The sequence below is a fragment of the Neomonachus schauinslandi genome, chromosome 12 (assembly GCF_002201575.2).
Source record: "Neomonachus schauinslandi chromosome 12, ASM220157v2, whole genome shotgun sequence".
NCBI classification, from domain to species: Eukaryota; Metazoa; Chordata; class Mammalia; order Carnivora; family Phocidae; genus Neomonachus; species Neomonachus schauinslandi.
In genome coordinates this window covers 57606699-57677578 of record NC_058414.1, presented here as the reverse complement: position 1 = coordinate 57677578, position 70880 = coordinate 57606699, and the positions used below count along the sequence as shown (strand labels likewise).

Genomic DNA, 70880 nt, shown 5'->3' with positions numbered 1-70880 from the left:
CCCTCTGCCCTAGGCCAAATCATTGTATTCCCACCACCTAGCATAGTGTCTGGCATATGCAAAGTATTTAGTAGATATTTGCTGAAATCCCTTTTCTCCCATCCTTAACCCTTACTCGTACTTTGGCATTTATCACACTGAAATAGAAATATTTATACTAGACTGTGTACTCTTGAAGGATCTGGAAAATAGCATCTGTCTGTCTTTTTTCCTTTCTTCTTCTTTCTCCCTCTTTTTCCTCCTCCTGTTCCTCCTCCTCCTCAGTATCGCCTCACATATCCTTGTGCTTGCTGGCTCATGGTTGACAATGTCAAAATGTCAGTCAAAAGAATAGACCCTAACAACAATATAGTTTACAGATGACATGGAGAAAGTCTAGGTCACCATTATTTGTTCTAAACAGGAATGATTTCTACAGACTTTTTCATGGACCGGGGCTCACTAAAATAGTGTGGGAAGGGAACATGCCATCATATTTTCCTGGGAAAGAGAGCAAGTATGTGGAACAATTCTGTTGCTTTGGACCAGGAAAATCTGCCTCAGTGAATAGATCCTGCTGCAAAGATATTTTTAAATGGCGTCCACAAGGATGTTAAGAAAGAGGGTCTGGTATTTTCCCAGCAGGAAAAATACTGGGTTAGAGCAGCCTGTTTAGCAAACATACTCTGTTAGACATTAGAATGTAGTATTTCCATTCTGATTCCAATATTCAGCTTCTATATGGCACAAACACAATTTATTTCTACTTAGGGCCCCCATTTTCACACAAAAAAATCCAGAAACACTAAAGGACAGCATGGTCCTCAGAGGCACATGACGTTAACCAAGGCTAGAATGGAAGGAGAAATTGAGTCATGTACAATAAGAACAGAAAAGAACCCAAGGCCATAGATGTTCTACTTTTAAGAAAATGGCAGGTCTGTGCCAAAGACTTTCCTTCACTTACCAATTGCAGAAATATTTATTGAGCTAGCTAGGACATGCTTAATATTTGATCTCAGGTAGCAATTCCTTCTTTATCAGGTCTTCCTCATGAACAACCTCTTAGAGAGGAAGGGAAATCCATGCTATAATGGACATTAATGCACAGAAATGATATTGGTTCTCATCAGAGCTGGATGAGAACTTGAAATTCACTTAGGCTATTTCCCCCCTTTTATCATCAGTAGTAGAAGTAAAATTCCTCCCATGTTTCTAGAGTAGTAGGAGAGAGGTCCCAATTCAGGACAAGTAAGGGTGAGCACACTCTACTCTGTTTCTCCCACGGAATGCAGCCATAAAACCTAGTCATAATTTCAGGATTCTGAAAAGCAAATAGTAGTGGGCAGAGAGGAGGAAAAGAACATAATTCAAAATACCACTGAACAGATGATAAGCCTCCTATTTTTCCTCTGGTATTCCTCAGCCTGTATTCAAGACAGTCAAAAACCCAGAGTGGGTACCAGGCCACTAACAAAGACAGCTCCAGGAGAAGCACTCTAGTATGGCTTGAGAAACATAAAAGGGAACTCATAACCTTCAGAGAAAATGAAGAAATTGCCCCATTTTTCTTTTTTTGCTTCTTTTCTCCATTTTCTCATGCTCCAGCCACCCCCAAGTGAATCCATAGTGGTGGCAGCTGTGTCAGCCACTGTGGCAACAGCAGAAGGCTTTAGGTATCTAAAAATCTAAAGGAGATTCTCTCTGATCCAAGAAACTATGGTCTAAAAGGGGTGATGTGAACTCCCAATACTGTATTTCTCTCTCTGCTCTTGCTACTTGGCTCCAGACACTGGCACAGTCATAAGAAGTATATGACAAAGCAGGATAAATAGAATCCCAGCCTTCTGGTCATAGGACTAAAAGGTGAGCTTCAGGGAAACAGAAAGTTCCAGATAAATTGCAGAGAGAGTGGAGCTTGGGAAAATTATACCATAAAGCTTTTTAGAACTCCTGAGCTCACCTCTACCCTGTGTCTGTGTGGATCTGATCTTAAACAGCTTATGAAAAACTTTGAAAACTGAACAAAGTAGATAAACCACTACCCAGGTGCCAGACTGACCACTGGGTGGCACACATGTAAGACAGATCTAAATCTCCCTACAAAGGCTCTGAGAATGGTACTGACATTGAAACCACAACCCACATAAGACTAGGCAGAACTTGGAACCTAAGTACAACTGGATTGATTGACTGATACAAGAAAAAAAAAATATATCCAGGATACAATCCAAAATTACTTAAAATCTGAAGAACTAGGAAAATCTCAATTCACATAAGAAAAGGCAATATCAACCTCAAGATTAAACAGATGTTGGAATTATTGAAAAAGACTTTAGGGGCGCCTGGGTGGCTCAGTCGTTAAGTGTCTGCCTTCGTCTTAGGTCATGATCCCAGGGTCCTGGGATTGAGCCCTGCATTGGGCTCTCTGCTCAGCGGGAAGCCTGCTTCTCCCTCTGCCGCTCCCCCTGCTTGTGTTCCCTCTCTCGCTGTTTCTCTCTCTGTCAAATAAATAAATAAAATCTTAAAAAAAAAAGAAAAAGACTTTAAAGTAACTCTGATATAGATGCTCAAAGAAATAAGGGTAAACACTTTGAACCAAAAGGAAAGATAGAAAATCTCAGCAAGAACAAAGAAAATATAAAGATGAACCAAATGGAAATTTTAGAACTTAAAAATATAATAATCAAAATTAAAAACTCACAAGAACTTGATAGCAGAAGAAAGTCAGTGAACTGGAAAATAGATTGAGAAAGATCCAATATAAACAACAGAAAGAAAAAAGATTGGAAAAGATAACAGAGCTTTAGGAACTTGTGGAACAATACCAAGAGGTCTAACATTCATGTCATCAGAGTCCCAGAAGGAGAGGAAAAAGAGTACAGCGAAGAAAAAATATTTGAAGAAACAATGGCTGAAAATGTCCCAAAGTTAGTGAAAGACATAAACGTACAGATTCAAGAAGTACAGTGAACACCAAATAGGATAAAATCAAAGAAATCCATACTCATATCCAATCCAACATAATCAAACTGCAGAAAATTAAAGACAAAGAAAATACCTTGAAAATAGCCAGAGAAAAATGGCACACTACCTACAAGGGAATAAAAATTCAAATGACTGCAGATTTCTCATCAGAAACTATGAAGGCAAGACACAAGTGGAACATTTTTTGAAAATGCTGGAAAAAAAAGAATCATCAATCAAGAATTCTATATTCAGCAAAAATGTCCTTCAGGAATGAAGGTAAAATACATTCTAAGATGAAAGAAAATTAAGAGAATTTGTTGCTGGCAGATCAGCTAGAATTGCTAAAGTCAATTATTCACATATAAGGGAAATGGCATTAAAAGGAAATTCAAAACATCCTAATTGAAGACAAAGCAATGGAAATTTTAATTATCTGCATAACCACAAGAGATGATTCTTCCTTGAGTTCTTTACAATGTTTGATGATTGAAAGCAAAAATTATAAATTATAAATGTAACTTGTATTTAAACATAAATACAAATTATAAATATTATATAAGTATTTATGATGAGTTTTTCAATTTACATAGGTGTAATACATAAAACAAATAAAACATAAAGGGGAGAAACTATCTGGTAAAGTTTCTACATTCTGCTTAAAGTGATAAAATATTGAAGTGATAAAATATTGATAAAATGTAAAAGTTGATTGTGAAGAATTGTGTATGTTATAATCACTAGAGCAACCACTAAAATAACTATACATAGAGGTATAGTGATATAGTAAAAAACAAACTAGATAAACAAAATGCAATATTAAAAAATTTTTCAATAACCCAAAAGAAAGTAGGAAAGAAAAAATAAAGGAGTGAAAAGAGGGGAAAAAACAGAAAATACATAAAATAGGGTAAACATAAATCTAAGCATATCAATGAGTACATTAAATATAAATTTCTAAACATGCCAATTAAAGACAGAGATTATCAAAATAGATTTTTTTTAAAATACTACCAAACTATGCACAATATATCAGAAAATTACTTTAAATATAATGATATAGGTAAATTGAAAGTAAAAAGAAACAAAACAAAAACACTAATCAAGAGAAAGCTGAACTGGCAATATTAACATCAGGAAAAAGTAAATTTCAGAGTGGAGAAAATTACCAGGGATAAACAAGGACATTATATAATGACAAGAGTCAATTCACTAGAAAATATGATTCTAAATGTGTATACACTTAACAAAGCTTCAAAATACATGAAGCAAAGACTGACAGAATTGACAGAAGAAACCAGGAGAACAGATCAGTGGTTGCCAGTGGGAGTTAGTGTGACTACAAAGGGATAGCTAAGGGAGTTCCAGGGGGTGATGAGTTCTTTCTGATTGGTGGTGATTACATGAATCTATACATGTGTGAATATTCATAAAACTATATGCAAAATTTTTTTTTACTGATTTAATTAACATATTAAAATTTTAAGGCAATTATTTAAAAAGAAAAGTATAGAAATGATTCAAAAACAAGATCCAAAGGCCTGGACTCGAGTCCTGCCATAAAGGATATTAAAACTTTGTCCTGGGGCGCCTGGGTGGCTTAGTCGTTAAGCGTCTGCCTTCAGCTCAGGTCATGGTCCCAGGGTCCTGGGATCGAGCCCCACATCGGGCTCCCTGCTCGGCGGGAAGCCTGCTTCTCCCTCTCCCACTCCCCCTGCTTGTGTTCCCTCTCTCTCTGTGTCTCTCTCTGTCAAATAAATAAAATCTTAAAAAACAAAACAAAACAAAAAAACTTTGTCCTTTATAAATCCTAATTACTTGTCACTGAAATCTTTTCCCTAAACACCCCACTCTCACCCCTGCCCCATTCCTATATCAGTATTGTGTTCATGAGGTTCCCTTCTTTCAGAAGATATTTTTCCCTCCATTCTGGTATTTCAGCCTGTTCAAATTCTACATCCTTCAATCTCCAATTTTAAAACTACCTTGTTCTTGATGACTTGATGACTCATTCCCTGCCCTCATTAACTGAAGTTAAATTCCCTTTTCCTTGTAAGTAGCCAAATTATTCTGTCTGGACCTCTTGTACAGCACTTGCCAGTTTTTCCCTACTATCATGGTTCTCTACACTGCCTTACTGCCTCTACCAGGCTATAGTCAAGAACTAGCAAGGGTCTGAGACTTTCTCCTGCTCACAAACTAACCAGTTAGCCTGCTACTGTTTCATAGATGCTGGCAGAAGACATGAGACTCCTGGGTCAGAGACCAAGGACTTTATTACTCAAGGTATAGCAGGCAGCATCAGGTTCCCAGGTTGTCCAAGTCCTATGGAGGCAATGCAGAGTGGCTCAGGAGGATGCTGCACACAGTGGGTCTGTATCACAGCTGAGGTTTCCTGAGCTTAGGAAACCCCCAAACTTATAAGAAGACTGCTAGCAAACCTGCCCCAGAGGAAGATTTTGCCCAGGAGAAAGATATTATCTGTATTATCCTGCCCTCTGCTGAGGAATAAGTATTATCTCTCTCCTCCCAGGCTGTTTACCAAACAAACAGCCTTCAAAAGATAGTCCAGGACAAACTCTGATACAGATGTGCAGAAACTCCATGAAGACTTGCCCCCCCAACAGCTATCATCTCCTTGAAGATCTATATCTGATTTCCTCTTGAGTTACCTGTGCATCTCCCCAAAAGATACTTTTAGGGTAGGAGATGTTCAGTATTTGTTAATTCTGTAATCATAGGCTTGTCAAAGAAGTTTTAAGTTGGGGTGGAATAAAGAAGAATGTGAAGTCTTGAGTGGAAGAGGACAGACAGTTCAAAAATAACTCTGAGTTTATGTGCCTAAATGACACCATGTATGGGGAGGGGGGTGGAGAATGGGGTAACTGGGTGATGGACATTAAGGAGGGCATGTAATGTAAAGAGCACTGGTTGTTATATAAGACTGATGAATCACCGAACTCTACCTCTGAAATTAATAATATACTATATATTAATTAATTGACTTTAAATAAATAAATAAATAAATAAATAACTGACTCCATGTGTATAAATGAAACATTGTGACTGATGTCAGGACACCGCATCTACTATATTTAGTCCAATTTTTCTCAAAAGATAAAGGGAATCAGGGCACCTGGCTGGCTCAGTTGGAAGAGTATGTGATCCCATGGAGTTTCGGTTTGGCAAGATGAAAACAGTTCTAGAGATCTGTTACACAGTGATGTGGATATAGTTAACACTGCTGAACTGTACGCTTAAAAGTGGTTAAGAGGGTAAATTTTACATTAGCTGATTTTTTCACCACAATTAAAATAAAAATAAAAAAACACAAAAAACAGATTCCTAGGCCCCACCCATGATCTGGATGAGAACTTTGGAGGTTAGTTTTGGAATCTGCATTTTAACAAGCTCTGCAAGTGGTTTGAAAGCCCATTCAAGTTTGAGAAGCTCTACTCTGGAACATCTTTCCAAGTATCTAAGCAAACTACTACATTCTTTGTCCTCTGCACCCTCTCCCACCCCTACCATGTGCAGGGGCAGGTGGCAATCCCCTGTAACATACTACACACAGGCATCTATCTGATTTTCACAGAAAACTACTTCTTCGAATTATTTTTTTCTTCTGCAGTCTTTCTCCCCTCAACTTTTCTTTTGCCAACAGGGATCTCTGACTTTGTCCTCTACTAAGGGCTGGATTGTTACCACTATCAGGTGACCTGTTGCTTCCCCTGGTAGTGCCCAAGCAAGCCCTTAATGGTTTCCTCGTGTTATCTGCACAGACATTTGTGTGTTCAGATCTTCTCAGAGTGTCCTCCTGAGTCTTCACTCTCAACACCAGTCAACACAGTGCAGCCCAATTAAGAGAACCCTCTACTTTTCTCCAGTAACCCACAGCATCAGACCTGTTTCAAGTTTAAGTGGGAAGATACTTCTCTTGATTAAAAGACTTGGTTGGCCCTACCAGGTTGTATTTGTGTTTTCAAAGAAGAATGCATCTATACAAGTAAATCTCTAATGTAAGTAAATTCCCTAACAAAGAAGTTCAACAGAAGGTAGGATCTGGTGGTAGGTAATCCCTGTTTTATGAAAAAGAAAGCAGTCAGAAAATCTTTGGCTTGGCCAAAATTAAACCACAAAATGTGGAAATGAAGCTCTACCTTCTAATCATTGACTCCAAATTTCACCCTCTTTCTGCTAGTCAAAGTAATTCAGAATGCATATTTATAAAATTTAAATGTGGCCATTTACCAATGATCCCACCTCCAATTGTCAATTTTTTTACATCTCATTTTAAAAATAATTTTTTTACAAGTATGATGTTTATTTAGTCATTCACTCATCAAATATTAAAGACGTTCATGTTCTAGGCACTGTTCCTCTTTTTTAGATTTTTTTAATTTTTAGGGGCGCCTGGGTGGCTCAGTCGTTAAGCGTCTGCCTTCAGCTCAGGTCATGATCCCAGAGTCCTAGGATTGAGCCCCACATTGGGCTCCCTGCTCGGCAGGAAGCCTGCTTCTCCCTCTCCCACTGCTCCTGCTTGTACTCCTGCTCTCACTGTCTCTCTCTCTGTCAAATAAATAAATTTTTTAAAATCTTTAAAAAAAAAAGATTTTTTAATTTTTAGGGGTGCCTGGGTGGCTCAGTCAGTTAAGCATCGGCCTTCAGCTCAGGTCATGATCTCAGGGTCCTGGGATCGAGCCCCACATCAGGCTCCCTGCTCAGTTGGGAGTCTGCTTCTTCCTCTGCCCCTTCCCCACTCATGTTTTCTCTCTCTTTCTCTCTCAAATAAATAAATAAAATCTTTTTTAAAAAGATTTTTTAATTTTTAGGGGTACCTGGGTGGCTCAGTCAGTTAGGCGTTTGCCTTTGGCTCAGGTCATGATCCCAGGATCCTGGGATCAAGCCCCACAGGTGGGATCAAGCCTGCTTCTCCCTCTCTTCCCTGCTTGTGCTCTCTCTTGCTATCTCTGTTGCTATCTCTCTCTCAAATAAATAGATAAAAATAAAATAGTAAAAAAAAATTTTTTTACTATTTTATTTTTAAGTAATCTCTACATCCAATGTGGGGCTTGAACTCACAACCCCAACATCAAGAGTCACATGCTCCACTGACTCAGCCAGCCAGACACCCCTAGGCACTGTTCTATAATACATATTTAAGAAAAAATAATCTATATGTTGAGTATTTAATATCTAGCAGCAAGCCCAGGAAGCAAAATACTAAAGATGAAAAAATAAGAAACAAAAACTAAATGAGAGCTTTGAAGCACTATATTGCAAATATCAAAAAATAGAAAATATACTCCCTTTAGGCCTAGACTTCCATATCTAGCCAGGCCAATTATTCAGCAGCCTAAAGGATCTGAGATAGCCCACCAATGTAAGTTTTAGGACTTGCTATAAAAGATTAAGACAGAGGACCAGCATTTAACTTTAATTCAAATATGATCAATGCTTTCTCTCCTATCCTTTTAAATTAAGTAGCCTCCATGCCCAACATGGGGCTTGAAATCACCACCCTGAGATCAAGAGTCACATGCTCTATTGACTGAACCAACTAGGCATCCCTCTCCTTTTTCTGACTTAAGGTCATTAACTTACCCTTCCTGGCCTCAGTTTCCTCCTCTATAAAAACTCAGGCCTTAAGAAAGTCCCTTCTGGTCATGTGTCCATAGCTTTATGATCCAAATCAGCTGTACACTAAGAATGGAGTGAGAAATCCAGTCTGGAACCTTCTGGGGCTCTCAAAACTATGGAAAGTATATGAATGGCCCCCAAATGCCTAATCAAGTTCAAGCCAGTCTCTGTGGTCCTGTGACAGCCTGGACAGGATTTGGGGTAAGGTTGGAGGCAGTACAGATAGGGAAGGTGAGCCTGGTTGCTCCCTAGTGTACAAATCTCTAACATGCCAGTATCACTGAGGAGAAGTTATCGGAAGCTAGTGCTTTTCAAACTGTGGGTCAAGACCCTCTAATGAGTCAAGAAATTTAGTGGGTTACCAGCATGTTCTGGAATGGAATGGAATTAAAATGGAATGGAAAAGAAACCATCAGAGTGTATGAGTAAATATAAATATTGTTTTAGCAAACTTCTGTTTCAGTGTGTGTGTGTGTGTGTGTATGTGTGTACTGGGTCGTGATATGTCTTTATTGTGAGAAACACTGAAGAGTTTGGAAAACACAGATCTAGTTTTGTGTGGAGGGAGGGGGATAAGAAGAGTCTTTCCAGGCCAGGGATAGACCTGGGAGAGGGAGGAGAACAGAATAATGAGATTGGAATTCATCCCATGGCCCAAACCCCCAACCTGATACTCTGAAAATTATCTCAGGATCTTTGAGAAAAGGGAAGAGAGGAAGGCCTCCTGTATCCAGACAGTGGCCCCAGCCTATTTGTTGAGCTCCCTGGGCACTGGCCTGTAGCCAGTGGCTTGGCTTTTCTGTGTATTTCTCATCAAACAGCTCACCGTGCAGAGCCAACCAGGGCTTCTAAAGTCTTTGCACCAGCTACCGTCCCTCACATCACCTTAATATTTCCAAAACTCAAAATGGTCCAAACAGGATTTTCAACTTATCTGTGTAGTGATACAGTTTGCAATTCTCACTCCATTCTTGGTATACATCTCCTCCAGGGAAGATTATCCCTGTTGATACAGCCTGCACTTCAAAGCTTCCTACCTTATCTGCAGGTACAGGAATTGTTAGAAGGATGTGTGTTACTAATTACTCAGTCTTTAAGGAGGGGGGGGCAGGAAGGGAGTAGTGTGCTCTCAGTTTTACATTCCTTATTACACAGGAGCTAGGTAGGTATTCTTCCTCAAAGAGGACCCTGAGGTTGAGGAGGTTAATTTTCACACACAGCTAGTAAGTGGTAAAGGGGGATTTGAACTCAGGCTTTCCTGGTTTCAAAGGCTACACCTTTTCCACTACATCAGTTTACCCTTTTTGTTGCTGAGTAAGCAGCTTTGTTTCTTATGAATCTGGATCTACTTCCATTTGAGCTGTTCTAGAAAGTATTCATACTGCTCTCCCAGTTGAGGAGTTGAAATTACTCTCAAACAATAGCAAAAACCAATGTTTCAGGTTCCACAGAATTTACAATAAACAGAGATCACTGAGTGTGGTATTCAATGGGAATTGAAATTCATATAGGTTGATTGTTTGCTTGACCAGCTTCTTTGAAGAGATAGGAAGGACTGGGACTTAACTTCACAGATAAGGAGCTTCTTTAAAGAAATAGGAAGATCAGGGTGCCTGGGTGGCTCAGTTGGTTAAGCGACTGCCTTCGGCTCAGGTCATGATCCTGGAGTCCCGGGATCGAGTCCCGCATCGGGCTCCCTGCTCGGCAGGGAGTCTGCTTCTCCCTCTGACCCTCCCCCCTCTCATGTGCTCTCTTTCATTCTCTCTCTCTCAAATAAATAAATAAAATCTTTAAAAAAAAAAAAAAAAAAAAGAAATAGGAAGATCAAATGCACAGAGGCCGGGTGTAGAGAATACTCCTCGACATGAATCCTGGAAGTCTAAAGCTGGATTTTCAGTATGTGTCAGGTCAAAATTATTTACATTAAAAACATATTCCCAAAATTATAATGCAAATCATTAGTAAAGCATAACTGAAAATACACAATTCCTGGAGTACCTGCCTGGCTCAGTTGGTACAGCCTGCAACTCTTGATCTCGGGGTCATGAGTTCAAGTCCCACCTTGGGTGTAGAACTTGTATATAAAAAATACACATTTCCTCTTAATAAAGCTTTTTCATGTCCCCACCAAGTACATAACATTAAGTCAACTTATATCAACGCTTCATATATTTACAACTAGAGATTATAAAATCCTTGAAATAAGAAGGTGCTTTTTTAAGATTTAACTCTTTGAGGGGTGCCTGGCTGACTCAGTCAGTAGAGTGTGTGATTCTGGATCTCCAGGTTGTGAGTTTGAGGTTTGACCCCCACATTCAGTGTAGAGATTACTTAAGAAAAAATAAAATCTTAAAAAAAAAAGATTTAACCCTTTGAAAGCCCACCACTAGGCAAACCTAAAGATACCACACATCTAGAAATGCATCCACTATGTTAAAATGCATTCAGTTAAATCTGCAGGATAATTCAGTTATCCTTCAGCAGAAACTGCCTCTTCAAAGATTTCTAATAACCTTTAAAAAGTTTTCATGGATCTCATCCTAATAAGGTGAAGACTCCAATATGAAGAGTATTCCTGGTAGTACTGTGGATAGAGGGGTCACAGATGGGGAAACACAATGAAACTAGCAAAGGACCTTTTGTCACATCTTACTAAAACCCTGTTGTGGATAAAATAAGAGTGGGATTTTCACCAGGCCCAAATGGTAATTCTAGCTTACCAAGAGTATCTGACCTGGGGTAGAGCGGTCAGTATACTCTAAGAGTGTGATCAGTGACTTTCCTCTAAGTACCTTCAAGAGCAGAGCATGCACACTTTATACCATGAGCTCAAATCAAGTGTGGGTCTCCAGACCCAAGTGGCATTTCCTGTTTCCACCAGCCTGCTTTATGCCCTGAGTGATGTGCTGAGATTTGCAGTTATACTCTACTCTGCCTCTTTTCTATCTCCTCTGATCTGATCCAGATGTCCTAGCAAATGCAAGCCTCTGGCTATGGCAACAGAGAAAAGACATCCTTACCAAGACATCTCTGGTACTTCAAGAACTACTATGAATACATTGAACCAAATCTATTTCTTTAAAAAAAAATAATAACCTTTCCCCTGCAGAAAGTAGAATTATTGACTCCTTTACAGGGAGATCATGGTAGTTCAGAAGCAGACCCTGTTCATGCAGTGCTAAGAGCAGTTTCCTAGAATGCTAGAAATTCTCCTTAGAAGTGGAAGACTGTTTTTACACATTTCTTTCAGAGTCACTGGTACCTCCAAACCTTATTTTTTATCTTAAACAACCATGATTCCCAAAGCCACCTGGTCACTTCTGGTCCTCTAGATAACAGAAACTAGCAGAGCTCTCCAAAGCTTCTCACCCCCTCCTCCAAGGCACACTGAGGTCAACATGCAGGCTTAACTTCTGGAGCCTGCAGGCAGAGCTTATAACTCCTCCTTTGCACTTCTTTCCCAGTAGTTTAGTGGGGCAACGTCTAGGTGAGATTGTGCCCCATTTCCCTGTTTCTCTCAGCACCCTGCCTTTCACTAATTTCAACTGCTGACCCCAGAGATGAACAACTGGAATGTCAACTTTCAATGAAGTTCCTAGAACATCATTAAGAAATGCAACTTTGACCTTTGGATCTGGACATGTTAGCATTGCCCAAGTGAAGCTCCAAAGGAATGTGCAATCACACCCCCTTTGGCATCAAAATAAAATGAGAACCGAGGTGGTGTATTTCCTATGCAACATCCTGTGTCTGCTCTAAATCCACAGTAGCCATACAAGATCCATTTTGCCTAGAGAAAACTGAAAGACCTATAAAGTGAAGTCGTTGGCCAAATGATCTTAAGGGTCATTGCTGGTTCTAACTGGCAGGGTGCCTCCAGTTTATGTAGTTGGTATATCCAAACTACTAAAAGTTGGGTTAGTTGATAGATAATCTGAGTGGATCATCTATATTTAAAGATAATAAAGAGACCCAGTTCTTTTCCTACTAATCCCAATCTCAGCTCAATTACAATTAATAGCATTTACTGAGTACATAATACATGCTAGCGTATCCTTATGCTTTCCCTTCCCCAATGGTCCCAAATTTTGCTGTGTGCTGGGATCACCCAGGGGAGCTTTGATAACTACATGTCCACACTACCACTTTCAAAATTCAGATTTGGAAAAGTCTGCAGGTGATTCTAATGTGCAGCCAACTTCAAAACCTTCCACGGCTAAAGCCACCATGACAGGCCAAACTTACATAAGGGGCCTCTACTTTCCTTCACCCCAGAGAAGATGATACTTGAGATTAGATCATACTCCCAGTCCAGGGGGTAAATGGAAGTTAGAATTAGGGGTAGAAGATTAGAAAAAGAACAAAGAAAAGGAAAAGGGATTAAAGGGCTTTATGCTTATTATCTCATTTAATCATAACCACCATCCCAGGATGAGGAAACTGCAGTTTGAAGCAGTTAAACAACTTGCTATATCATTCAGTCCGTAAGCCAACAAAATGAGAATTTAAACCAATCTCTCCCCCCAAAATCTATGTTCTCCCCATGCTATACTCCCTATCCTGTAAGTCTACCTTCTAGGCTCCATACCATATGCATCACCTCCTCATCTTCATTACCAAAGAGATGTAAATCTGAGTGCCAACAGTTTGCTTCCTTCCAAGTCCTGTCTTTGGATCAGCGTGCAAGAGTGGCTTACATCCACTTTTACCCTACTTAATCTTAGATACTGTATTAGTGAGGATTACGTACCATTTCATGCGACAGAAAATTCAAGATAAGAGTGACTCAATGAAGATAGAAATTTACTTCTTTCTCCTGTAAAAGTAGTCTAGAGGTAGGTGGTCCAGGGAGATTCTACAATACTAGAGAACCATGCTCCTTCTATCTTGTTCTGCCTTGCACAACACATGGCTTCCTTCTCATGGTCCAAAACAGCTTTTTGAATTCCATCCATTATGTCAGGTACCAGCCAGAAGAAAGAAGAAGGGGTGAAGAAGGGCGCACACACACCTCTTTTAGAAGGCACTTCCTTTTAAGTCACACTACTTATATCTCATTGACCAGAACTTAATCACATGGCCACATCTAGCTGGCTGGGAAATACAGCCTTTATTATCGGTGGCCATTTGCCTCACTGAAAACAGGGCTTCTTTTACTAAAGAAGAAGGAGCTGACAAGACATGGGAATCAAGTCTCAGCCAGGATTCCCTTCTTGGTACTTCAGTCTTCCCATCTAGAACCACAGCCCTAACCTGAACCCCAGCTACCTAACACGTCTGGGAGCCTTATTTGTCTTGCTCTCCTTGCACCAATTTCTCTTACCAGTCTCACAGCTTTTATCTTTTACCTCAGACTGCTGAGTACTAATGCATCTTCAACTGCTGTCCTCTTGCTCCTGGGGTCCACCTTCCTGAGTAGCCCCGTACTGACAGTTTAGAGAATCAGGACTGAGCCCCTTTGGATGCTGCAACCTGACCTCTTTGTTGTCCATTTTTTAGTCCACTTTTAGCCAAGTTGATTTCACTAACTAGGTCAGGCGGGGCTGGTATCTGACATCCTGCCTCCCCACCTTCCCCACCATGTTCATGCCATATCCTCTTCCATGGCTTCAGCTGAAGCCATAACTTCATGATAAAACAAACTTAGGTAGCTGAGACAGCAGAGTGTAGCACAAAGAACCAAGGGCTGGAGTAAGACCATCTGAATTTGAGTCCTGGATTCCCCGCATTTACTTGCTGTGTGACCTTTCTGGGTATATCCATCAAGATTCTCCAGAGAAACAGAACATTTTTTTCCCCACATAATTATGGGGGCTGAGGGCCAAAGCTTTAAGTTCCAGTCCCAGTCCAAGTCTGAAAGCAGGAGAAGACTGATGTCCCACCTCGAAGACAGGCAGAGAGAAAGAATTCTTCCTTATCAGTCTTTCATTCTAGCAGGCCTTCAACAGATTGGATGAAGCCCTCCCACACTGGGAAGGGCGATTTGCAGATACACCCAGAATAATGTTTAACCAAATAGCTGGGCACCCTGTGGCCCAGTCAAGTTGACATATAAAATTAACCATCACACCGGGCTTTTTCCCTCATTTCTAAAATGGTGATAACAATAATTTTTGTCTCACATAACTGTGGTAAAAATTAAGAATGACAACACATGTGGAACTTTTTAATTAAAAAGTGTGAGCCCACTATGCAAATGTCAGTGAGTATGATTACAAATAGAAGAGTACAAATAGTATTCACTTGATGCAGAAAAGAGTATCTTTTAAAAGTAAGGAACAAGTTAGCTAAAAAGAAATCTCCTAGGGGCACCTGGGTGGCTCAGTCAGTTGAGCGTCTGCCTTTGGCTTGGGTCATGGTCCCCAGGCTCCCTGCTCAGTGGGGAGCTTGCTTCTCCCGCTCCCTCTGTCCCTCCCTCCCCCCATGCTCTCTCGCTTGCTCTTGCTCTATCTCAAATAAATAAATAAAATCTTTAAAAAAAAAAAAAGAATCTCCTAGTTTACCTCTTATCTCTAGGTACCTCCCCCTGGACTTTTTCCAAATCTTCCATTCTGTTTTCTTTCTATTCTGCTTCCTCTTCCCCTTTTCCTTGTGGCAGTTACACTGCCCTGCCCTTCCTACAGTCTTTTACACAGTTTTACAAGAAAAAAAGAGAGACATTGAAATAGGAGATTCTAGATGAAGAAATGAGTGCTAGTTGTATCAAAAGAATGATCAGAACAAACACGTGCTGTCCTGAACCTTACTGGCTCAGTTGGTAGAGCATGTAGACTCTTGATCTCAGGGTTGTGAGTCCAAGCCCCATATTGGGTGTAGAGATTACTTTAAAAAAAAAAAAACAAAACAACAACAACAAAAAACAAACCCAGGTGCTGTCCTAAGCTCTTCATATATATAAAGTCATATAATCCTCACAACAACCCTATGAGACAGGGTCTGTGGGAAGTAGCCTCTTAGATAGCCCCCAGTGATCCCTGACTCCTGGTTTTGATGCCTTGTATAATCCCCTCCCTTTGAGTGTGTGCTGGGTTAGTGACTTGCCTCAAACTCATAGAATATGGCAGGGCGCCTGAGTGGCTCAGTCGTTAAGCGTCTGCCTTCGGCTCAGGTCATGATCCCAGGGTCCTGGGATTGAGTCCCACATCGGGCTCCTTGCTCGGCGGGAAGCCTGCTTCTCCCTCTCCCACTCCCCCTGCTTGTGTTCCTGCTCTCGCTATCTCTATCTCTGTCAAATAAATAAATAAAAATCTTTAAAAAAAAAACAAAACTCATAGAATATGGCAAAAATGATGGAATGTTACAAGATTAGGTAACAAAAAGATGTGGTGTCTTGGTTTGCTCTCACTCTCTCTCTCTCTATCTTTCTCTCTCAAGTTTTTCCAGTGTGCATGTGCTGCCTGGTTTATTCATTCTGAGAAAAGCCTGCTACCATGTTGTGAGCTACCCTATGGAGAAGTCCACACTACGAGAAACTGAAATAAGCTCCCAACCAACAGTGGGTGAAGGACTGAGGCCTTCAGTCAAACAACCCACCAGCAAGAAACTGAATCCTTCCAACAACCACATGAGTGAAGTTGGAAGCCGATCCCCCGCCACCCACTCCACTTGAGGCTTTAGATGAGACCACAGCCTCAGTTGACTGACTTTGAGCCAGAGACACCCAGTTGTCACAGATATTGAGATGATGTTTATTGATTTAAGCTCCTAAACTCTGGGATAGCAGCGATAGGTATCTATTACAGACTCATTGTTGTCATCTCTATTTTGCAGATGAAGGAACTGTGTCTCAGAGAGATTGAGAAACTTTCAGTGGTCTGAAGAATTGGGGATTCAAACCCAGGAACTCTGGTTCCCAGAATCCATGCTTTTTGAGTTGTTTGAATGGTTAATGTTTTAATAAATAGATGTCAAAATGCTTATATTTCATATTTTGTATAATATAAAACTGCTGTTGCTAAAGATGTACAGTCTCTAAATCAAGTAACAGATGAGTTCTCTTTTGCCAGGGTCCCTGTAGAAGCAAGTGTATTTCCTACCATAAAATCACTCTAGCCACAGTTGGCATCACTAATGAGTTCTTCTCAAGCAAAGTACGAATTAGTTGTACTAACACAATCAAAGCCACATCAGCACCAGATTGGAGGACAACAAAGATATTGTATAAACCTAAGTCTGGTATTGGCCATATGGTAGGTTCTTAGTAGATTATTTATTGGTTCATTCATTGGGCTAAACTGCTCATTGACTGTCCACCAGAGAAAATGGAGACTGTACTTTGGAAGGCAGAGTGGAGTTGAAGTCTTTAAAAATAGACACACAAATCCATCCTGCCTCCTACACTAGCTCCCCTTATCTAACGCGTGGATAATACATGGAAAGCATGGAACAGTGAACGGCACGTGACAAGTATTCAGTAAATATTAGCTCTTCAACCTTACTGCCTAGCCCCACAAATCCGGTCTCTGGACTTGACAAGAAAAGGCAGAGAAATGTAGGAGCCACAATTACTGCTGATCTGAAGAAAACTCTTGGTGGAACATTCACCCCCCTCCTTCCTTGAGCCCAGATACCCATCGGCCAGAAGCATGAAGAGTTCCAGCCTAGCAACTGAGTCTCCTGTTTGGTGGATTCAAAAACTGATGTGTTTTGGGAATTAGCTAAAGAGTGGAACTCTAATGAAACAACATACAAGTAGAAAATTGGGAATATTAGATGCATAAGTCATAGGTCTCCCACTCAAATTCGGGAATCCTTCACCTTCTGTTCACTGTCAAATCACCGCGGAGTCCAGGAGAGGACCTTCTCTCTATCAAGGAACTACTTCCATATTTACCCTCACTGACTTTCTTGCCATCTCAGCAAGATCTGTACTTCTTTCACTGACTCCTTTTCCCTTCAGTCTACAGTTTCTGTACCCGACACATACACATACATTCTTTCTATTCTTTCTTCCTTGTCTTCCTTTACAAAATATCATATTTGGGGGCACCTGGGTGGCTCAGTCGTTAAGTGTCTGCCTTCGGCTCAGGTCATGATCTCAGGGTCTTGGGATCAAGCCCGGCATTGGGCTCCCTGCTCAGCAGGAAGCCTGCTTCTCTCTCTCCCACTCCCCCTGCTTGTGTTCCCTCTCACTATCTCTCTCTCTGTGTCAAATAAATAAATAAAATCTTTAAAAAAATATATCATATTTGGGAATGGCATACACATGAATATACAAATCTATATCCTGCTCTCACAGTTTAAAAATACATACTGCACGGTGCCACACAGTAGGCCCTCGAATATTTGCTGAATATAACCCTCCTTGACTGAATCCCCCAGGCTGGATGGAGATGGTATCTGACAAGTTGCTCAGTTCCCTAACTCTAGTGAGAGCTAGTGGAAAGAAAACAGAAATATTATACATCATCTCTATCAAGCCCTATCTCCTCCCTATCCTATACAGTAGGAAAATGAAGCTAGGAAAATAATGTAATACAGATTACACAGCTATTTAGAAACAGAGCCCAAGCTAGAAGCCCCATCATCTGTCTTCCAATCCAGTGGTATTCACATGTGGATACAAATGCCCCTAACTTCCCAGGGGTATGACTTTGTCAGGCCTAGGAAGCAGCAGATAGTCTCAAAGGCGGGCCCTGGATTCAGACCCAGGCCTCCATTTCTGACCTCCAGCAGACTACTGGCAGGGTTTGACATCCACACTTCATTAGGGCTGGCTCCTCTATGGATTTTCTATTCAGCACAGCAAGGGTGTGGGCCTGGGCTGACTTTATGTGGAAACATCCTGAAAAGGGGGCCTAGACCTTCCCTTCTCCTCTACCTCAGGGCTACTTGCAGGCTATTATTCCCACCTTCCTCTGGCTCCAACGAGCCCAGCGGCTCTGGTGCAGGTCTCCGTGCAACTCGGCTCCCAGCGCCTTGATGAGGCGTGTTTAATCTTCCACCCGGATTATTTAACCTCCGCATCCTTGTTAACAAACAGCCATTATTAACGAGATGAGAGACCACATGGGGTGGGCTTCTACAGACAATGCGTGCTCCCTTGGCCTTTCTGCAAGCAAATTCATAATCCTCAGCGACTCAGCCGCCCGAGCCCTCCTGCCAGGCCCGAGAGGGAGTCAGGAAATAGTAGAAAGCGGGCGATCTGGACCCTTATCCATGACCCCCCGCGCCTGCAGGGTCCGGGGGCTGCAAGACGGAGCTGTACCTCTCCCTTCCTTCCCTGCCTCCCTCGCTCGCTCGCTCTCCCATGGGATTGCTACAGTGCGTTATAAATTTTACCTTTCCAGTGTGCAGGAGAGGCGAGAAGAGGCTGCGTCCCAGCTCCGGGCCGGCCTGTCCCCGAGGACACCAATTAAAGGCACTAATTGGACAGCAGTACATCAAAGTCGCTCCCGGGAGTGGGTCCTCAGAGCGCCAGGAATCCATTAGTTGGGCTTTTGTTTCAAAACACAGAAATACAGAGGAAGAAAAAAACCACCTCGACGCGGATGGGAGTGGCGCGTGTGCTGTACCGCATGGACTCCGCTCTGTGTTCGCTGGGAGCCTCTCTCTCTCTCCTCTCTTACTCCGGGCTCGGTACATCGAATGATCTTTCCTGCTTCTCTGTTCCGACCCACCTCACTTACATCCCCAAAGAGCGCCGCCTAGAAAGGTTCTCTCTTCCCTGGACCCGCACACAGACGGGGCCGGTGTAGACGGTGCACACAGTTATACCTAAGCGCGCCTGTACCGATTCCGGAAGCACTAACTCACCTCCCCGCGCACCTTGTTCTGGGTCTTTACCTAACTCTGCTGAGGAAGGGGAGGTACACACCTCGGGGAGGCTCATGTCGCCTCGAAGTCGTGACGGCCGCCTCGGCGGCAGTGGGCTCTCACGAGGCGCCGGGACGCCTGTCGGAGGGGGACGACGAAGGGGGACTGGCCTCACCGGGAGGGGTTATATCCGGATACGGGGAGGGGGCACTTCAGTGCGGGAAGGAAAGGGCTCTTCTTTGGAGAACTTGGACGCTGCTCAAAGGCCCGAGGGCACCCAGAGAAGCCGGCTCGGGGAGGGGCCCTGGCCCGGAAGGAAGTGAAGTGACCCCAAGTGCACTTCCCGTCTCGGGACCTCGAGGATGAGGGGCCTTGCGGAAATGGGGGCCCTTCCCCCGCGGCCGGCTCAGGAGGCTGAGCTTCCAGAGTCCAGGAGCCCCCAGCTACCCCCGCCCCGCGAGCACCGCAAGGCCGGCGGACGTCTGCAACGAAGGCAGACCGGGTCTGATCCCGGCGAGGCTGAGCCCCCAGCACAAAGTAGAACGCCCTGGGGGTTGGCGTCGGCGGGGCGCAGGGAGTCGGGGTGCCTGCCCCGGGCCGCACCCCGTAGCCGCCTAGGCCGGGGAGGCCGGGAACCGCACCCAGGGCGGGGGCCCCCGAGGGCCATGCTGCGGTTTCCCGCCCGACCTGAAGCGGGCGAGGGCGAGGGCGAGGGCTAGGCCGGCCCGGGTCCGTATGGCAGCCAGTGCGGCAGCCAGGGCGCAGGCTGGAGCGACCGGACTCGGCCTCACCGGTACCGCGGGGAGGCCAGACGCCGAGCCCCGAGCGCCCCGCATCCTCCGGGGGCCGCGCCCGCTCCCTTCCCTTGAGAAGCCAGATTGGAATGGCTGCTTTTGATCCCATTTGTTACTAACCCCGGCATTTGTTTTCCATTTTATAAACGCTTCTCTTTAAGTAATTGTCCCTGTTAACAGCGTATACCTTTCAGCAACCCTCACTGCGCTATAAATAATCTCGATGAAGATGCAAGGATATGACTTTCACAAGATTGGACAATTGATTCAATCTGTGACCCGCAATCGCGAATAATATTGGAAGGCTATTTAAACAGATGAAGGCCTAAATTGTCTTGCTTGTATCTGAATTAATTTCTCATTCATCATCATTATGAAGTGATTGGTCTATTCAAGCTCTTCAGCCTGCTGGAACGGAGCGGGATTTAAATGAGATTGTAACACAATTTAAATGCTTGCCGACTTTAACGAGGCCAATTGAGCAGCTGTAATAAATACAAATATTTTTCTAAACAGCCTTGTTTTAAATAATTACTTAATGCTTTCATGTTATTTTTAAGTGGCAATCTTTCTCTCTCTCTCCTGCTCCTGCTCAGAATATCACATACTTATTTGCTGAGAAGGCGATTTTCGAAAGGACTTTATGTTTCTGTTTGCTTTGTAGAAGGTAGCTTACGTTTTGTGGTTGGCTTTTTTTTTTTTTCACCCAGGGTCAACATTTCGGGGTTCCACAAGCTGGCACACATGGTGAACTGCACCTGGGCTTTCTCCTAATACAGTCTGATGTGCCTGCCCTGGCAAAGTCAGGCAGAAGCTAAGTGATGGAAGAAATTTGCCCTTTGGACCAAGTCACTTATCCAGACCCGTTTAGCTGGGTCTTGCAAACGAATCCGGACGATTGGACTTACAAATGACACCCCAAAGAGTGGCATCGTTTCTGACTTGTTCTGATGACCATCATCATCTGGAACAAATCAGAATTCCAGCGTATCCCAAAGGTGTCCCCTAGGAAGTTCAATCTGCCAGCAGTTTGGCTCCCCTGCAAGTCGACTGGTATGGGTGGAGGAAGGCTGGGGGTTTCTTTGTTTAGGGAATAGGCAAAGAAAGAGAACCTGGCTACAAAGATTGGTTGGGGGTGGAGTAATTAGAAGAAATCCCCCCCTTTTTTGCCCCACCTCCTTTTCCTCCTCCTACTCCCTCTCTCACTCTGGGGTGATGGTGCATGAAGAAGATGCTAAGAAGGAAAAGCTCTTCCCACTTTGAGAACACCATCCTCAATAACCCACCGCCGCGTCACCCACGCCCTTCCATCGACATATGGCGGCGGGTGTTTCCTCAATTGGGGAATAATGGAGGCAACCGAGCGGGAGAAGCCTGGGGAACAAAAGAATCTTTTAAACTTTAGCCAAAAGGCTGGGTGGGGGTGGGGGTGGGGAGACACGCGACTTGCTGCGGGGGACCTCAGCTCCCATTTGCGTAGATTCGTCAGAGCCATAGCCCTTTGGGAAGCCTAGGGTGAGAGGGTGCATTTTGAATCGCTTCTCCCTCTGCCTGAGAGGGCGCAGGAGGACTCAACATCTGGGGTGTGAGGGTGCACGGTTAGCGGCTGAGAAGGCAGAGCCAATATTGTCACTAGACAAACCATTCGTGGGGCCGACTACAGTGGGGGATGCGATCATATTGCAGACCAGGAAAAAAAAACAACAACAACAACAACCGGGGACAAGGGTGGAGGAACCAAGTGATTTGCTATGTAACTGGGCAATTTAATGCCAGAGTTAGGGAGCTGCTGGCCGGAATCATTTTGTCTTCGGAGGCTCTGCCGAGCTCATCCTCTTTATCCTGTTGTTTAAAATGAGCATTATCCCAAACATATGCAATGCAATCAGTTTGGTCACACTTACAAGAACACGCTTTAATAAGGCAATCAATCACACGCTAACAAGCCGGCGATGGCCGGCGCTGAGCGTGCACTCCGGCTGCGGGGCGGCTGGTCTTGCCCGGCCAGGCGGACCGCGGCTGAGCACAGGTCTGCTCTCCCAGGCCCCGCCGGGTCGCAATGGGGTTGAGGAGCCCAGGGAAAGTGTGAGTCAGGAGTGAGGTGTCAGACTTCGCAAGGGGTGACCCGTTGGACTCGGGGCCCCAAAGGGGCCTAGGGGAAGGGAAGGGAAGCCGGAACGTGAAGCTCAGAGCTGCACGGGACCCTAATAGATGTGTGAAACCCAGAGCCTCTGTTTTCCCACCTGTAAAATGGGACCAAGATGGGGCAAAGCGAAGTAGAGGCTCTTAGAACGTTGAAAGAATAATAACACCATGTCAGCCCTGTTGCTTGGTTTAGCCTTCTTTTACAGATAAGGAGCCTGAGTCTGTGGAGTGGCAGTGCCTTCTTCGCTGTCATCTCTCCCCCTCCCCCACGTCCGCCAAAATGTAGGTATTAGGCCAGGTGCGGTTGCTGGGTGCAGGCGGGCAAAACCTGTTTTTAGGTGCAGGAGTGAAGAAGGGAAAGTGAGAAGTGGTGCCTAGTGCCAAACCGCAAACCTTGGCAAAAGGGAAATTTCATTATGAAGTAATGAGTAATTCCTGCTGGCAAGATGTATTGTTATATCTTCCACTTCAATTTGGAGGAAGAGAGGCTCAATTACCCAGAAAATACAGTCAATTAAAGGCTGCTGATTGGACACGAGGCCGGATCATCGATCTTGTACTTTCCAATATCGCTGCAGACACCTCATTTTCCCTCCCTATTAACTGAAAATACGCCTGGCATTACGGCAACCCGCAGCCCATTTACCTGTCGCAAGCAATCTCAGCCTGCCGCGAAGTAACCGTGAAATTTGCCTGGGTTTGGCATCCCAGCTGCAGAGGTGGCTACGAAAGGCTGGGGGAGGGGGAGGGTGGAGGAGTGGAGGGGAAGATGCTGGAAACCTAAGCTCCAAGCTTTGCTTGGGAGGGCAGGGGCCACTGTGTGCAGGAGAGTTTCTCTGGAACCCAAAGAGGGACAGAAGCTAATTAAAGATTCCCCATCTGCCCACTGATACATAGTGACAGAGGACCCTTGAAGTCCACCCAGTTCTGAGCTCCCAGCCGGCCGATGACACCCATCTCTCCCCTGCCTATGCAGGACTCAGAGGCAGCCACGGTGGCTCTCCTTTGGGGACAGAGGATGAGGGCGAGATGGCTGCTTGAGCACCATCTGTCCCCTTGCCCCGACCAGGCCAGAATTCCATTCTTGGAGATGACTTTCAGGTGGAGGATGATTCAGACACCACCCCCCATCCCAACCCAAGAATCCTCCTCCCTCCTCTCCCTTGACCCTACAGTGCAGACTGCTTGACCCGCAAACCTAGCTGTCTGTAGCTCTGGAGCTCTACCCCTACTGCCTCATTCACCTCCACCTGGGGTTGGGGTGGAAGCAGGATCCATGGAGACCACAGTGGTCCATGGTCCCCTTTCCTCAAAGGGTTGGAGCAACTGGAGAAGAAACCATTGCAGGGGTGAGCCCCAGGTGGGCCAGTTTGCAGAGGAAGGCCTCTATTGTGCACAGAATTAAGAAAACATGCACCTCAGGGCAGCTCAGAGCCTGCCTTCTCCACTTCTGGGCAATCTCCATTTGGAGCCTGCTAATGCCCAACACGAGATTGGGAGACCATCTGTGGGTCCATCTTTTGGTTCCTTCTCTAACGAAGCTTGGATGGTGACTGAACTAGCAATTCAAAAAGAGTCAATGCACTGCCTGCTTCCCAAAACATTAAAATGTTTAAGTGAGAATTATGTCCAGCTTTTATTGCAGTATGGTTAACAAACTGTAACAGCAAATTCTTTAGGCTTCAAAGGAAAACCAAACCAAATTCATTCCCTACAGGAAGAACCACTCCCTCCCAGTCAGGGTGAAGCTTGTTATGGAGGAGTATACTTTCTCCTATCCCTCAAAAACTGGCTGCAAGAATGAGTGTGAGAGTGAGAGCTTGGGAGTGGCTCCCAAACAAACCCCGGTGAAGGGGAAAGACAAGGTCCCCAGAAGGGGCCAAAGGCTCCTGCTAGTATCTGAAAGCCAAGCCCCAGTGGTAGCTTGGGAGAAAAATGAGAGGAAGAAGGATGTAAAATGTTAACTGCAAAGGGAAAGCCAGAAGGCTCTTGGTGAAGAGAAGGTGAACAGGCAAAGGCTTGAAATAGCCTCTAATTTGCTGGCAGTTACTGAGGGAGGGAGACGAGGTCCCTGCTCCCTAAGCTCTTCCCTGGGCGCCTTGTTAACAGCTCAACTCTGGGCTCCGTGGCCCACCGCATGGTGATCATTATTATACATTCAACATTCAAAAACCCTCTTCACACACATCACTTGCTAATCAGGGTGTGTACTGGGCCCAGGGAGAAGAGAGACTTGGTAGAAGCTGCCAAGAGGCCCTGAGGCTCCTGCAGCCTCTCTGCCAATGTTAAACAAAAAGTGGGGGTGGGATGGAAATAGGAGTAGAGACGGAGTTACAAGTTGAGAGATATCAGGAAGCTAGGAGAGAGTAAAGAGATCAGGTGTTGGTAGATGCCAGAACCAGAAAATGTGTAACTGAGGCTCCAGGAAGGCAAGAGAGCCCCTAGGTTCCATGGGAGGGCCAGGGTCCTCTGCCACAGTAAATCACCTCTCTCACTCTCTCCCCTTAGATGGCTGGTGCATTGCCATCCACCAAGCCCCTTGCCATGCCTTGGAAAAGCTGGCAAAGATTAATCTCTATCTGCTCTGCATACACAGCATTTTGTTCAGAGAGACAGCAATTTCCTTTCCAGTGCTTGGGCTTGGCCTTGGGGATGGGAGTGGGGGGTCCCGATTGAGGCAGGGGTGTGAGGTGGGGGGTGGGACGAGGGACTGAGGGGCTGGATATCGGTTGCTGTTGCTACTAAATTTGTTTGGCTTTGGAGCCACGGCGTCGACCCCGGTCAGGGGCAATGGGTCCGGTGAAAAAATGGCAAAGAGGGGCCGCCCCTGAGGAAGGTCTCTCAGCCTCCACGTCCCCATCCCCACTCCTAATCCCCAAACGCGCCAGCCATGGCCGCTTCCCGGGCGTCCCGATCCGCGAGGCCGAGTCCCTCCGGTCCTTTTCGGCCCTCTTCTTTCCCCTCGGTGCCCTGGGGGCGGGGAGGGGCGCTGGCTGAGTCCCCGCGGGAGGGGCCCCCCACGGGCGTCCTGGAGCCGGCAGCTTGCGGGCGGCCCCTTATCTGGTGAGGGGCACCTCCTCCCTCTGGTCCAGCGCGACCGAGGAGGCCTTGCTGAGCACCGAGGGCGCGAAGGAGAGGAAGGAGTCCGAGCGGGAGGTGGAGGCACAGGTGAAGTCCGAGGCGGCGGCGGCGGCGCGGGGCGCCAGCCCGTTGGCCGGGCCGCTGTGGCAGGCGAGGCAGGAGCAGGGGCCGCCGGCCGCCGCGCCCAGTCCGTGAGCCGGGCCGGGGTAGAGCGGCGGGTGGCGGAAGGCGCACAGCAGTTCGGGCCGCGGGTAGGGCTGCGAGAGCACGCGGAAGGTGTCGAGCGGGCGCAGCGGGCCGCTGAAGGGCGAGGCGGCGGCGGACGCGGCGCCCAGGCCCACCGGCGAGTAGTAGGGCAGGGGCAGGTGCGACGGGAAGGGGTAGGGCAGGCCGCCCGCGGCCGCCGCGTGGCTCATCATGTACGTGTAGAAGGCGGGGTCGGCCGGGTGCGGCCACGTCATGGCCAGCCGCTGCCGTTTGTCCTTCATGCGCCGGTTCTGGAACCACACCTGGCGGGGGTGGGGTGGGGGGGTGGAAAGGAGCAGGTTCGGCGGCTGCACCAGGCCGGGTGCGCAGAGGCCAGAAGTCCTGCCCCACTGCAGCGGACGATGCCCCGTAGCGCAGGGAAGAGCCGCGGCAGAGACCCTCTGGGCGGGGGGCAGATCCCACCGCCACCACCTGGAACTGGAATCCCTTATGGGGAGGTTCAGGGAGGGGCTTCAGTCTGCGTCCCCCCTTCCCTCTGCCATGCGGCCAGGACCCCTGGGGTGCCAGAACCCGGTGTGGGCACTAAAGCAGTGTGGTAGACTAAGGACTCTGCCGGTCCCGAGGCGGCAGGCAGCGGTTCCCCAGAAACACCTCCCCTTCCAGCCGCTCTCTCTCGGGGCAAAGGCACCCCATTCCCACTGTTGATTTGGCTAGAAAGGGAACAGTCAACAACCGCGCGCCCGCAGTTCCTGCCTAGGGCCTGTCGGGAAGGTAAATCTGCACACGCCTGGCGCCTGCACCAGGCCTGGACACCCCCAGCCTGGCAGCCACGTGGGCAGGGGGACTCCAGGCCCTGAGTCTTGGCTCAGGATTTAGGGAGTGGACAGTCCGTATTTACTTCCTGCTCAGTGGGCGCACCCCTTCTTCTCCCTGTCGCCAGAGCTCATACCTTGATGGTGGTTTCCGGCAGGTTTAGGGCGGCGGCCAGCTCACATCTCCGCGGCCTGGACACATAGTTCTCCCTGTAGAACTCCTTCTCCAGCCGGGCAATCTGCTCCCGGGTGAAGGCCGTGCGGTAGCGGCGCATCTGGTCGCTGGCGCTGCAGGCCAGGGCGCCCTGTGAGCTGCCGTTACTGTTGCTCTTGGGGGCCTCGCTGCCGCTGCTGGGACTGCTGGCCAGTGCCTCTGAGCTGGGCCCTGCATAGGGAGCCCAGAGCACATGCACACACAGAACACACAACAGAAACACAAAACACTGCTGATGCGGGGCTGTAGGCCCAGGGTGTATGTGGAGGGAGGGTGGGGCAGAAAGGGACCCCCTCCTCGCAGTAGCCTCAGTTTCTGCCTCTGCTGGGGCACAGGGGACTTTGAGAACACAGGAAGAGAGAGATGGAGGCTCACCCTTCAGATGAGCACAAAGCAGCCCTTAGGCCTGGCTGGGCTGCTATTTGGGAGACCTCGGTCTTAAGGCCTGCTGGGTACAGAAACCTCAGCCACCCGGCCACCTGCCCGGAGGCACAGACTGGATGCAGCCCCTCTGAGCTTTCTGCCCACCATTGGCAGGAGTGGACAAGGATGTGCATATCTGACAGGCAAGTTGAGATGCACCTTTGTGCTGGAGTGTAGTGAGCTCTGGGTCTTAGCGCATTGTAGGATGCTGCACACAAACTGAGTCCTTGCTTTTGCATGGGCCAGGCTGCCAGTGTAGGTGTGGGAATGTGTGCTAGGTTGCATGCGTTGTAGGGATGGCATAGGAGTGTGTGAATGAATAGCATATTACCTGGGTATATTTGAGTGGCGTATGGCTTCTTCTGAGGACATGCTGCGATTAGGGAATCTGGGTTGAACGGACAAGATGGTAATGAGTGGATGTGGGTGCTCAACCAGGTGTTGGCTGCCAAGGTGAGGGGGTGGTTTTTCTTCCATACCAGGGTCTTCCCATCTACACCCACAGCTTTGTGGAGGAGTGTCTGCCAGTAGGCTCTCCCTCCTACTAGCTTTCCACCCCTCTCTGGGAGACTCCCTGCCTGGCCCCCTCCCCCCCCCCAAACTAGCCCCTGGTCAGGGAGGGGTTCTCCAGTTAAAGCAGTGTAACAGCACCCCTCCTTTTGGGTCTAACCCAAGGAAGGGTGGGACTCCTGCCCCCTGCAGCTCCTTTTCCTTTGGGTGGAGAAGTGGGACTAGCAAGGAAAGGGGAATGGGGGAGGGCCAGAGCTCTGCCTTTTCAAATGCAACCGGAGACCAAAGGCAATTAGATCATGGGGACCATTTCCGACCTGGCGCCACCGAGCCCGGGAAGTGACAAGGTAATTTGGACCTCTGACTGACGTGCAAACTGGTCGGAGGGCCCAGCACCCAGGCAGCCCGAGTCGGCCGGGATTTTACGGTCCTTTATGGACTCCGGGCTTCCGCGCCTGGATGCGCCTTACACCCCTCCAGCCACAAACTGCCCTGACCCACGTTTGATCTCGCCCAGGCCGGGGAAGGTGTCTTCCCGGAGCAGTTGAAGCAGTGCCACAAAACTCTGGGGGGCTGGGGTGCACTTTGAATCCCCCTCAAGCCCAGGGCTTGCGTCCCCCTCCTCCCGCAAAGCACAGCTGTCACCCTCGGTCCCGCCAATGCCAGAGCACAGAAGGAGAGCCCCGCCAGGGCTCAGGTATCAGGGGAGAGTTGCTCAGGTGGGTCCCCCCAGCCACCCTGCCCTGGGGGAAAGGAGTGTCTTACTCCCCTCCAGAGCTGAAGTGCAAGGTGGGCGCGGTGGGAGGCCCGGGGAGAGAAGGGGCGCGGTGGCTACCTTTGCTGTGCTGGTACTCGGCGTTCCCCGTGGCGCAGTCCGGGGTGCAGCTCACCTCGATTTCTTCATAGAAATCCGACTCGGTGTCTGAGCTGCTAGGTTGCCCCTGACCCGAGAGGCTGTCGGCGGAGGGGGCCGGAGGTCCGGGGCCGAGCACCGCAGCCCCGGCTGCCCGCGGCTCGGCGCCCGGCCCCGCAGCGCTGCCTGCTAGTCCGTCGACCGGCTCCTCCTCCAGGCCTCCCCCGCCGCGCTCCCGGGCGCCCGGAGGGCCGGTCCGCGGGCTCAGGCAACCACGGGGCACCATCTTCTCGGGCGGCTCAGGCAGCGGGCTGCCCACGGCTTCGGACAAATTGGAGACCCTCTTGCCAACCAGAGTACCAAGCTGACCCGCATCCAGAAACATAACCATGTCCTTTCGGCTCTCCATCCCGGGGCTCGCCGGAGGGGGGAGGGAGGAAGCCCCAAGTGACTCCTAGCCCCCGTCTCCCCGGGTCCCCAGCGGTCCGACAGATCTTGGCTGCCGGAGGGAGAAAGAGAGACCAGGCGACTGGGCGGGCGCGGAGCGGCCGGAGCGCGATGTCGACGGTGAGGGCGGTGGTGGCGGTGGGGAGCTGGGGTCACCTTGTGATGCGAGCGCTCCTCTGTGCCGCACCGCCTCTGGGAGGAAGCCCCATTGCCCTCTTCTTTCTAAGCTGTCATCCTCCTGCTGCAATCGTCATTACAGTACCGCTGGTGACGCCACTGGGCGAGCGCAAGTGGATAAATAGAAACGTCTGCCACAGCGAAGATGAAAGGAGACCCGCAGCTAATGGCTCGGCAGTGATGCGCCAGGTGTGGGCCTCGCTCGAATGGGGAGGAGAGTGTGAAAACAGAGAGAGACACACACACTGAGACAGGGAGACACCCAGGCAGAGGGCATGCAAATGGAATTCCGCAGAAAGAAAAAGAGAGCTTAACGCGCGCGGCGAGTTCCGCAGGAGCTGCGGGGACTCGGTAATTGAATAAGCTTCTGATTTTTTTTTTTTTTTTTGATTGTTGTTTTGGCTTTTGTTTTCTTAACTTGGTGCCTTGATCTAACACTGATGAGAGAATCCATAACTGCATTTTAAAAGTGTGAAGGCCGACTCACAAGCCTCGCTTCTCTCGTCATTATTACAACTGCCTGTCCTGGCGAGCTAACCTCGTAGGGGCTCCAAAGTCTTTTTACAAGCTACCAAAAAACATATTCCCTCCTCCCACCCTCCAGTTGTCTGGAGAGCTTGAGCCTGGGGTATCTTCTCTCTTCCTCCTACCCTCTACACCCAGATGCCTCCTTCCTCCTGGAAACCAAGAGAACTTTGCTCTTTTTCTTCCCCAAGGGGCAGGAGATAAATGCCTTAATATTTTTTCTTTAAGGACATGTCTTGGCTGCTGACTTCAAATGTTTGCTGGTTTTTTTCTTATTCCCAATTCCCCATCTAGGTGGCCCTATGCTTTCCACAGCTCGGCTTGACCTCCAGGTGGCTATTCATAGAAGAAATCGTTTTCCCATTTGCTTGGGCCTCGCCTGCACTTCAGGTATGTAGGGTGGGGAGAGGTTCTAAGAGTGGCCTTTTTTCTTTTTCTTGCCCATATTTTAAGGTATTCGTTCAGAGTCAACGAATTCTTCTGGAAACAGGTTTTGCGAGTGAAAAGGCACTGAGAAATGCGGTCCCTACAGTGGCAGCACCCGAGGCTCCTAGCTGGGAGAAGGTGCTGTTCTCACCCAGAAATCAGGGCAGGGGTTGAGAGTGCCCCAGCACATGGCATTGGGGTTCGCAGAGCTTTGGCTCACAGGGTTTTCCCCCAGATCCTGCCCACGGACTTCCGTGGCATTGGGGGTGAATAGAGAGAAGTCACCGAAAATGCCCTGAAATAGCAAATGACTAGGGGTGCTCATAAATCTCTGAGGACAGAGGGAGAGCCTCCAAGGCAAGGCTGGGGAGTTTGTAGTGCTTGATGTCTTTGGGAGCAGCCACAAGCTCCTTCTCAGGTCTTCTTCCAGGGAAGGTATGATAGAACCCATTAGAGAGCTGACCCGTTTCCAGCTCTGAACAAGTGTGTTGGGGCCAGGCTGGGGAGCTAGGTCTCTCCCCACTTTGCTAAGGGCAGAAGGCAGGCCCCTTCTCTACTGTGCTGTCCCTAAAACTCTCCTTTCTCTGCCCCTTTCTCTGCCCTCGGCCAGGGCTGTCCCTGCACCCCGCCCCTTCTTCTCCACATCCCAAGACAAAGGCCCAATTTCTGAGATTCTAAAGAGAAGTGTATCACTATCTTTTTTTTTTATCTTTTTCTGTCTCTTACTTTGTTCTCCTCCTTTCTCTTTCTCTACTCTTCTCCCTCTTTCCCCTGCCTCAGTTTTCCCATCTGTGGGCTTGTGGAGGTGGTGGAAGAAGCAAGGGGTTCAAGCAAGACAGAAATTCTTCTCACTCCTGCTTTCAACTTCCCCTAGTCAATCAGAAGGCACTCATTAACCTCGCCTGGGGTGGGGGGGGGGGGGGACAGGAGGATCCGGAAGGTAACGTAGGCATAAACATCCCCACTCCCTGGGACTCCCAAAGCCACCATCTGCCGAGCACAGCTAGCTCAAAACTCCTAGGGACTATTACAAAGGTGACAGGAGCGACTGGGAGTGGAGGGGATCAAATCCTAGAGCCTTTTGCTGCGTTGCAGAGTTGTCCTACGATTCTGTCACGCCTTGCCCTTCCCAGCCAGCCGCGGGAGCCTGAGGGAGCACCTGGCTTGCTCTGTCCTTCCTGTCAAAGTCGAGGCCGCAGCGCCTGTGTTCGAGCGGCCTCGGTTGGGCCCTTCCGGAACCGAGCCTGGGTGTCGCCCACCCTCTGCTCCCCCCGTGAGCCTGCTGCCATCTCACAGCCGCCCCCGCTGCGGTCACCTCCTTGGGGCCAGGTTCGCTGAGGGACTCCCGGCTGCCCGCCCCGCCCCCAGCTCTGCATTCAATGGGAGTGCTCCGCGTTTGATCCTCTTTTCCTCTGGGTTTTCCCTGCCAGATGAAAGCCGAGTAGGATTGAGAGATCAAGAGGTACCACTTGGGTCTCCTTCCTGGGTCCGGCCCACCCAAGCGGGGCTTCCCCTGCCGTCTCAGGGAGGAAGGAGGCTCTAGCGGGGGCTCAGCCTCTCCGGGAGGGGGGCTGCCTCCTCTGGGCTTCGGATCTGAACCTGCAGGGACGCCCCATCCGCCCCATCCCTCTCCTGGCTTCTGCCTCCGCCCTTTCAAAGCAGCCTCAACTCCCCCCGCCCCCGCCCCCCGGTCTCTGGGGGCCTATTGCACCCTCTGACACTGGGGGGGAAAAACAAAAATTTTTAACCAAATGTCACTTCTTTCAAAAGCATCCTTTTGTCAACATCAGATGAAGAGAGGTCGGATTTTTTACAAGAAGAAAACGGGCTGGGGGGCGGGGCACTGAATAAGAACACTATTTCTGTTTAGCCTTTTTTTTTTTTTTAATAGGGGGAAGGGCTATTTTAATAGCTTGGTTATCAGTGTATCATGAAGGTTATTCCCGAAGACACTGTTCCAGAAGGAAGGTGAATTCGCAGAGGGAGTGAAGTCCGCGGCCCCCAGAGGCCTGGGAAACCCCATGAAAGCCGAGAGGGGGTGATAGCCTAAGTGGGGTCCGGCCTGGGCTCGCACTGCTTCTCACCTCCCTCGGCAGGGAAGACCCCCTTCCCCCACAACCACGGGCCTGCTGTCCCCTCCCCCGCTGGGAAGACGGGTTTAGGTCCAGCCGGCTCCTCTCGGATTGAAATTCTCTGGACTTCAAAAGCTCGAGGCTCCGCTTCCGCCCGGGCTGGGCCCGGCCGGGGATGGGTGGGAACCCCCGGGGAGGAGACGCGGAGATAAGATGCGCGGCTTGTGTTAAATGGAATCGGAAGCCGGGCTTGGGTCACCAGACGCGTTGATCCGCTGGAGCCGCTACGCTTCCCAAGAAAACCCCGCTCCAGAGAGCGACGGCAGGGGGTGGGGAATGCCTCAACGGCCTTCGGACCCCGCTTGGGTGCGGTGGTCTGCGGCCCTGGGTATCTATATCAGACAGATGAGGGGCCTCCGCATCTCGGCGAGCACTCGTCCCGGCCCAAAGGAAGGGGCAGAGGTTTCCAGAAGCTGGTTTGGCTGCTTCGGTGCCAGCAAAATTTTGATCAGGAAAAAAACTGGTTTTGCCTCTCACTTAGGTAAAACGCAAGAACAAAGAGAGCTTCCTTTTAAACAATAAGCGTTGCCCAGCTGTCGTGGATATTAATCTAGGGCCCTTGTTTATCTTCCAAGCCCTGTCTCGGACGTGGACATCGAAGTTCCCGCGCGGCTTCACGGGGGATCCCGGGGTAAGGGGATTTGTGGGGTTGGTCCCTGTCTTGTCCCTGGCAGCTGCCAACGCCCATCTGGGAACCCGAAGCGCAGAAGCACCTCAGAGTGTGCCCCTCTAGGACCAAGATCCACTTGATCTCAGGCGCCCAGGGGTCCGACTTCCCAGTGCCACGCCTCATTCACTTCCCCCAACCCCTCGCTCACTCCGTAGAGGGAGTCCCTGGCATGCTCGCCTGCAGTGGGGACCACAGAACATTTTCTCCTGCAGGGAGAACCTGAAGCTTGCAGAACTCTGATCTGGACAAGCACCCCTTCTCTCTGTGCCTCCCAGAGCCAAGGGCCAGGAGCCTGGGACAGGAAACTGGATGCTTTCTGACCCCTGCTCCTTAGGTCCTTGGAGCCAGCCAGCCCTGCAGTGTCTCTTGCATCTACACCTGTCAGCCCCAAGTTCCTATAGGCCCAAGCCCAGTGGCTTTCCCACCCTGAGCTTCAGACAACTGCCTGAGCAGCCCATGTTCCTACACCCACCACTTGCCCATCCCAGAGCTAGAGGACCCAGGGCAGTCAGTACTGGAGGCCTGAGGACCTCCTCAAGCTCAGAGCTGGCGCCTGCCTCAAACCACCAACTGGAAGGGTCCATTTTCCTGTGGAGGGGCAATTCCCCAACATCTAAGCAACCAAAGCCCAGGCATACCTCTCTTTCCCCTAGCAGGGATGGTATGGGTTTTTCCTTCACCATTACTATCCTGAAATTTGCTTTCATTACAAGCCCATTTCTCATTTAATCTATACAACATTCCTTTAGAAGTCCTCAACAGGCCACAGTGCCTTTTCTCTCACACTGATAGGGTAACCAGTGGTCTTGTCAGACACTAGACCAGTGCCCCTTCCAAGGCTCTGGCCCTCCCTGGCCTGCAGGGATGCCTCAACACCCAACAGTGCCTTAACTCTCCATAAGGCAATCCTCCACAAACCTCCTGCCCCTTCTGGGATCTAGGTGGGTCCTGGGGCCTCTCAGAGAGGTTGCCCACCTGCCTTCAGAAGCAAAAGGCTCAGGGCCCACGTTCCTGGACTGTTCTCACCCTGCTTCATCCATGATTTCCCAAGAGGGCAAAGAGAAACCCTATCTGGAAATCTGGGGACCCCACATGATAAGAGTAATCACTGTTCTAAGCATTTCAGCTATATTAGCTCTTTCCACCCTCACAACAGACCTGAAGAAGATAGTATAAATAATCCCTATTTTGCAGCTGAGTACTCTGAAGCACCGAGAGAAGGCTCACATATAAATGACAGAGTCAGGACTGAATCCTTATCCCTCTACCTTCAGTTCCACACTCACAACTGGAGCTACTAGAAAATGCCAAGCATTGCATCCTGAGTCTTTCCTTTCAAAAACTCCATTTGTGGTTTTTGCCAAGGCCTTTTCTCCTCCTCCTCACTCCCGATGAATTCACCAGGATTGGGAGAAGTGGGGGTAGGGGTTACAACTAACCTCTGACCACTCACTCTGAGCATGAAGAAGAGTAAAGAAAAAAATGGTCCAAACCATTTGGAAATGTATCCTGGAGAAGGCCTCCAAGTCTTGCCCTCTTTTAAGACAGGGATCAGAGGCTGGGTGGGGATTATGCAGGGACCTGCGGGAAGGCTGGTGCCATCCTTAGGGAGTTGGGGTAGGAGAGCCTAACTGTCCTGCCTGAGCAGCAGGGGGGGGGGGGGAAGAGTTCTCAAGTGTGAGTTCCAAAATATCAGGAAGATAACTGCAGCATGGGATTCTGGAGACCCTAAGAGACAAAGTCCAGTCCCTCTATGACCATAACAATCCAATGAGGCCCTAAGCATCTATCTGGAAAGGGACAAAACTCACAAGAGTTTTCCTTGCCTGCTTTAACCTCTTGGGAGTCATGGCCCCTTCACATATCTGGCAAACCTCTCCCTCAGAAAAATGCACAGAGGCATTGAAGTTAGCCTTCCATTTCTGAGATTCCTCTACCTGCTAGAGCTCCATCCCAACCCCCAAACCCCAGACACAATTGCCAGATCCCTTTGATAGGGGGTGTGGCTTTACCAGGGTGTTTTCCCTGTGGAGGCAGCTGCCTTCCTCAAACTGTCCTCCAGGATTTATTGGTCCAAGAGACAAAACCTGAGGGTATGGCCAGGCCTCACCACCCTGCATCTCGGCCTGAGCACATTCTTCAGATTCTGCACCTGCCTCCATTCAAAACCTAGGCCCTGGAGGTGCATGCTGGGAGAGAGAATGGCGAGGCTGGGGCTTCTGTAAAAGGCACAGCTTGGTTTGGCCTAAGGATAAGGGGGATGGCGGTGCAGGGAGTTGGCCAGTTATTATCAGGGAGTCCTGTACACCATGGGGAGGGACAGGGCATGAGCAGGTTTTCAGTTTTTGTGTTTTTTAATAGATTTTGTCCAGGCACAAACCCTTTCCAAGCCCTGGACTGCCCAAAGGCCAGATGAGCCTGAAAGCCCTGCCCCTTCCCCAGTAGGGTGCTCCCCACTCTCACCCCTGCTCAGGAAGAGGGAACCAGCCTACTGCGGTCCGGTCAGGGTGGTCCAACCCCAACCGGGGGAGCCGGGACCCCCATCTGGGTGGAGTCCTTACCTTCTCTCTCCTACGACTCAACTAGCCCTAAATGGCCTTAAATGTTCCCTCCCGGGTGCAGGCTTCTTTCTGTGAGTGTTTCTGCGTGCTCACTGACCGTCTGTCTCTCCTGGTTGCCGGGCCAAGGAGCAGGCAGCACCCCATTCCTCTCTCACCACTGGGTCCGGGAGACGCGGTGGCGCCGGCCTGCAAACCGAGGAGTCGGTCTCCGGGTGTGGGGGTAGGAGAACCGCCCCCAGGCGAGGAAGTCCAACCGGTTGGGCGGGCTAAGCCTCGCCCTCCCGCGAAATGGAAAAACCCTTGTGTGAGGACTTCTGGGGACTGATTTTTATAGAGCCCTCTCCTGACCCGGACTGGTTCCATTCCTCCTACTGAGCTTCTCAGAGCCCCGATGGGGTACAGTTCCTCGCGTTATGCAGCGGCGAAACTGACTCTTAGAAAGGTCGAGGAACTTGCCCAGGGTCACACAGCTGGGGAGTGGCCGAGCTAGGATTTTAACCCAAGTCGTCCTGCAAAAGCCAGATTCTCTCTGCCGTTAGCACTGCGCGCCCAGGGCCGAGGACTACGTTCCCTAACAGCGCAGACAGACAACTGAGGTGCCTTGGGTGTAACTGAAAGACGCGGACAGGGGCCACCCTTCTCAGGTTGATGCGTGGCTGCGCCAGCGGCCCCAGCAGCAGCTGAGGGTCGGCGGGAGCCGCTCGGGCTGTTACCGTAAGTCTCAGAGGAGCGGGGCACAAGGTGGGGAAAGGTGGCTATAAACGGGAAGAGCCGGAGGGCGCCGCGGCGTGGAGGGACAGCGTTCCCGGCTCAGAAGCCGGGTCCTGAGTGAGGTGCGCACGCGCCCCCGGCAGTTAGTTTCGGAGGGTGGGGTACCCGCTCTTAGGAGCTCGTTGTAGTGAAGGGAGAGCGGGAGGGATGTCGGCCCAGAGGACAGGGTGTCACCCGCCCAGGCTGGCTCGGGACGAATCCCCGTGCCTTCCGCTCCCCCACAGGGCCGTGCCAGGCGCGGCCTGGAGCCCCCTGAGAGTCCTTTCCGGCCTTGAAGCCGGCCGACCGCCCAGTCCAGTCCTCGCGGCCCCTTTCTGCGCCCTCCTCCCCTCCCTCCCCTTGCTGCGACGGTGACAAAGCGCAGCTCCCGAATTGCTGTCTTGGTGCGCCCCCCACTGCCGACCTCCAGAGGCGGAAGTTGCGGTGCGTCCCAGCATCCTCGCGGGCTCGGATCCCGCGGCTCTGCCAGGGGCAACGGCCCAAACCCTCCATCCCCTTCCCCCAGGGCAGCCTAACCTCGCCCTAAGCGCCCGCCTTCTGAGCTGGACCCCAGGAAGGGTGGGTGGCGGTTCGGCCGAGGCCTCTTAGGAACAGGTCATCAACCACGTGGGGGTGAAGAGTTGGAGGTAGCAAGGAGCTCTTAATACGCTACCATCCTTCCTCCTTTGGGAGGGGGCGTGGAACCCCGCCCCCAACCTGTTGAGGTTTGTAGAAAGCGGGTCGTGTGGGTGGGGGTGCCTTATAGATTCCCGTGGTCAGCCAGTATGATTAATCACGCCCCCAACACACGCGTCGACCCTATTTGTGGTGGGCACGAAGCCCAGGCATTGGGGAGCCTCTTGGACAACCCTGTCTCCACGGTCCTCAAACGCTTCTTTTTGGAGCCTCACTTAGTTCTGAGGCCCACTGATGAACAACATAGCAACTTTCCCCGTTCCCTTTGGCAGTGTTTCTTGAAGTGTGGTCTCTGTACCACCGGGGGAACTTGTTAGAAATGTAAATTCTCAGGTCCCACTGCAGTCTTATTGAATTAGAACCTCTGGAGGGGAAACCAGCAGTCTGTTTCAACAAGCCCTCCGAGTGATTTTGGTGTACACTCCAGTTTAAGAACTGCTGCCCTATGGATTCCATCACCCTGGTTTCTGAGTTCCCATGATTCTCCACTACGCCTGGAATGTTTGCTTGCCTCTGGTACAGAACGTCATGCCTCTGTTTAGTCACTCTTGTTCTTTCCATTTTATCGCCTCCATGTATCTCTTTGTGCACTAACTTATTACCTAATGATGTCATTATCACTTAATGATGTCATTATCTAATTTAGCTCCTCACTCATCTTCTCATTCATCCACTGCCTAAGGATATGCCTCACTTGGTGGCAGATTAGAAACTGCTTTGCGACTGCAGCAGCTGGAGCAGAGTGGAAAACCTGCCCTACTCAGAGATTTCTCTCACAAAAGGGAGTTAGAGGCCCTGAGATGCGACTGGTTCGCTGGCTAAAGAGTGGAGAAGAGCAGCCCTCCATGTTTGGGTATGCATCCTGCTAGAGGACAGTTAAAATGGACTGAAGGGCCTTGGGAGTAACTGGGAATGAGGAAATCGAGGCACAGAAATAGATTTTCTATGGGCTCCCTCAAAGACTATGGGCAGGGACCCAAGGGACCCGGCACCAACTTGAGATATACAAGTATTTTTCTTTGCGGATATCTCAAGATCGTGATTTGGGCATTTGTTGGTGGCTGGTTAAAAGCAAGCAGCCAAAAAGGCCTGAGATTTGTAGCTATAGATATAGATGTTTTCGCATTCAGTCGGACTTTCCTAGTATCAGACATATTCTGGGATGCTATTTAATAAGTTAAATTTATAGCTAATGTTATAAATTAGGCAGCATGAGGCCAAGGTGCTACCAAAAGTAACCAATAAAGGTAGCTATAAATATCTTCTGTGTATGGAGTGCTATTCTGAAGGCTTTACATGCATTATATCACTTAATCCTTATAGCTCCATGAAGTAAGATGGAGAAACCAAGTCAAAGATGGGTTAAATGCTTACTCAAGATCACATGGCCTGTTAGCGGCAGAGGTGATATTTGAATCCCAGGAGTGTGAAGCCAGAGGCCAGGCTCCTACTTCCTGGATTCAGCCCCCTCCTATGGAAGCTAGCAGGTCATGACCTGTAATCTCAAAGGATTGACTTAATTTCCCAATGTGACTAAACTAGTCACAGCCCTAGAATAATACTATTCTATTAATAAGAACTTCATCAGACATTACTATCAGTAGAATTAATAATAATTAACAGTTGGTCTTTTCCTATGCAGGTAACATTTTCACAACCTCTGTCCATTTGATAAAACAGTCCCATGTAATAGGAAGAGCAGCTATTCATATAATCCCCATTTTACAGATGAGAAACCAGGACCCAGAGGGGTTAAGTGCCTCCCCCCCAGATCACTCAGCTAACAAATGACAAAGCAAGGAACACTGTTACTCCTTTTGACATCTTTGTCTTTGTTTCTTATTTTTTCTTTCATCTCACTTCAGACACACATTCATGTATCATCATCTTAATCCTTGACATGTCTCCATTAGTTTTGGCTGCTCCAAAGGACTTCTCTGTCCAGCATTGGTTTGCTCCTCCTACAGTCCCTGATGAGGTCGAAGAGGCCAGGGTTGTTCTTTCCAGTTTCCAGTTGAGGAAGCCAAGATTTGGAGAGTTCAGAAGACTTGACCAAGTTCACAGAGCAACAATAAGGATCAAAGTCTCAGACTTTTCACGGGCAAGAGTGACTTTTGCAGAGAATCCTACAGAATGAATGAATCGTTCTTATTCCCTGTCCCATCCTTAAAGCCTGGCAGTACTGACAAAGGAAAGACTGACAGTTGTGGGAAAAGTACCAACAATTTATAAGTATTCAAATCATAATGTGCTATTAATGAAACTTTTTATTATAATGGACTTACAGTCATTTCATAACTTCCATTATTGGCAATATGTCAACTTTGGAATGTTTTCCTAATTATTCTAGAGTCAGCCTTACTGTTCTTGGAAAGAATTAGAAGAGGAAAGAAAGGTCACTGTTTTAAAAATAGGCCTGGAAAGGGCCAAAGGAACCCGGATCCAGGATGTAACTCTGCCTTGGTCTTCGACCCTGAGGAAGGGGTCTGTATTTTCACAAACAGCAGCAGTCAGACCATGATTTTAATCTTAAATATGGCCCATCAGCACCTGAAGAACCAGATCACCTCCAAAAATGGATCAGTTTTCTTTCTATTCCTTCATCACCACCCTCATTGTTTCCCCAGTACAGGCAGTGGAAAAAGGAAAAGCTCATGTGATCAGGCTCTGAGGTAAGCACATGATAGGCACGCTTTCACTTATGTCTCACAACAATCCTCAGAGGGGAGCACGGAGCTCCTCACTTTATAGGCGAGGAAATTGAGGCATAAGGAGGTTAAGCAACTGAGGTCACACAGAGAGGGAATGAGAGCCAAAGGAAAACCCAGGCTTGTAAATATGCAGTTTAACTTCCAATAGCTATAAACCCACTTTCCCTATGGATGTAGATTCTGGGATCTTCTGATCCAGCAGAAAGGAGCAGGCAGAAGCTGGTCTGCAGTGGTGAGGCCTGGGTTTTGAGTCCAGGAGGGAGAGAAACAGATCTCAGGGACCTTTGGGAAGATACAGGATAATCTGCAGCTGCTACGAGAACAGAATTGATGGTGGAGGAGTGCTCTCAAATTTGCCCAGCCAAGATTTCTTACAACTTCAAAGACAGTTGGTGACAAGGTAAGAGCATGTGCTTGGAAGCCAGACAGACCTGAGCTTGAACCCCAACTCTGGCACTTACTAGCCAGTGACCTTGAGCAGACCAAAGCTGCAAGATGTCAGATTTAAGATACAGCTGCCTGCCTCTTGGAGCTGTTCTGAAGATTTAATGAGATATGACATGGAAAAGGCCTAGCACATGAAATGCCAGGGCAGCTCAGTCCATTAAGCAGCTGCCTTCGGCTCAGATCATGATCCCAGGGTCCTGGGATCAAGCCCCACATCAGGCTCCCTGCTCATTGAGGAGTCTGCTTCTCCCTCTCCCTCTGCCTGCCGCTCCCCCTGCTTGCTCTCTCTCTCTGTCAAATAAATAAATAAAATCTTTTTTTTTAAAAAAAAGGAAAAGGCCTAGCACAGTGCCTGGCCTATGGTGAGTACTCAATGAATGCAAATTCCCTCTTGTCCCATGATGGCAATGCCCCTACTTCACCCAATATGTCTGTTATTCACCTTTCTCAATATTGTACCCTTGGTCAGTGAGCATCAGCAGTGAATGTAAAGTGAGGGGAAGTGGTGTCCAGGGAACCCATAATGTGTTTGTGCCCCCTCCCTACATGGTGACTAACATTTCCCAGAAATAAATAACTACATAGCACTCATGCATTTGTTGGAGTTCAACAAACATGGAGATGGTAGGTGCACAATGAAATAAAGAATTATCTGGCTTGCATCTTTGCAGTGGCCTCCAGGATCCTGTGTCCTTTCTGGAACTCCATCCACTGGGATCTAGGATAGTGAGAAGAAAATCAAGACATGCCTAGTGTGCTAATGGAATTTTCCCTTTGTGGTACTTTAAAGGCATAGCCAGATGACCCGTCAATAGTAAAAAATGTAGTGGTAGTTTAGCATAATAGTTAAGTGCACAGACTCAAGTTAGATTGCTTGGGTTCTAATTCCAGCTCTGCCACTCACTCTGCTAGCTGTGTGATGTTGGATAAATTGCTCAACTTCTGTAAGCCTCAGTTTCCTCATCCGTAAAATGGGGCCATAGGACAACAAAATGAGTTCATTCATATAAAGTGCTTAAAAGAGTATCTAGCACATACTAAGCCTCAATAAATGTTAGCTATTATTACTGTGGTGTGTTACTTCCCTGAATGTGAGCCTAAGGGAGCTCTGATAGTTTGTGGAATGAAGGGAAGGAAGGTGAGTGAAGCGAGAACGCTGTGCCTGGAGCAAATATATCAGTGGTTGCAACCTATATTCAGGGTTTCAGGGTCAGCTCCACCATGAGTGGGCTTGGAAGAGTTACTTAACCTTCAGGAGCTCCTGTTTACTCCCGTGTACAGTGGGTGTGAATAATAGCTGCCTTACCTTCTTCACGTAGTTATTGCCTCAAATAGAGACTGATTTGCCTGTCATTTTAGCTTTTAATCTTTGAACTCATAAAGGTTTTCTACTACTCATTAAGGAGTACGCCCTCTGGGAGGAGCCACATGGTAAGCCATTACCTGCTCAGTCCTTAGCGACACACCAACACTTCACCAGTATCATAGGAATGGGGGAGAGGAAGGTGGGAGACAGGATTGAGGAAATGAGAGCAGGAGATAAGAAGACCTCCGAGACTTCTCCCCTCCTTCACATGCTTCACGGAGGAGCATCCTTACAGTAACGTCACCGGCTTAATGCCACAAATATTGTAAATTGCCAAATGAGAATGATTCCTGCCAGTCTCTTTTCTATTTTGAGGGAACAGAGGAAGTTTTGGTGATGTGGGACTTTCTTTTTTTTTTTTTTTTTAAGATTTTTATTTATTTATTTGAGAGAGAGAGAATGAGAGAGAGCATATGAGAGGGGTTAGGGTCAGAGGGAGAAGCAGACTCTCCGCCAAGCAGGGAGCCCGATGTGGGACTCGATCCAGGGACTCCAGGATCATGACCTGAGCCGAAGGCAGTCGCTTAACCAACTGAGCCACCCAGGCGCCCGATGTGGGACTTTCTTCCATATCTATGGGACATGGATAGTATAAGCAATGAGAAAGAGGACGCCATGGTGGGCAGTTTTTCATGGAACTTCGGGAGATGGAAGGAATATATTACAAAGATTTCTCCTTTCTCCAAAGAGCTGACTTAAAGGTACAGCAAATTTGGAAAGCAAAATTACCCAAATCCTCTCACCAGCTTCTACTCCCAGTTTCTTGTCCCTATGCCCAGCAGAAGATTCTGATGTTACTAATCTTCCTGGTGAAGTTCCCAGAAACACCCAAAGGACACTTTGGTTTGACTGAATCGAAATAATATTTACTGCCATCCTACTGTGTGCCCTACACTGTGCTAGTCACTTGGTAACAGAGTTACTGTGACAGAAACAGCTGTCTTCCCTTCTTTCATGATGAAAGAACATCCAAACTTCAGCTGTCCACATGGCTTTCACGTCTAAAGAACATTCGGGGCACCTGGGTGGCTGAGTCGGTTAAGCATCTGTCTTTAGCTCAGGTCATGATCTTGGAGTCCTGGGATCAAGTCCCACATTAGGCTCCCTGCTCAGTGGGGAGTCTCCTTCTCCCTCTCCCTCTGCCTCTCCCCCCTGCTCCTTCTCTCCCTCTCGCACTCACACTCTCTCTCTCAAATAAATAAAAATCTTTTTAAAAAGTAAAATAAAGACCACATTCCTCTGCCTCTCTTGCAACTAGGAGTAGCCTTAAGACTAAATTCAGCAGACCAAATATCAGCAGAAATGTCATATGGCAGCTTCCAGGCACTTTCCATAAAAAAACAGAAATATATAAGCCCATTGCACAGTCTTCTTTATTGTTCCTCTGTCCTGCTGCCTGGGGCTTGTGTCCTGACATCCTGGACCTATGTATGGCAGAGCAACAGGGTGGAAGAAGCCTGGCTCTCTGACATCATGGAGCACCACATGAAAAGGACCAAAGGCCTACTAGAGAATGGGAATTGTAGGATTCATATTTTCCAAATTAAAAAGATCAACAAAGAGGGGTGCCTGCCTAGGTAGGTGAAGCGTCTGCCTTCAGCTCAGATCATGATCCCGGGGTCCTGGGATCAAGCCCTAGTGGGGAGCCTGCTTTTCCCTCTCCCTCTGCCCCCCCCCCCCCCCCCCCCCACTCATGCTCTCTCTCTGGCTCTATCTCAAATAAATAAATAAATAAATACTCTTTAAAAAGATCAACAGAGAGGAGGGAAAGAAAGAGAGGCCTATAAGAAATGTAAATTTGTAAGTTTTTCTGGGTGGTGATAAAGTGGTGTGTGGGGGGGTGGTATTTTCCACTGACAAATTATATAACATCTGCATAGAACTTCAATCTATACTAAACGTTTTTCCAGGCAGGCCAAAGAAAAAGCTACTAAAGCACAACCAACGAACTAATTATTTTTATGTATACATTATACCACTTAAAAAATTATTTTGGTGCACCTGGGTGGCTCAGTCGGTGAAGTGTCTGCCTTCAGCTCAGGTCATGATCTTAGGGACCTGGGATCAAGCCCTGCATCGGGCTCCCTGCTTAGCAGGGAGTCTGCTTCCCCTCTCCCTCTACCCCTCCCCCCTGCTTGTGCTCTCCCTCTCTCTCCCTCAAAAAAATAAAAAATCTTTTAAAAAAAAACTATTTAAGGGCACCTGGGTGGCTCAGTCGTTAAGCATCTGCCTTCGGCTCAGGTCATGATCCCAGGGTCCTGGGATCGAGCCCTGCATCGGGCTTCCTGCTCCGCGGAAAGCCTGCTTCTCCCTCTCCCACTCTCCCTGCTTGTGTTCCCTCTCTCACTGTGTCTCTCTCTGTCAAATAAATAAATAAAATCTTTTAAAAATTAAATAAATAAATTAAATTAAATAAAAAATTATTTTAGCTGCACAGTGATAACATCTAGGTGAGATATTGTTGAAGGGTTGTGAAGAAGGCAAATGAGAAGTTCCTCTAGAGATAGAATGAAAATGAACAAGCCTTTCTCAGAAGACCAATTCAGAAAAACAGCCACCTCTTCTGTTTCTATTCTGTTCTCAATTTGCTGTGAGACTTTAAGTGAGCTATTAAACATCTTGGACCTTATTAAAATGGGGTGGTAATTTCATATAGAGCGGGTATTGTTAAGCCTTCTTGTTTTTAAATCCAAACTGAGCCCGTCTCTCTCTCACACACACACACAAATGCAGCTTTTGTAAGCTGTTCACTTACTGCTAGGGGAGGTAAGAGGCTATGTCTGAAAAGCTAATACTGTTATAGATAGATATTCCATATGCTAACTTAACATAAATGCTTCAAACTTTTATTTCCTTGATGGAGAAACATTAGGATCTCTGGCCTGTTTTACATGCTTTAGCCTTGGGTGGGAAATGCCCCTAAGTAAAATAAGAAGCCATTTCAGGAGTAGTTCTCCTTTCCCACACCACTTGTTGTCTCTAACAACTCATCTTCCATCCACCGGTGTTTCCCCATACTGGTTTTACAGTCCCTACTGTAAAACTCCACCACTGTGGGCCCTCTGCAAGTCTAGCCAATTCTTTCTGGCTCCCCAGTGAAAAATGGGGGACAAAACTCAGAATTATGACAGGGCTGCCCATGTGATATGGCCGTTAGTTTTCTGGTTTCCATCTACCCTGCAGGTGGCAAGTTTGAAGGTTTGGGGAAATTCCCTGATGGCTAGATGCACCAGTTTCCAATGGGATCACACTAGCATATTCAAGTATAATTGCTATGGTACCTGCCAGGTCTATTTTCGGGCTGTGCATAAGGATAAGAAACAGCTGCCCACAGATCTATAAAGTTTCTTACACAAGAACCCAGCACCTGAAAGCTGAAAGTAAGACACATGCCAGCCCTTAGGGATTCTCTCCATTCAGTAGGTGTAGATGGAGGCAAGGGAAATTTGGCTGGCCTGACCAATGACTACTAGGTCAAAAGCCCTAGATTCCAGGTCAGAGTCATGTGCAACATCTTTGGCCAATGGCTGTGCTGTATTGAGGCCCCAGGCAGCCAAGAAAATTGGCCAGTGGTCAGGAAAGTGGGCTCTATGCCCTTGCCATTGCCTGTCTGGGTGACCTTGGACAAGTCACTTTGCTCTTCCGTGAATAGAGTACCAATCCCAACTCTGCCACACACTGGGAGACCTTAGGCAATCACAGCATCGAGTCAGAGGAAGCCAAAAGGATTTGTTTTCTAGCATGCCCCCATTATGGCAATCTGTGACTCCAGCCCGGATACACACTAATGCCTATAGGAGCAGCCTGGTAGTAGCAATGAGAAAGACGTCCTTGGCCATGTTAGCAAATTGAGAAGACGGGATGGCACATTCTCAGCTCCAGAGCTTACTGTGTTGGCAGATATTTCATTTTCAAATGTTTTTATGCGTTGACAACTGTTTCGAATTGTTATAAAATTCTGTATTGGCCAATGACTCTAGGCCAGAAATGGCCTACTAGGCCCATTGCAGAATCTTCTGCAGTCCACTGACCCAAGGAAGAGTTGCACTAGGTGGGGACCTGGCAGGGAGGAGTGATGGATGCAGTATCCCCTACGTGGAGAACGCAGATAATTCTGGCCAAGGGTGGGCTGGCTGGTCTGACCCCCAAAGCGCTACCGCTCCTACCCCGGCCTCAGTTTCCCCAGCGCACCCGAAACGGTCTAGTTCAGCCTGGGTCTATTTTCCTCTACCCACAGGTGGGACCTATTCTCCACGCAAAGGTGGGCCTGCCGGTCGCAGGCAGAAAAGGAGTGTGTTGCAGGCAGGGACCGAACCGTCGCGGCGCTCAGGCGTCGGCTGTGGATCCCCAGCCTCCTGGGTACGGCCAAAGCCGAGTCGCGCGGGGATGCACGTTGCAAACACCGCTGCGGGCAGGTGCGGCCCCGGCGGCCCCGGCAGTTCCGGCCGCGCTCACCGCCAAGGCTGCCGAGAAAACCCAGCGCGCGGGGCCGCAGGGCGGCGGGCGGGCAACTCGCGTCCCCGGCGCGGCGGCGGCGGCGGCGGCGGCGGCGGGGCCGGGAGCCTGAGCTGCAGCCGGTGAAGGTCCTGAAACGAACGGTACGTATTTGTTGGGAGGAAATTCGATCCTCCAGCCCTTTCCTGCCTGAGCTTAAAAATGGATTCTCCATCTGCTGCGAAAGCCTCGGGCTCTGGGCGGCTGTACCCTGGCCCCTGTGATTTGGGGGGAGCCCTGCAGACCCCCCCGACCCCCGGGGGCCCTTGTTCCACCTGCCCCTCTGCTCTGACACACACTGGCGCTCCCTGACGTTGGTGTTCCTTTCAAAGCCCCGTCGTCTATTCCAGCCAAGCCCAAAGGAGGTGATGAGCTGTCAAGTTCAAATAAAGAAACCCATTTTCTATATAATTCAATTTGTCCAAAAGAACTTTGAAGACGGATGACAACATACAAGGACACTGTTACCCTCACGCTATTGGTGAGACATAAAAAATAAATTAAAAAAAAAAAAACAGATAAAACCTCCTTGGAGGCAGTTTTGACATTTATGAATTTACAGTTGTTATTTCGTTTGTCCCCAGAATCTCACTTTTTTGAAAATTTTCCTACACAGTGCATTCAAAAATATTTACTATGTCGTTTTGGTGATAATGAAAAAGTGGAAATAACCCAACTGTTCATCAATATATAAATAAAATTGTTGAATAAATGAGTACACAAATCAAGAAATACTGTATATAAAAGACTTGTGTTCACAGGCAAACAGATCTAAGCTTACGTTAAATGAAAAAAAGTGAGTTATAAAAGACAGTGGATATGGTAGGATTCTATATTTGTTAAAATGCCAAAAGAAATTGTAAGTAAATGTCTACAACTCACTGGGATATGATTAGTGACTTTCTATTTCATGGATGATTATACAAGAAATATATGTATATTTTATATGTACATACATCTGGAGAAATATATACCTGTTACATTGTTTATCTTTGGGGTGACCTGAGAGGAGGAAATGTGGAGCATTAACTTCCCACACTATGTATTTCTTCAAAGTTCGATTCCTTTTGAAATAAGCACGCAATGGGGCGTCTGGGTGGCTCAGTCATTAAGCGTCTGCCTTCCGCTCAGGTCAGGATCCCAGGGTCCTAGGATTGAGCCCTGCATCGGGCTCCCTGCTCCCCGGGAAGCCTGCTTCTCCCTCTCCCACTCCCCCTGCTTGTGTTCCTTCTCTCGCTGTGTCTCTCTCTGTCAAATAAATAAATAAAATCTTGAAAAAAAATAAGCATGCATTAATTTTGTATTTCCCACACACCAAAAACAATAAAGATTTTTAAAAATCATACCCCTTCCCATCCCAAGACTACCAGATTGTTATCACTTGTCCACTTCTCTCTGATCTTCCCATTACTATGTTAACTTTGCCTTCAACCTCCCCTCATCCCTGCACAGTATCCAAGTAACTCACATTCCTTTCATTTCAACTTACAAATTGCCTGTTTCATGTGTGCAAATAGTTTTTTAGATCCTTTAAACCAAAAGAATGAAAGAAGTGAGAATATTACTTCCACTTTGTCTATGCATACCACTCAAACAGAAAGATTAGGTGCAGTCAGTTTTTAATCCATCACTTCCCAAGTTCTTTGTGGATGTGGCACATATTTTCTCTCAATGCAGCCAACTGTGAGAGATCTTTAAAACACGGTTTTTGTTTCTATCTAATCCAGAAAGGCAGATAGGTGTTATATTCTGTGGAGGAAATACCATTGAAAAGTTGAACAGGATTTCCAGGGATGAGAGTTGGAGTGGGAAAGGCACTCTTGGTTGAAGGAGGGACACCGTGAAAGAGACTAGGAGAGGGGAATGTGACTTGGACCATGGGCTGTGATTCTGGGATTGTTTAAATTAGCCTGAATGTTGTCTCAGAAACGTGAGCTCAATTCATACTATGGGAAATAAGCATGGCCACATTTCAAACATGCAGAAATGAAGGGCTTGTCTGGCATTTTAAAATATTCATATAGAAAAATGGCACCCAGCAGCAATAAAGTGAGTGGGTCCACTCCCACCAACATGTCTGATATGGTTCTTATTTACACACAAAACAACATCATATTTCCTTAAGCAAAGTCTCAGGATTTTCCAGGATCACACACATAACTCAGTTTTGCTCACACCCCTGCTGTCACTCTCCTGCTTTTCATATGCATTAATAACATCATTGTAAAATGCAGGTGTTCTGGAACAAACTACCCGGGTTCCAATCCTGACTGCCATATACTAGCTTATGATTTTGGTTAAGTTATTTAACTCTTCTGTGCTTCAAGTTCATGCCCTCTGAAATGGAGATAATAACACTACTCATTTTATAAGAGTAGTGCAATTTATGCAATTTAAACAAGAGGATGTATACAAAGCTTTTAGAACATTAAGCCCTTCAGAATACTAAGAATAAAGCTTTAGAATATAAAGCTTTTTATTTATTTATTTCAAAGATTTATTTATTTGAGAGAGGGAGAGTACATGAGCAGGGGGGAGGGGCAGAAGGAGAGAGAGACTCCCCACTGAGCAGGGAGCCCAGCTGGGCTGGATCTCAGGAGTCTGAGATCACGACCTGAGCCAAAACCAAGAGTCCAATGTTCAACCGACTGACCCATCCAGGTGCCCCTATTTATTTATTTTTAAGTAGGCTCCATGCCCAACATGGGGCTTGAACTCAGTTCCCTGAGATCAAGAGTCACATGTTCAACTTACTGAGCCAGCCAGGGGCCCCAAGAATATAAAGTTTTTTTAGAATATTAAAAGTTGAATCACAGCCACAATTACTACTTATTCTTGCCCCATTCTCCACTCCTTAAGATACTGCCATCTCTACATTCTCTAAATTGTTTGAGTTCCATCCCTTATTTAATGGAGATTCTAAGAGTAGCTCCTCCCCTGCTGTCTGCCTTCTCTCTCCTATCCAGTGGGAGGCAAACGACTGTACCATAGTCTGAAAACACCTCATTGATGGGGCACCTGGGTGGCTCAGGCGTCTGCCTTCAGGGTCCTGGAATGGAGCCCTTCATCTTCCTGCTCCGTGGGGAGCCTGCTTCTCCCTCTCCCTCTCCCTCTCCTTCTCCCACTCCCCCTGCTTGTGTTCCTTCTCTCGCTGTGTCTCTCTCTGTCAAATAAATAAATAAAACCTTGAAAAAAAATAAGCATGCATTAATCTCCCCTCTCCCACTCCCCCTGCTTGTGTTCCCTCTCTCACTGTCTCTCTCTGTCAAATAAATAAATAAAATCTTTAAAAACAAAAACAAAAACAACACCTCATTGAAAACCTGGAGTCTCTTCTTCCTCTTCTTCTGTGATAGTTTCTGAGTTTTTAAAACAACTTTATTCACATATATTTTATATATCTAAAACTCACCTATTTCAAGTATACAATTCAACGATTTTTAGTTACTTGACACAGTGGTGCAATCATCAAAATAAATCAGTTTTTTAAAAAAAAATATGGAACATTTTATGAATTAGCATGTCATCCATCAGCAGGAGCCATGCTAACCTTCTCTGTATCATTCCAGTTTTAGTGTATGTGCTGTTGAAACGAGCGCAGAATAAATCAGTTTGAGATTCTTTTCATCCCCCCTACCTACCATAGGATCCCTTATGCCCTTTTACAGTTCATCTCCCTTCCCACCTCCAGCTTCCAGCAAACACTAATCTCTTTCTGTTGTGATACATTTGCTTTTCTGGACATTTTAGATACATGGAATCATACAATAGGTGGTCTCTTCCGTCTAACTTCTTTTACTTAGCATAATTTTCTAGATTTATCTATGATACAACACATGTTGGTAGTTCAGTACTTTCTGTTTTATCACCTGTCAGATCAGAATGATTTCTGCCATGTCTATATAAGAATGCTATTATAGAACAATATTGATAATATAGAACTCTCTCTGTCAAATAAATAAAATCTTCAAAAAAATATTGAAAGCTAACTATTATTTGACCTACAATGCCCTAAGCACTGGCTAAGTGCTTTATTTGCATCATAGAACTTCAACTTCACAACAGCTTATGTATGGGCTATCTAGGTAATACTATTATATCCATTTTTTAGTTGAAGACACTAAATTTAGAAATGTGAACAGACTTGCCCAAGGTCACAAAGCAAGTAAGTGGCAGAGGGGGACTCAAATCTAAGTCTGTGTGATGCTAGAGCTAAAGCCAGAGTCCCCTTCAAAATTAACAAGGGGTCTTTGTATTCCATACCTTTTCATCATCACAAAAACAAAACCCAGGAAAGTATTCATAGTAAGTCCACCAAACAGATGGAGAAATGGTCAGTGCTTTGTCAACTGTAAATCCCCACTTGTGTGTAAGGAATTGTTATTCCATCATTTTCTCCATACCTGATGCTGTTCCTGTTCTGGTGACTTCTAACTCCTCTGGAAAAGAACTGGTGTCCATGAAGGACTCAGTTCTACTGGATAAAAATTTCTGGTGTTTGAGGAGATTTTCCTGGGCACTGTCCTGATGCCATCCCCAGGCCAGGCAGCCTAGGAAGATAGGCTGGACCTTTACCCATCACCCCATCTAATAGGAAATGAACATGCAGGGGGAGAACTCCTTAGGATCCATGCTTTCCACCGTTAACAATTTTTAGGTTGGAACTCATGGCAGTGCATGGTAACAATGAAGGTGGGCCATTCTAATCTCCCACCCCATGGTATTTGAGGGGCTGTTCAGTAGGAAGATTCTGCTGCCACAGGCAGAAACACTCTTCTCTGAAGATTTCTAAAGAAAACCCTAGTTGTTATTTAAAGTCATAGAACCTCTTTGAGGTTTTATGATGAGCCTCAGGCCCCACATTTATGAGGAGCCTCAGACTGGAGACATTCACCTTCAAACACGTGTTATTATTATTATAAATATATTAATAATATTGGTTTTAGTAATAGTAAATACTGCAATGGACCATGCTTCCAATCTGTCCTAGTATTTCTGGATAATATTAAACCACCCTCATTAGTCACAGAAGGAAGGATCCTCAAAGTGAAAAGTCTTCATTCCACCAAGGAACCCCAGGGCTGGGCCCCCAGGAGGTGCCTAGGTGTTCTGTGAAAGGGTGGGGGTGAGAACCCAAGTCTTCAGTCCCTTGAAAAATTCCAGGATAAGCAAGTACTCACACAAATCCCATTCTGGCTCAACAGCAACTAACTTAGATAATGGAGCCTCTTATTACTAGCACTTCATTGGTGGTGTACAATGCCCTTCCAGTATCATTCATTTGTTGAATGGAAAGAACTATTTGTTAGGGGCGCCTGGGTGGCTCAGTTGCTCAGTCGTTAAGCATCTGCCTTCGGCTCAGGTCATGTTCCTAGGGTCCTGGGATCGAGCCCCACGTCGGACTCCCTGCTCCGCGGGAAGCCTGCTTCTCCCTCTCCCACTCTCCCTGCTTGTGTTCCCTCTCTCGCTGTGTCTCTCTCTGTCAAATAAATAAAATCTTCAAAAAAAGAAAAGAAAAGCACTATTTGTTGGTGTTAAATGTCAGGATAGTGGCTCCCCTTGAGGGGTAGTGAGATGCTGGGTATATTCTGTTTCTTGATCTGTTGCTAATAACACAAGTGTGTTCACTTTGTGATATTTTGTTCATTTTATGTGCTTCTTTTGTACATAATATTTCAGTAAAATTTACCCCAAAAAGACACGAATAAAGATAAATATTTGAAAATGAAAAGAGCCTAGTGCAGTGCCCGTCGTGTAGGAGGTGGCTATCACATGCGTTTATTGAATGAATGATCTCATTTGATCCCGTCGTGTGGGGTAAACAAACGCATATAGTATTGTTACTGTTGTCACTAAGACCCTTTTTTTTTTTTTTTAAGATTTTATTTATTTATTTGACGGAGAGAGACACAGCGAGAGAGGGAACACAAGCAGGGGGAGTGGGAGAGGGAGAAGCAGTCTTCCTGCCAAGCAGGGAGCCCGATGCGGGACTCGATCCCAGGACCCTGGGATCATGACCTGAGCCGAAGGCAGACGCTTAACGACTGAGCCACCCAGGCGCCCACTATGACCCTTTCTTAACAGATTAGAAGTTCACCACTTTGCTCCGTCCCGCAGCTGGTTAAGTCGCAGAGCCGGGAGCCCGGTTCCTCTCCCGGAACCGAGGCGGAAGAGGGTGGATCGCGGCCCCGTGTGGCTCTGGCCGCCACGCCGCCCGCCCTGCCGCGGCCCTGGGCGAGGGGGCGGAGGAGGCCGGCCGGGCGGGAGGCGACTCTGCCAGCCTGCAGCCCGGAGCGAGCTCCCGGGCCGGAGGAGGCCTCGCCACGCCTCGGCCGGGCTCGCGGGGGTCCCCGCAGGGTCCCCGCCGGCTCCGGAGCCCGGGTTTCTGCGGCTTCGGGTTCTCACCGTCGCTCGCCCCGCCCCGCCTGGCTTCCGGGCAGCGTCCGTCCGTCTGGCCACCTGTGTTTTCACTGTCTTCGACCGACCTTCACACCCTAGTCCCCGACCCTGACCGACGGTGCCTCTGAGCCGCCCCGGAAAAAGCACGCAATTTATCATCACTAGTGGATATCTTTCTCAGCATGGGATGGTGGCGGGGAGGAAGTACGGAAATGTAAGAAGAGCACAGCTTTTTCTTACGCAAACCACGAAGGAAGCCTCCGACCTGGGCTCCCCTTAACCTGCACAAGTTCACCTATAGATGGGGCCCAGGGTAGCTGAGAGAGTCCCAAAGATCCTAGCCTCTGCCACCCACCTGTGTTACCTTGCACAAGTCATTGATCCCATGCCTCCGTTTCCTCATCTGCAAAACTGAAATAACAACAATGCCCAACTCATAGGGGTGTTATGAGGGTTAAATGAGACAATCCCTGCAAAGTACAGCATCCAGAACATAGTGGGTGCTGGACACTAGTTGCCTTCCCTACCCCTCACCTTTAGCCAAACTGTGTTCCCAACATTCCTCTTGCATCTCCATGGGGAGATAATCCCTCTCTCTGCCTGCCTAGGTCAGGGACACCCTGTAGGACCAGGACAAGTACCTCAGCCTCCTTGCTGTTTGCCCCAACCAGATCCCCATACCAGCACCCCGTTCATCCTGCTGCATCTCTGGGTTCTCATCTCAGCCCCCAGTGCCTTCATCTATGTAATTGTGTCACCCCATCTTTCTCTCATGCACAGACCCCCATGCACACGCTTATACACTGTTAATGCTGCTGAGGGTAAGTACCCCCTTGTTCATGTTAAATGCCAAGCGCTGCCTAGCACCAAGGCTTCCTGACTCAATAAATGTCTGTTCCCCCACAGTAGGTAGAAAAGGTCTGCTCCACCTCTAGCCTCCCCCTCCCAACCTCCCCTACGGCCCCTCCCCGCATTCCTGCAGCTGGTGGTGCTAAAGGCTAAGCCTCCACCCCCTCCCCCCAACTCAGAAGCCATATTCACCCTAGCCGTGGTGACAGGTTGATGACTCCTATAACAGGCCCCTTTCCTCCTCTGGGGGGGTTCCTGCCTTCATGGAGTCTGGTGGAGGGGCCACCAGCAGGGCCGGAAACCTGGGGAGAACCTCTCTGGCTGCCACTGATTTCTGTTACTAGAATTGATGTTTTTCTACAATTACAACCTTCCCTCCTTCATTATGTCTCCTATGTTCCTGAGGTAGTAAATACTGGGGATATGTATTACAGTCCGCATAACTTACTTTCAATGATCAGAAAAAGCTTCCATTAATAGACCCATTGTTGACAGGAAATCTGGCCCTGAAGCTCAGAGTGAGGCTTCTAGATAGAGCAGTGTCTACCTGCTGAGCACAGAGATGCCCACCTCCCCAACTTCTGTCTTCTGGGCCACTGTCTCTACCCAATGCATTAACAAGAGGCAGCAAATGGGGGTGCTGGGTGGCTCAGACGTTAAGCATCTGCCTTTGGCTCAGGTCATGATCCCGGGGTCCTGGGATCTAGCCCCATATCGGGCTCCCTGCTCGGCAGGAAGCCTGCTTCTCCCTTTCCCACTCCCCCTGCTTGTGTTCCCTCTCTTGCTGTGTCTTTCTCTGTCAAATAAATTAATAAAATCTTTTAAAAAACAAAAACAAGGGTGCCTGGGTCGCTCAGTCATTAAGCATCTGCCTTCGTCTTGGGTCATGGTCCCAGGGTCCTGGGATCGAGTCCTGCATCGGGCTCCCTGCTCGGCGGGAAGCCTGCTTCTCCCTCTCCCACTCCCCCTGCTTGTGTTCCTGCTCTCGCTGTCTCTCTCTCTGTCAAATAAATAAATAAAATCTTAAAAAAAAACAAAAACAAAAAAACAAGAGGCAGCAAAGATTAGTAGTTGAAAATATGGCCCCAGGACCCAATGCCTGGGGGGGTCAATCCTAGTCCAAACCTGACCCCTTACTAGCTGGGTGATCTTGGGCAAGTTACCAAACCTGACTGTGCCTCTGTTTCCCCATTTGTGAGATAGAAGTGATGGTAATAATAGTTCCTAGAGTTGTTACGCAGATTAAATGAGTTATTGTTTGTAAAGTGATTAGCACTCTGTAAGCGCTCAATGATTCTTGTCAAATACCTAAACTTAATACATCCAAGATCCTGACTCCTAAAGATGCCTAGCTGCTCCTAAGTGGTTATAACCTGTTCTATAGGAGAGACTAAGGATCCCCCAATTTAAGCCTATGCATATTATTGATTTTCAAGCCTTATAGAATTGTCCTTAGAATTAACCAATTTCTCTCAATCTTTTTTTTTTTTCATTTGTGTTGTATGTATGTGGGCACATTCTGGAAGGAAAATTCAGAAGAAAGAGATAGGAAGGAAGGGAAGAGAGAGAAAGGAAAGGAAAGGACAGGGAGAAAGAAAGAAAGAAATGGAGGGAAGGAGGATTTGGCTGAGATGGGTGGATTGTGGTAAAATTCTGTTTTATTATTTTCCATCAGCATTATAATAATAATCAGGTCAATAAATTATGCCAAACTTATACATTCCTGGACCTTACACTTTCCAGAAAATCTAGGTGAGAAGAGGTTGCTCAGAGTCAGATTGGCTGAGTTTAAGAGCTGGAGGAAAGAGATTGCTGCAGAGCTACAGGGCCACTTACTAGATCAGAATCTGCCTAACAATATCCTAGAGGCCACCTCTCACCTCACCACTTGCAGTAGGTTTTCTATTCCCTGAAAATCTCAACAGCACAGGTTGTACAAAAGCTCAGCCATTTCCCACTTCAAGACCATGTATGCTAAGGAAGGAACATCCTTTTAGTCAAGGCTGCAGGAAAAAGTGAGTTCTGGATCCCCCTCTCCCAGCATCTATCCTAAACACACACACACACACACACACACACAGAGGCAGCCTAGAGTCAGTGAGCCTAAATGTTTGGATTATGTGCCTTGGAAACCACATGCTTGTCCAAACGCTTCCCGCGGGTATTGCAATGGAGGTTTAAGACAGCCCTTGAGAAAGTGTTCATGATCCAACTGGACAGAGAAGCCAAAGGAAAAGGAGTCCCCCATCCTGCTCCTCTGGCTCTCTGAATCCCCACCAAGATCATTTCAAGCAAAGCACTCCACTTTTTTCCCCAGAAATGCCTGCCTTGGGGCACCTGGGTGGCTCAGTGGTCTGCCTTCGGCTCAGGTCCTGATCCCAGGGTCCTGGGATCAAGTCCCACATCAGCTTCTCTGCTCAGCGGGGAGCCTGCTTCTCCCTCTCCCTCTGCCTGCCACTCCCTCTGCTTGTGCTCTCTCTCTTTGTCAAATAAATAAATAAAATCCTTTTTAAAAATGCCTGCCTCATAGAGACCTAACTGGTGGTTCTCCAGGGGGGCTGGGGGGCAATTGTGGCCCCCAGGGGACATTTGTCAATGTCTGGAGACATTTTTGATGGTCACAACAGGGGTAGGTGCTACTGGCATCTAGTGGGTAGAGGCCAGAGATGCTGATAAACATCCTACAATGCACAGGACAGCCTCCACAGTAAAGAATTATCCAGCCCAAAATGTCAGTAGTGTCTAGGTTGAGAGATCCTGACATAAACCAAACTCCCACTGCCTCAGAGGAAATAATGTCTCAGAATCCCTCCAGCTTCTTTTTTTTTTTTTTTTTTAAGATTTTATTTATTTATTCACGAGAGACAGAGAGAGAGAGGCAGAGGGAGAAGCAGGCTCCCAAGGAGCAGAGAGCCCGATGCGGGACTCGATCCCAGGACCCTGGGATCATGACCTGAGCCGAAGGCAGATGCTTAACCAACTGAGCCACCCAGGAGCCCTCCCTCCAGCTTCTTAAGCAGAGAGCAAACTAGAGTATCAGGAGAAGAGCCCCAGAGAACCCTTTCTCAGGCCCCACACTAAGAATGGGGAGGTCCCAGCAGACTCCTTCCTCCTTCTGCTTTGCCTCCAGAACACAAAACCCTGGCATCTCAAAAGATTAAATAAAACCCATGATTCCCAGCCCCTCAGGCTGCATAACCCTGCCCTTCATCTCCTATTTCCCTCCTGCACCCCCTCACTCTTGGAGCACAGTTGGAAATTCAAACTGCAATCTTTACTGTCCAGCCCTCAAAGACTCGGCCTGCTTCCTCTCCCAGGGACAAAAATCTCCTCAACATCCTGCCTCCCTTTGAGATGAACCCCCCAACCCTGCCTCTTTCACCAACTGTAAGTCATTCTTCCCCACCTCCCTCTACGCGGCCTTCTCTTTCTAATTAAACCACATCCAGGGTGTTGGGAGGGAAGGGTAAAGGATCCCAAGACTTCCGTGCTGAAGGTTCTGGGGGCCTACAGCCTCATGTTTTTTTGTGAGGTGCCAACCACACTGTGATCATTAAACCCCACAGTGGTGGGGGGGATTTTCTCGTTGCTGTTAACCTGGGAACCAGCTACATCTTGTTTATCAGACTTGCTTTAATTCAGCTTGGTCAGGTTCCAAGTGTTGAGGTGGAGATTAAAGGCAACTGAAGAATCCAATTAGCTGCCCAGTCTTCTTTAAGCCAAAAAATCAGGTCACAAACTAGATCAAAGTGAAATTATTTCTCGACAGCTCTGTTCATTAAGGGGAGGGTAGGAGCTCACACTGCTAAGCTGAGCTCATTACTGGGATTGGCATTTTAAATACAGTATCTCCCCCAAATTACAAGTTTCAGAGGTCGGAGGGAGAAACAGAGATTATCTTATGTGAAGTCTCTGTTTGGCTAATAGAAAACAGAAAGTCAAAGAATAAGCATATAACTTCTAGGAAAAGAATTAAACAAGGCCCTAATTTTCCCGGGCTGGAAAACCAAATCTGGAAACTGGAATTGGCAACAATCACTCCCAACCAGAGAATTTCTCCTCCAGGGAATCTAGAGAGCTGAGAAATCTGAATTTTCCAGGTGGCCCTATTCACCCATTTTCCTGAGAGCCCACCCCTTTCCCTGGCTCAGTGCAGCTGCAAGGGGGCCCCCTGGCACCTCAGCCCAGGCTTCCCGCAGCCACAGGACTCAGGCAGCGGGTGAAGAGAAACCACTCACCATTTCTGGATTCTGGGTCCCAGGCAGAGTTGTTTCCAGCGGCAAAAGACCCCTTGGGCCTTTCTGTGTTTCTGTGGGCTCTTTTGAGGGGCCTGGAGAACAGAAGAGGAGGAGAATTAGGAAGGCCCTGATCAGAGTCACTTCCTACAGGGAGGATCAAATATGGGATTGCTGCGAGGACATTTAGAACCCTCGACTCTACGTGAGAGACAGAAAAATTAGATTCAAGAGAGCAGTAACAGGACACATGCCCTCTTTCTGTGAGCACGGATTTTGAACAGAGCCAGGATATCTGCAGTAACAGTGGCCTTTTCCCCCATATCCTGTTCAGCTTGCAAAATTCTGCTAAGCTTCTCAGGCAACCAGGAACCTCTGGGTTAGAAAATGGCATTTTTCAGCTCCTCCAGGCCACAAGCATGGGGGACACTGAATGTGGGTAAATTTCTTTTGGGGGCTTTGGGTGGTGGTCACTTCCAGGATCTCTGACATCTGAACCACTGGGGAGACCCTTCCTCAAACTTCCCAGTCTCTCTGTTCCACGCACGCAGGGCCTGAGAGCAAAGCCAGTGTAAATATGGAGACCTGACACCCTCAAGTGGGGAAAAGATAAGAGAGGGTAAGGAAGACACAGGGGAGGGAGGAAGAACAGGAGGAGGTAGTCTGAAAGCTTTATTTTTTAAAAAGATTTTATTTATTTATTTGAGAGAGAGAAGAACACAAGCAGGGGAGAGGGGCAGAGGGAGAGGGAGTAGACCCCCACTGAGCAGAGAGCCCAACATGGGGCTCCATCCCAGGACCCTTGGATCATGACCTGAGCCGAAGGCAGCCACTTAAGCTTAACCGACTGAGCCACCAGGCGCCCTGGGAGTCTGAAAGCTTTAGTCTGCATCTCCGGTCCAGGTCTTGCTGCCCCAAATTTCTAGCTGCTGCCTAACTAACCACCTCCCTCCTCCAGGTCTGAGAGCCTTGGCAACTTCATAATTTGGAGGCGCCCAAGGCCTAGAGTTTACTTTGGGGCTGCCTCCACCCAAGACCCCCACTAGGCTTTCCCTTTCTGCAGCCAGAAGCCTGTACCCTCAAGGGGGGAGGTTGGGAGCACACATTTCGAGGAACTCCTCCCACCATTGGTAGGTAACTGTAGCCCAGAGGGATTCTCCTTGGATGACGCATTTGGAGCAGGAACACGATCAGTCTGGTAGGTTTTGTTTTTCTTCTCTGAGCGTTTCGCTCCCTGGGATTATGTCATCCTCCTACCCAGATCCTTCCACACCCGCCTATTATCCATACCCTGGGGCCCACACAGATATCCTTAACGTGCGCCCCCACACGAAATGACCGCCAAATTGTTTTGTTTTGTTTTGTCAGTGGCCTAGAAAATCTGGTCGTTTCCTAAGGAGAAATGAGAGGACACGGGCCCACCGTGGAATATTGCACTAACGAGAGCCCAGACCCGTTGATTTCCGGGGGGAAGTCTGCTGGCCTCCAGTAAAGAAGCCCTGGTTCGGGAGGGCGCCCGCAGCAGCCCCTGACCCGCCTCGCAAAGAGGGGGTTCGCGTCAGGGGATCGCCCCGCCACAGGCATACCCAGCCCGGTACTTGCTGAGCGCTGCCCCTGCGCTGCACCGCGTCCTTGTTGTTGTTGTCCTAAAAGCCTGAGCTGAAATGGAAATCTGGGAAGATGAGAGCTGCTGTTGAGCAAGCGTATGCCTTTGTCCCTCGGGGGGCCGGCCACCGTCCCGGACTGCTTGTCCCTGCACTGGTCACTCTCACTCGGCGGGCGGAGCCGCCGCCCGAATACGGGAACCGAGGTGTCTGTGTCGCCGGGTGGGAGGTGCCAGTACAAGACCTTACAAGGTTTCCTGAGAGCCCCTGTCGCAAGGCCCTAGCCGGGTGGGGGTGGGGGGCGCTGGACCTGCCCCTGGGCGCGGACGTGCAGGCCCGGGGGGCGGAGGCGGGGTCCCCCGTCCCAGCTGTTCTCTTGGCCCCCCGCAGCACACGGGACTCAAAATAGCAAGTTCACCCCGGGTCAGCCCTGTAAGAGCCGACCCTGCACCCCACCCCAGTAAACGCTCGGCCTGCGCCTTTCGAGAACTGCTCCCGGGCCCAGGGCCTCGGCCTCGCGGTCGCATTTCAACCCGGAGCGTACTCAGAGTGGGGCCTGCGGGTGCGCCGCTCAGCGCCCTGCTGGGGAGGTGGGGACGGTGCCGAGCAGACCTGAGCAGCCGCAAAGAGTGGGAGTGCTCGACTCTGCCCAAGGTGGGGGCCGCCCGCCGCCGCGAGGGCTCCAGGCCCCCAGCCCCAGCCGCCTCCCAGTGCCCGGCCCGGCCTCCGAGGGCCACGGGCTCTGCAGACCTATGCGGGCAGCTCCGTGCGCTCCTCGGCCGGCGCCTTCTCTCTGGCGCGCCCCTGAACCTGGCACAGAAGCCGCCCAATAGACACTTCGAACAATACGGGAGGGGAAAAAAGAGAGAGAGTGAAAGAAAGAAACCAGTTTGTCCGCGTGAGCTCTAGGAGTCACTCTCAAAGTTTTCCTGGCTTCTCGTAAAGGTGGCCCGTAAAGGTGGCCGGGGCCGTTTACAGTAAGAGCAGAATAATGTTTGTGACTGTGCGACATAATTATCTCCAGATTTGCCTCTCCCCCGCTCCCAGCCACGGTTTTCACCAGCGAAAGCGGCTAATGCATTTGCACACATTAAACATCTTGAACGCATAATTACAGGCTGCAGACAGGCGGGACAATAAAATATCTCGACTCGATATTTTTGGAAGCCTTTTGCGACCGTGCCTGGAATAAATAATCGCTTTCCATGTCCTCGGCCATCTAACTACAGCCACCGTTATTTCAGAACACCCCAGCTCCACCCCTGCCTGTGCTTTTGAGGTTTTTTGGGGGGGGAGGGGGACGGGCAGGAGGATGAGGCCACCTGGAGAGGTCTCCCAGGCCTCGGGCTCTGCTGCGTGTGGGGGTGCGCCTAGAATAAGGAGAAGAAAATATGTTCGGAACCCCGGAGACCGCCTTCCTCATTAGAGGGCTGCGGGGGCTGGGCCATCTAGGCCTCACAGCCTCTGCGCACGGTGCCCTCCCCATCTTCTCCCTACTCAAAGGCTTAAAGAATTTGAAGAAGGTGCAGATTGTCAAATTCCCTCCTCACAACCCTGAGAAGAGCATCTCTAGTTTGATACCTGAGAAAAGAAAAGGCTTCCTACTGAAGCAGCAAGACTGGGAGGAGAAAGCTGGGAGTGGTTATGTTCTCCCATGGAGGCCTGGGACACTGTAACTTCCCTTGAGTCTTAGTTGCCTTAGTTGTCTGTAAAATGGATATGATTATAATAACCTCGGGACCTACTTCACAGGTCGTTATGAGGAAGCACTTTAAAAAAAATTTTTTTTATTGCCATATAACTTACATATAGCAAAGCATAAAAATCTTAAGCACCCAGCTCGCTGGATTTTTATATGTGTATACACTTGTGTAACTACTACCCAGATCAAGATATAGAGCATTACTAGCCCCCAAAAGGCTCCATGAAGAAGTACTTTTAAAAACTAACTTTAGTTAGTGATAATATTACTGTCCCTAACTCAAGAAGTCAACACCTCTAGTCAAGTGTGTGGAGCTTCCTGATACTTGGGGACAGGAATTGACAAACCAAATATATACATAGAAGATATTTACTATTCACGCCATTACTAGGAGCTGTTGGAATGAATCTCTAGCCTAAAGGAGCATGTAGGGCCCTTGTACTCAGGCGCTCAGGGCTTGAGGAAAAATCTATGATCAGGCTTTAATTCGTTTTGAGACAATGGGGTTCTCTTGTTATGAAAGGTTGGGCTCTATTTACTGGGGTTGACATATTCATTTCCAGGGTAGGGTGACCCCAGCAGAGAAAGGCCTGAGATCCCCTCCCAGAGGATGGAAATCTGAGTGGATGACTACGAGGCTAAGGTCTAAGCTCTAGGGTGACTTATTTCAATGTCTCCCCAAATCCAAGCCTGGTTTGATGTGTGGAGGGAATTCCCCCAGAGGAATGTTTGGCCATGAGATAAACAGGGCACCCTATTTTCTGAAGAGTGTTATCCCAATCACTAACACATGAAATTGGTACACGTTACAAATAATGTAAAAGAATTTACAGCAAGAAGTGAATTCTCCGCCAGACACTCTGACCCCGGTTCTCCCCAGAGGAAGCCACTGTTGATGGATTACTTCTCTATCCTGCCAGCCCTTACATGCGCACCCCCTTTTTTTTAAAGCACACTGGTATTACTAAAAAAAAGAGGGGCACCTGCCTGGCTCAGTTGGTAGAGCATGAGACTCTTGATCTCAGGGTCCTGAGTTCTAGCCCCTCCTTGGGGGGAGAGATTACTAAAAAATAGGTGGTTCTCACTATACCTGCTGCCCTGGCCTTGAATTTTCTTCCTAAATAAATTCCCAAGACAATTCTTCATGATGACTGTATTGGTTCAGAAAGTTATGTTCAGACCTGGTGGCGAGTGGTCTGGCAGGGGGAAGGCCCACTATAGCCTGGGTTCTAGATCCTGACCTACGTCTCCCTGGCTTGTCAGCCTTCAAAATGATTAGCTAAATCAGCTGCACCATCATTACCAGCCATCCTCACCCTTTCTTGGGTAACCAGAACCATGCTGGGCAAAATAATCAAGGCACTGGCTATGACTTTGGACCTACAATTCTCTGCAGTCAGGGGAAATTGGAAGTGCCTCTTGGAATTTTTAACTCTTCTGTCTAGTAGCTGTAAAAATTGTGCTGGGGTCATTAGCCCACCCTGGGTGTCTGCCTCTGATCCTATTTCCTCAGTCTTCTTTGGAGCCCAATGGGATGGCCCTCATCCTGACTCCCATCCAGGCCTGGGTAGAGGAGGGAGGGCACAGTGGGGCCCTCAGCCCCAGACCTTGGACGCCGCAGTGGAAGCCAGGAGATGTCGGAGGAAACGCGTTTACCACCTGGGCGACCTTGACTGCAGCCGATTAAAGTTTAATCCGAAGTGTGTACTCAGCCTAGCCATGTTATTTAAACACATCAAAGGTCATAAAGATTCCAAAGGCGTGAGCAGGTCCCGACGCGAGCCCGCGGGGAGCCAGCGTTTGATTCTGGTGGATTTCCAGAGCCAGGATTTGGAGCGCGGGGCGGGGAGGGCGCCTTAAGAAAGAAAGAAAAAGCTTTGCTTTCCCAATGGAACGCGACTTCAAAAAGCGGCGGGGGAAACCGAGTCTCAGGCACCGGGAGCAGACCGCGCCTCTCAATTCCGATTAACTGGGAAGACATCTAGTGGGAAGACGTCGCAACTGCAGCGCGCCTGGAGAGCATCCTCGCCTCGGCCTCCAGCTACTTGACTGCCGCCGGATTAGGTGGGGGTGGGTGGACAGAAAAGAGGAGACCCTCTCTCCCTCGTTGCCCCTTCGAAGCTTGCGACTGTCTTGAAGATCCCTACTCAGCGCCCGAGGCGCTATGTCCAACTCCGCTAGGAAAGGTCCACCTCTCATTGGCTTTCCTCTCTCCAGGTTGGGGTCCTGGTCAACTGATTAAGGCCTCAGGGGCCCAGGAACCCCGGATTTCCATCTAAATCTTCCGGGGGCTCCTCAACCCAGAGGGGTTGGAGTCCTGGAGAGACCACATATGGGTTCTCCTGAGTGACTTGGGGAACCAACAGACCACCACAAAATCCAGGTGAGGCTGGAGGCCATCCCACCCAAGAGTTGCCTTTGACCCCTAACCACCTGCAGGCTGCTGGGAGCCCAGCTTCCCTGGGTGTGCAGGCCGTACTTTCGCCCCGTCTCTTTCATGGAGCTGTGGGATTTTGCCTGTCTGCTTCCTCTCACCTGGACTTTCTAGTTTCTGTGGAGGACTGGGTGTTCCCCCACAGCCCTGCAAGAATGAGCCCCGCATATGGAATGCTGTCTCCTCTTACCTTAGCTCTCCCCACCCCACCCCCAATGCCTGTTTAACCTGAAGGCAGGCAGAAAGATAGATGGGCTCTGTGCCATCTGCCTCACAGAGGCCAATTGCAATTCTCTGTTGGCCGACTTCACCTGTTTAAAGCAGGGTCTCTCTCCTTGGGGCCTCCTGGCTGACCCTCTTGTTCCATTTATTGTGGCATTATGTCATCTTACAGTTGTCAGGGAGGAAGAGCATTACCAGGATGCCTTCTGTATCATCAAGGGATACATACGCACCACATTTCAGTGTATGAATCCCAGGACTTTGTGGAGCCACAATTCAGCGCCCGCAGCAGGGGGCCTGTGGCTCCACTGAGGCTTTCCAGACCCTGAGATGGGGACTGCAGGGGACAGTGATGACTGCCAAGAATCGCCCTTTGTCGGAGGACCCCACCTTATGCTCAGTCCGCAGCTGTCCCAAGTGGCCTCTCCACTCTTCCTCTTGCCCATCAAGTTGACTTCCCCACACCTACCCGCACTTGGAGCTTAGATCCTCCCTGATTCTCAAAAGAAGCCTCAGGGAACCTCATTTCTTTGGCTTTGTGTTCTCCTCCCCCAAACCTGAAAGTAACCGGAAACAGTAAATGAGATTATTCGAGGCAAATGCATCATAGTCCTTCACGAAGATGTGAGCCAACCCCATCATACACCGAAGTGCATCTCCAACGGACTATAAGGCTTATGGTCCCTTCTGCCCTCCCCTCGGCATCACCTCACAGGTGGATGAATCTTGTTCTTCAGATGGGGAGGCTCCCTTAGGTTTTATTGAATCTGATACAGAGCACTGGAGCCCCAGTAGGTGGAAGGTGGGAGGAAGGACTGCAGCTGGATTAACCAGCTTTACTTTCAGGGAATTGAAAAACTGAGACTTTGATCCTGTAGCAAAGGAACCTGGGATCCAAGGGCCTGGAGCAGTTGGGATCCCACATGAGTTCAATGGGCTGATGTGTATGCTTGGAACAAAGCGGGCCCTTCACTCCCCTGCACCGACACTCATGACCCTGAAAACACCCTTCTACCCACCTGGCTAAGTCAGCACCAGACCCATGGCTGGATCCTATAGTCCCAGCCAGCCCCGCTCTGCTCTGCTCCCAGCTCAGGGCCCACGGGGACGTCTATTCCTCAGGGTGACAAACGAGTGTGCTTGCTCTCAGTGACATCAAATTACTTTGCACTAGCCAAGGGTCCCATGACCTGACATAACCCCACATTAGGTCCTAGAAATGTAAAGAAATATGGCCTTTTTAAAAGTGGTTGAGAGCATGTAATTGCTAGCAGGCTTGAGGGCTTGTCCCAAGTCTGGCCCACGACCTATGCTGGGTCAGCTGATACCAGGCAGAATTCCTTGCTTGGGCTCTTCCGTGGGGAGAAGTTCACGCCCACATTTAATTCTGGTCCACAGTCAGTTTCTTAAAGCCCAGATTATTTTTGTGCTGTGAAAGAAATCAAATCACAGGGAGAGGAGGCTTGCAGCCCAAGTGCCCCCTCCTCACCAGCGGTGGCAGGGGGGGTGGGGGGGGGAGCCAGGTTTAAGAGAATTGGCTTCCTGAGAGAACGGATTTCTGCAGGGCTTTAAAAACACAGGCCTACTTTGGGCTGCTGTAGCTTGACTTTTTGTTGGGAATTATAGTTTCCTTGCTTCTTGTTTTTTGCCCTACCATCTCTCCCTTCCTCTTTGTCTCCCAGCTTTTCTGCGGGCATTTCTCTTCCTTCTCCCTCTTCCTCTGAATCTCTTCACTTCTGCAGTCCCCACCCTGACCCCCACCCAGACCCTAAACTGCTGCTGAATTCCATCTTAGAGTCAGGAGACCAGGGACCCTCAAATGAGCTGCTGTGCCCAAAGCACCAGTAGGATTCGACCTTGCTAATGCCCCACAGTCTGCAGGGATGGGACTCATGACTAACGTCTCCAGGGGCTTCTGCTGAGTACAGTTGGAGCTATCAGAGAGTTATACAAAGTCTGTGCACATAATTTCTCTTCTTGTTTAAATTACACATCCCTTATAAGTTTAGACAAATAGCTCTTTTCTAATACAATGAGTGGCTACTTTAGCATATATTGTTAGAGCAAAAACATACCAAAGCAAAGTGTCCCAGATATTTAAGAACTCCTCAAAAGAGAGAGAGAGAGAACTAAGGAACCATAAACAATCTAAATGCAAAATAACCCACACTCTGCCTCAGAAAGGATGATCAGTATTCACTCAGAAGAATGGGGTTAGAACTTAAGTAGCTGCCTGGTATAGGACTTGTCCAATTCAACAGATTACTATTTTTTAGTTTTGAATCCTTGCTTTAGAAAGTCGACAAGGCTTCTAGTTAGATCACCCTTCATAATTTGCTGGGGAGGATCATGCTCATTGTCAAGTAAGCCACTGAATTAAAGCCAAACAAACCACAATGTCTTTACTAATTTTTAAAAATCTTTTACTGCTGAGATTTTAGAATACATAGAATTTCTTCCTGAAAACTGTGTTTGCTGAGATGAGCTATCAATCCAGTACAAATATTTCCTTCCTAGCTCAATCATTAGAAATCAGCTATTTCTGATTTCTACCGGGGAAGGAAGTGTGTTGAAATGGGAAATGGTCATTTTTCCAATAAGAAGGGACATAGCTTAACTTGGAACCCAGAAAGGACTGAGGCATGGACCCTCACCAGATCCTACCCAGCAGTACAAATCTTCCATTAAAGGATAACAAAGTCATGGAAAACGGTAACATAAGTCTCCTTCATGCATATATATTTTTGATAAAGAAGAGACATAAAATTTCAGGCAAACAAAATGCACTCACACTCCAAACCCTTTTTTGTCCAAATTTCTCTTGGGTGGACCCTCAAATTCTTTCTAGATTATAATCAGAATGCCTCAAATTCAAACACACTGACCCCTTTCCCTGAGACATAGGAAGAATTCCTTTTTATTGAGCAATATTGCTCAACCTTGAAATTTATCCTCAAAATCCAGGTGGGAGTGAAATGATTCGATGTCTGTGATTTACTTTAAAATTCTCCAGGAAGGGGCACCTGGGTGGCTCAGTCGTTAAGCGTCTGCCTTCGGCTCAGGTCATGATCCCAGAGTCCTGGGATCAAGCCCCACATCGGGCTCCCTGTTCCGCGGGAAGCCTGCTTCTCCCTCTCCCACTCCCCCTGCTTGTATTCCCTCTCTCACTGTCTCTCTCTCTGTCAAATAAATAAATAAAATCTTTAAAATAAATAAATAAATTAATTAATTAATTAATTAAATTCTCCAGGAAAAAAAAGAAAAGGAAAGGAAAAAGGGAGTGGAAGTAGATGATGAAACATGAAGGACAAAATGACAATTGTGGTTGAAACTAGGAATTGAGTATATAGGGGTTCATTATACTTGTGTGTGTGTGGAAAGTTCTATAATAAAAAGACTTCTTAAAATGTTGTGTTAGGCAAAGGTGAAAAAAATTATCCCTGGCAGGGGTTTCGCATAAAAACTCAGTCCTTTGGGTAGCACCTGGAGTTACCCATTTAATCTTCTTTTTCCACGAACGGAAAACGATCTTACTCCCCTTTCATTTCTCCGGCATCAGCCGACCATCCTCAGGCTTTCTTTCCGGCAAGCTCCCTTTCCCAACCCATAAACTGAGCATCCAAACTCGAGGTTGGGGGCTGATTAGTGGAGCTTCCGTACTCGGCTCCCCTGACTAGAGTGTAAATACCCATAAAAACTAATATCAAAAGTTTTTATTGAGCTGCTTCGTTTCCCTGAGCGTAGGGCTGAGTGGGGGCTGGAGCAGCGGGACAAAGGAGCGGCGGCTGAGCCACGAGCAGCGTCGGCGCTCCTGATGGGCTCCGCGCGGGTCCCCAGAGCCAGCCAGAGTTTCTGGGGAGAACACCCGAACCAGGTAAATGCCAGTCGCCTTCCACTGGGGACAGGTGTATTTACAAAGCCCCGGGGGAGGGAATGGAGAGAGTGGTCGGAAAAATCAGAACGGGTAGGGAGACGCCAGCCACCCCAAAGTATGTCGCCAAGCTGGTGCAGCAGGAGGAAACAGTTTTCCTCGGGACTCGGTATGCCTGTATTTCAGCCCCATGACGTTGGCTGTCCGCGTTCACTGTGTGCGTGCGCGCATTTGATGTGCGAATCTGTGCGCATATCAAGGCACACACATCGTTATGATTACAGCATATAACGTGCCGGAAAAGTCGGAGCACACCTCTGCGTTCTCTGCTCCGTTCCCCAAGCTCGTGGCTGCGCTGGTGAGTTTCCTTCCCTCGCCGCTCTGTGCGTTACGAATTCGCAAACCGGGGCGGGGACACGGGAGTCTTCAGGGTTGGGAGCAGCGACCGACTCCCGCGGGCCCAGGCCGCGTGGCCGCCTGACTGCCTGCGCCGGGTGTCTCCGCGAGAAAGCGGAGGCTCCGCGGGGCCAGGCTTACGTCCCAAACCCCTATTTCCTTCGAACGCTCGAATGTCTTCAGTGCATTTGTTGACATAATGAATCCACAGCCGGGCGCTGGTTTCCTGTTTTGTTGCGGGCGTGAGCATCGAGCTAGGATGGGGGTGGAGGCCGCCGGGTGGGACTCCTTTCGGGCAGTGGCAGGGGCAGACAGCGGCGGGGCCAGAGACCTCTCGCCCTTCTCGCGTCAGCGCCGCGGGGAATTCTTCGGGCCCTCCCGCGCTCTCCCAGCGCTCTGGCCGAGTGACGGGGAGCTCACTCCCTGGGTGGCATGGGCCCCAAGGTCCAGCGGGCCCCGTACCTCCGCCGCCAGCTGGGGGCTGCGAGAAGGCGTTTCCTCCTTCCGGCTGAGAGATTCTCTGAGTTCTCTCAGCTTCTAACGTGCTACCTCTTTTAAGCGAATGCTGAGTTTCCAGGTCCAGTCAAGAGCAGAGCGTTGGCACCGTCGGGGCAGGCGGCGTTCCCCTCACCATCACCACCACCACTGGCAGCATCACCCAGGCCTCGCTGAGCCCGAGGGAGGCCGGTCTCAGAAGCGGCAACGCTCCCTTCGCTCCAAGTTTGCGCCATCCGTGGGGAGTCCGGGCTCCGATGACTGGCACTGTGCGGAGGGAATTGCTCCTCCTGGGAGGCTGGGACCTGGGACTGGTTGTTCTAAAGGGGGAGGGAGGCTTTTCCTGCTCAGGGACTTTCTGGGGGAAACACTGCAGGGTAAGCGCTAGAACTGGGGTCCTCCCTGGGCTTCCGCTTTTGCCAGGCAGGCACTGCGTCCTGGTGGCCTTGAAGGCCTGGGGCTGGAAGGAACCCACCTGGAAGGAGAGCTGCTCCTCCAAAAACTTGCCCTCCTCAAAGTTCAGGAGGTGAGGAGATCTTAAAGGCAAGGGGGAGTCTACGACGTCCTCCAATTTTCACCGTGTTAGCATCTGGTCATCACAGTGCCAGGTGACTTCCCACAGTCCAAAACTATCCCTACATCCTTGGGTCTTTTGCTGCCTCACTAATGCTTCAAATGCACAAAAATCTAGAGTGAAAGCTTAAGCAAGTGACTCAGGATGTGCCATTTCTCTGCCTACTGGCCAGCTAAGTTTCTTCAGAAGCTATCCTTCCTCCTTAAGCTTCTGCCCTGGTGCAGATGAGGGTGGGGAAGCCTCAAACCCCACCATGAACAGAGCAGCCCCACTTGTCTCTTTCCTAAGTGGTCTAGTCAACCACAGATTCTGAGATGCAATTTGGTTTGGGTGTTTTTCCTTCTCTCTCTTTCTCTTTCTCAATTAGCCAGCTTCAGGTCCTCAGCCGTCGCCATTCCTCCGTGCCATTATCTCCGTGCCCCCCACCCTACTTGCGGTGGGAGAGAGAGGGTTAAGATGTTCTGCAAATGCAGCTCGTAAAGCTGCTTGGATACATTAGAAACACATGAATATCCTGAAATACAAAGTGTCTTTAAAACCAAGGGAGGAATGTTTATCCTAATGCTGGATGGATGCAGAGAAACAGTGCCAGGGAGTAGTGCTGACAGCCTCCTCCAAGTTAAAGTGAGAGCAGGTAAATTTCATTTGCTTGTGAAAATCAAACTCGATTAAAACCTGGTTTCCTTTTGTCCTTTTCTCTTCCAACCCTGAAAGCCCAGGGCTCCATGACCCAGGCTGGCAGCAAATACCAGCGCCCCCCCCCCCAAAAAAACCCCACAACCAATGTCTCTTTCTTCAGCAGGAGGTTCCAGGGCAGCCAAAGCCCCGCAGGGCACCCTGGCCTGCACTAGGAGGTAAGAAGCCATGCCTGCCAAGGATCTGGCAAGAGAAAGGGTCTGGCAGCGCCTGGAACAAAGGCCAAGCCACCAAACTGTCGCCCTCTGGTCTTGCCCATGTTGCCCACTCAGAGCCCACCTCTACCCCTGCCACCCTCTTGCTCAAAGGCCGCCGCCGCCCGCAGATCCCAGTGGGTATCCGACTTCATCAGCCTAGCCCACAAAGAGTCTGAAGATAAAATTGCCGTCTCCAGGATTCAGGTTGATTGCGCTTCCCTGCAATCCTATAGGAATCCCTGAGCCTGATAGACAGAAAAGCAGAGAGTGGCTCAGAGGGTTAGACCCAACTAGCTGCGCGGGCAAGTGAATCTTGATCCCGCCTTTAGGAAAAGAGGAAAAGCATTGGGAGAGTCTGTGCTTGCTTCCCAGGGCACACTCCGGTTCTTCCCTGCCCTCCAACATTTCTTTTTCCACAGAAAACCAGTTTGGTGGCTGCCTGGAGGGCTAAGAGGCTAAGAAATAGTATTAGGAACCAATAATGAATCTCTTATGTCCCTGGGCAAAGGACAAGAAGGGGTAGAGATTTTCTTGCTTCAAAGTGAGTAGAAATTCTAGAAACAGATCCAAAATTATTCACAGAGCTCATTCAAATTCTAGAAACTATCCCCACTGGTTGGTGGCTACACCTCAGTATCTAACAGGACCTGCAGATTTAAAAACAGTGAAGGCACACCAGGACGCCATTGACTTGCCTGGTAAAAAAATCATTTCATATATATATCGAGATCCAAGACAAAAAAAGGGAACAAGCAGGCTGCCTCTCTCTAAGTAACCATGTCTTGAGAGTGTTCATAAGTTGATAGAAAGAGATGGGGAACTAAGAAAATATCCAAAGTACTTGATCACTAAAGATCCACCACAAAGCTCAATAAATAATTCAGAGGCCGCCAAGTTTCGGGAGCAAAACCTAATTCGAGATGCCACCCAAAGTCTTCCCCCAGCGCTGTCCCTCCCAGACAAACCTGCTTGTGGCTTCTCATCTTGTCTCACCATTTTTGGTGAGGAGGGACCCAGTCGACTTTGGCAGTCCGTGGAGCTGGGGCCCTTCCTCTGCGTGCAGGGCTCGGTCTCCGGTGAAGTGGGGAGAGGGAGGGAGGAATGTGGAGCCGGCCTTGGCCGCTGTGTGCACCAGCAGCTGCGCCATGGCCAGAGGTGGGCTGGCAGAGGCGCCGGCTGGTGGGGGCTCCCTGTACTGTGTTGTCCTTTTTCTGGGTCTGGCTGGAAAACAGAAGAGGCTCGAAGCCTGGGCCAAGAGAGCAGGGTGGAGGCAGAGAATAAGAGTCTGTAAACACCGCCCCAAAATCTCCAGGAAGGCAGGGGGAAAAAAAAAAAAGGCTGGGTAACCAAACAGCAAGAAAGAGTAATTCCAAAAGAAAAAGGAGTCAAGAGTGAGAGAAGGGAGGTGAGCAGTGGGCCCTGCG

At 48.5% G+C, this 70880-nt stretch overlaps 1 protein-coding gene and 1 non-coding gene across 3 annotated transcripts; both read right to left on the bottom strand.

Moving 5' to 3' along the window:
- Positions 1–25336: 25336 nt before the first annotated feature.
- On the bottom strand, positions 25337–28789 carry EVX1 (even-skipped homeobox 1). Of its 2 annotated transcripts, XM_021689786.2 has the most exons (3): positions 28363–28789; positions 26518–26765; positions 25337–25870 (listed from the first exon to the last, which is right to left on the bottom strand). In XM_021689786.2, the coding sequence occupies exons 1-3, from the start codon at positions 28787–28789 to the stop codon at positions 25337–25339; spliced, it is 1209 nt and encodes a 402-aa protein (XP_021545461.2). The 2 variants fall into 2 exon arrangements, 1 of the variants encoding a protein (XP_021545461.2); XR_002480312.1 differs by lacking the exons at positions 25337–25870; positions 26518–26765 and adding an exon at positions 27363–27405 and having other exon boundaries at positions 28363–28418.
- A 20485-nt stretch (positions 28790–49274) lies between these two features.
- LOC123326483 lies at positions 49275–49381 on the bottom strand. Its single transcript, XR_006541121.1, has one exon. It is a non-coding gene; the product is annotated as a U6 spliceosomal RNA (small nuclear RNA).
- Positions 49382–70880: the final 21499 nt, after the last annotated feature.

What these genes read in the sequence shown, in the direction of transcription:
- EVX1 (XM_021689786.2), bottom strand. Translation starts at nt 28,789, where the DNA reads ATGGAGAGCCGAAAGGACATGGTTATGTTTCTGGATGCGGGTCAGCTT. An exon ending in CGAGTACCAGCACAGCAAAG is followed by an intron (nt 26,766 to 28,362) that starts GTAGCCACCGCG and finishes CTCCCTATGCAG; the next exon opens with GGCCCAGCTCAGAGGCACTG. An exon ending in TGCCGGAAACCACCATCAAG is followed by an intron (nt 25,871 to 26,517) that starts GTATGAGCTCTG and finishes CACCCCCGCCAG; the next exon opens with GTGTGGTTCCAGAACCGGCG.